This window comes from Hyaena hyaena, unplaced genomic scaffold, assembly GCF_003009895.1.
Source record: "Hyaena hyaena isolate Hyena2069 unplaced genomic scaffold, ASM300989v1 scaffold_193, whole genome shotgun sequence".
Classification (NCBI taxonomy): Eukaryota; Metazoa; Chordata; class Mammalia; order Carnivora; family Hyaenidae; genus Hyaena; species Hyaena hyaena.
Window position 1 is genome coordinate 60,305 of NW_024080823.1, and position 67,880 is coordinate 128,184.

A 67,880-nucleotide genomic window follows, 5' to 3' on the forward strand; every position below is an offset into this window, starting at 1 on the left:
GATTTATATGCTGGTTACAGAAAATGCCACTCATTCACTCACTCGTTCATTCATTCTCTCACTCAACCAATACACATCAAACAGCCGTCCTGTGTCAAGGGCTGGGGAGAAAGAAAAAGGTTAGAGATTCCTGATACCCACCTCCAAGGAACTCGGTCTAGTGATAGTAGAAAGGCAAATAAATTAGAAATCACAGCCTGGCCCAGGGATCATTGTGGAGTACGTAAAGGGTCACTAGGAAGGCATGGCGGGGCCACCAGCTTTGCCTGGGGAGTCCACCGAAAGCTTGATGAAAGTAGCAACACCCTGAGTCTTAAAGAAAGAACAGGGTACCAGAGCACAGTGATGACAGAGGAAGTTTGGAGAAGACCGACAGTGAGGAAGAGAAGTCAGTCATCCTGAAGCACCAGAGTAGGGGGTGTGGAGTGTGTCCAGCTGCAGATGGGACACATAGTGGGGCAGTGAGCCTGACAGAGGGACACCCGCTTTAGAGTCATGAGAAATTCAGTGGGACCTTGGACCCGCTACATCTCATCTCTGAGACCTTTCTTACCTCCAAAATGTGAAGAACTCCTTGCAGAGTTTCTCTAAGGATTAGAAAGAATATGTAAAGGGCTTGCCACACAGAAGACTCTCAATACGTTAATGTTGTTGTCGTCGTTGTTACTGAAAGTAAGTTGGGGTCAGATTACGACACTGTAACCAATGTTTGATCCTGCAGGCAACAGGGGTCATGGAAAGATTTTAAACAGAGAGTTACATAATTATATTTGTGTTTTACAAAGATTTCTGTGGACCAGTGGTACTTGACCCCTAGAACCTCTTGAAACTCTGTCTACGATAGTCTGTGTAAAATTGTATATGTGTGCTTTACTGGAGGAAGGTCCCTCGTCCTCTTTAGAACTCAGTGGGTCTGAGGTACAAAAAAAGGTCAAGAACCACGGCTGAAGGAAGAACGTGGTGAGGTAAGCAGGCAGGGGAGGTGGGAGGAATGAGGAGATGACATATCATGAAAATACTCGACTGGACCCATGGAGAAGACCACATGGTTAAGTTAGGACTGAGGCCTCCTGCCCAGAGCCATGTGCGTGCACCATCTTGGAAGTGGGTCGCCTGGTCCCAGCCAACTTCTTGACTGCATCCTCATAAGAAACCCCAAACCAGAAGCACCCGGTTAAATTGCTCCAGATTCTCGGCCCACAGACACTGTGGGAAATAATAAATTCTCATTGTTTTAAGACAGTACATTTGGGGTAACTTATTACAGACTAATAATTTACTGATCCCTCTCATGCATTCCAACTCCACTTCTGGGCATCACTGCCTTTGGCTCATTTGAGAATCAAATTTCCACGATATTCTCCTTCTTGATAGTCTCTCTTTTTTAAAAAATATAATTTATTGTCAAATTGGCTTACATACAATACCCAGTGCTCATCCCAACAAGTGCCCTCCTCCATGCCCACCACCCGTTTCCCCTTCTACCCCCCGTACCATCCACCCTCAATTTGTTCTCTGTATTTAAGAGTCATCCTTCTTGATATTCTACACATGGACCCAGGCAAACTAACATCAGGGCCCCGCTCTTAGCCACTGCACTATACCACCTCTTGCTACCTCAAACATTTTCACAGTGCTCTACAATTAACAAAACGTGCTTACATACATGATCACACTTCATCCTCACAGGAACTTTGGGGTAGGGGAACTCTTACTTTTGCAGGTTTCCATTGTGTGATTAATAAAATTGAGGCTCAGAGACACTGAAGTGATTTGTCCACAGTCATACAAGCTGTAAGTGGTAGCTGGGGTCCTGACTCAGAATTCCAGACTCGTTCCACATTAGCTCATCAAGGCTCTCATAATAAAGGAGCACAAATAAATGTCAAACGGGTAGACATTTATTCTCTCACGGCTCTGGAGGCAAAATCAAAGTGTCAGACCAATTGGTTCCTTCTGGAGGCTCTGAGGGAGGATCTGTTCCTTGTCCTTGCCCCAGGCTTCTGGTGAGAGTGACAATCTTCTATATTCCTTGGCTTATCACCGCATCACTTCAATCTCTGCCTCCATTCTCATGCAGCCTTCTCTTCACCTGTGTCCCTCTCTTCTTATATAAGGACACCAGCCATATTGGATTAAGAGCCCACTCTACCGGCCTGATCTTAACTTACCTCTTAATTACATGTGCAAAGACTCTAGTTTCAAATAACCTCACGTTCACAGGTGCCAGGGGTTAGGACTTCAACATATCTTCTGGGGAGGTCACAAATTAGTCCACGCCACTTTCTTAAATCACAATCTTGCCTAGTAGACAATCCATCATATGGGCCTAAACCAGAAGCAATCCTTGCTGCCGCAGTCTTGCTTTGCCAGAGCCAAGCATCCTGGAGAGTACATCAAAGAACCCACAAGGGGGCACACTTGACCAAGAAAGTAACAAAAATACCCGTGGTCTTATTAAATTGCTTACAGAATTTTTTCCTTAACTTTCTTTTTTCTAAGTTTATTTATTTATTTTGAGAGTACGTGCGTGAGCAGGGGAAGGGCAGAGAGGTAAGGGAGGGAGAATCCCAAGCAGGGTCTGCCATCAACATGGAGCCCACGGCCGGATCATGACCTGAGCCGAAATCAAGAGTTGGATGCTCAGCCAACTGAGCCACCTAGGCACCCCATCTTAATTTTATTTCTTAGATCAGGATATTCAAATATAACAGCCCAGAGAGATTCAAAGACTTCCTGATTTTCCAACAATGATTTCCAAGTAGCTTCAACACTCATTGTTCCTATTGTATAGCAGGGGACCTGGAGCTGTCCTGTGCTGGTAGACTTGTTAGGAAGAGAGAAGTAGCTCCTCAGTGTCTCTACCATGGGTGGGGGTGGGGGGGCTCTGGGGATTCCAGAAAAGCTCAATTAGAGGAGCCAGAATCTCCTGCTGGATCCAAGATTCAAGTGAAATCACACATGAAAAAATAAATTGAGGAGTATGGTGGCCATCCTTCCGGGCTGGACCAATCCTGTGTCTCTCTGAAGTAATTCTCAACGCAAAGCAAAGCTGTCCAAGAAAAGTCTGCATTAGGCGGCCACTTTCTTGGCTCCATCACCCCACCCCTTCTTCTGTTCAGACACATGGTCCAGCCAGCTTGTTCCCAAACTCTGTTGGATATTCATTCACAAAAAGCCCCTCAAGTTCCAAAACCACCTCTCCTACAAATAAAATTTCCATTCCCTTAAGCTCAGTAGTAAGGAAAGACCTCTCTTTACTCAAACACAATGTGAAACCTTTTAAGCTGAGCAAAAAAAGGAGGCTGGAAGGAAAACCCATAGAAACAGCCTCAGTAAAAAAAAAAAAAAAAAAAAATCCCTGATTCCTGCCCCTAAGTGATTCACCTGTTCCTTGGAACTCTGGCACTTAGCCTTCACACAACCTTAACATGGACTTGTCTGAAATGGTTTAAAGGCTCCATATATTCTCCACAGTCAGCTCTGTTTACAGTGGTGCCATCATTCATTCATTCATTCATTCACTCATTCATTCATTCATACATGCATTCAATTCCACAAATATTTTGAGGCACCTAAAATGTGCCTGGCACTAGGGCAGGTGAGAAAGGGTGTGGGAGGAAAGAGCGAGAACAATGAAAGTCAAGTCTCTGGAGTTTACATTCTAGTGTCAGAGGCAAAGTCCTTGCCCAGTGAATATGGAACTATTGCTAAATATGGAGGCAAGCAGAGGAAAAGAAAGAATGAAAGAAACCAAACAGATTGTGCTCTAAGAAGGAGATCCACCTTCGGTCTCAAAAGACCTAAGGAAAGTCTTTGATTCAAGATCCTCCTTAAGAAACATAAGAGGGACTGCTGGGTGGTTCAGTCAGTAAAGCGTCCAACTCTTGATCTTGGCTCAGGTCATGATCTCATGGTTTGTGAGTTCGAAGCCTGCGTTGTCAGCACAGGCTGACAACTCAGAGCCTGGAGCCTGCTTCAGATTCTGTGTCTCCCTTGCTCTCTGCCCCTCCCCTGCTCACGCTCTGTCTCTCACAAGAATGAATAAACATTTAGAAAAGAAGAAGAAGAAGAAGCACACATCACCCAGCTGATGGATGGAAATGGTATTGACTACTGTTTGGGCTCAGAGAGCAGCTAACACCAAGGAGATTAAGAGGGAGAAGGACATGGGGCGCCTGGGTGGCTTAGTCGGTTAAGCATCCGACTTTCGCTTAGGTTATGATCTCGCGGTTTGTGGGTTCGAGCCCCGCGTCGGGCTCTGTGCTGACTGCCAGCTCAGAGCCTAGAGCCTGTTTCAGTCTGTGACTCCCTCTCTCTCTGACCCTCCCCTGCTCACGCTTGCTCTCTCTCTCTCTCTCTCTCTCCTAGAAATAAATTAAAAAATTAAAAAAAAAAAAGAGGGAGAAGGACAATCTGTCAAGATGTCTGCAGACAAGAAAAAATAAGAATTTTTCTGCAATGGGAAACCCCCACCCAACCTCACAGGGCATATTTTCTCATATGACAGCCAGTAATCCTCTATTAAGGCTTAAATCAGCCCAGAAGGCATTGCAAAGGGACATAAAAGAAGTTTGGGGTGATATAAAGGTTCTATATCATGATTGTGTTGTTGTTTATTACATATCTATGTATTATCTGTCAAAACTTGTGGAATTGTGTACTTGAAATTGTTGAATTTTATGGTATATAAATTAAACCTCAATAAAGCTGATTAAAGTAAAAAAAAATAGCTCATAATATAAAATCCTGGCTAAGTGTATTTGGTGATCAGGAGGAAAATCCAAAAACAAAAATAAAAACCATTCATTTTGCAAACAGTCTTTTTAACAAGAAACCAGACTGAACATAGGCCATTTGATTTAAAATGTTTAGAAAAGTTTAAATATTTAAAAATTTTAGAAAAGAAATAGAAAAATAAAACAAAGATAACTGTATGGTACTTTTATCAGAAGATGAGAAGAAAACACATGTATTCTAGTATCTTCAGTTGGACAGTTAATCTGATCTCTAAAATATGATTAAAAGAAAAGAAGAACCAGAAAATCTTCTTCACTGAATATAGAACAACAATTAAGAGGACTCAGAAAAAAATCCCTGAGTATAAATGTCGTTAAATGTGGAAATAAGCAGAGAAACATTCCCATTAGAACTAAGAAGATTTGGGGCACCTGGGTGGCTCAGTCGGTTGAGCGTCCAACTTGGGCTCAAGTCATGATCTCTCACACTGAGTTTGAGCCCTGCATTGGGCTCTGTGCTGACCGTTCAGAGCCTGGGGCCTGCTTTGACTACTGTGTCTTCTTCTCTTTACTCCTCCCCACTCACACTCTGTCCCTCTCTCTCAGAAATAAATAAACATTAAAATTAAAAAAAAAAAAAACTAAGAAGATTTGCTGGTAACTTTCAAATTAAAAGATGAAGGTGAGGGACTATCATGTCACCAAACTATGAAATGTATCTATAGCTCTAGCCTCTACCCTGCATGCTGCTATGTGGAACATTTGCAGCATATTCTTGTTGGATAAAAGTCTGTTTGCCTTTAGAAACAGGTTCAGAGACTTGAGTTTAGTACTGGAGAATTGGATGTGACCTTCAGGGTTATGTTCTACCATAGAGCTCGCTTGAGCTTATGCTTAATTTATAGAGGTGCTCAGGGAATGTTTTCTCCTGGAAACACTTTCCCACTCCTGTCTCCATTTTTATTTAGCATCGTAGTGCAGTAAAACAAACAAACAAACAAACAAACAAACAAGTACCTGGCCTGGAGCCATCATCAACTGTAAAAGGAGGGTGAGGAAAGCCACCTTGTCAGGAGAGAGTCAGGGAAGTTACAGAAAGCATCCAGAACAGGGCGAGACCCCAAGGGCACTATTTTCCATAGGTTCCCTTGCGTTGACGTTTGATGCCTTGTGAAGTTACACTTGTTTTGGAAGTTTTTATACTGCTTATTTTTCTTTTTTTTTTTTAATGTTTTATTTATTTATTTCTAGGAGAGAGAGAGACAGCATGAACAGGGGAGGGTCAGAGAGAGAGGGAGTCACAGACTCTGAAACAGGCTCCAGGCTCTGAGCTGGCAGTCAGCACAGAGCCCGATGCGGGGCTCGAACCCACGAACCGCGAGATCATGACATCACGACCTGAGGGAAAGTCGGACGCTTAACCGACTAAGCCACCCGGGCGCCCCTATACTGCTTATTTTTCTATTACACGTTATAAATGAAAAGGAGAGGTATCTAGCTTAGTGTGGTTTTAGAGAAAAATCCAAACATCGATACACACTAGCCCTAAGAATGGGCCAAGCTATATAATGCACCTGTACCTTTGTTTCCTCATCTACAAAATAGGACACTATCTCATGAGTCTGTAGTAAGAAGCAGGTTTTACAATACTACATATAAAGCACTTAACACTCTACCTAGTACTTACTAAGTACTCAATAAATTATATTAGCATTAGATGATACTTTTACATGGTTTTATTACAGCCTTTCCACAATTACACGGTGGAATTTAAAAGATCAACTTTTAAACTTCTCATGGGTCAACAAGTTTAAGTTCATTACATTAAATTAAATCCATATTAAATAGAGAGCTGCTGATGATCTCATTCATCCACTCATTCAACAACGGTTTAATTATTGATGGTTTAGTATGCCAAATACAATTTTTAAATTTTTTTTAATATTTATTTTTGTTTAAGGCAGAGAGAATGCAAGCAGGGGAGGGGCAGAGAGAGCGGGAGAATCTCAAGCAGGCTCTGTGCTGTCAGTGCAGAATCCAATGTGGGGCTTGAACTCATGAAACTGTGAGATTGTGACCTGAGCTGAAGTCAAGAGCTGTGTGCTTAACCAGCTGAGACACCCAGGTGCCCTACCAAATACTATTTGAGGCGTGAGGACACACTTGAGAATAAGACAGCCCCTTCTCTTATAGACTATGCCATCTAGAGGTAGAGCAGACAATATACTAATAAATGATATGTGTTAGGTGGTGGTAAATGCTATGAGGAGGCACTCAAAGTAAGGAGTATATGAAATGCTGAGGAGGGAGGCAAGGGAAGAGGAATCACTGTTTTATGTCTGAAAGGTAAGGCCTCACTGATGACGTGCTATCTAAACAGAAAACATAAAGGCCATAAAGGCTCAATCCATGTAGACATCTGGGACAAGAACATTCCACGCAAAGGAAAGAGCACATGCAAAGGCCCTGAGGCCAAAATCTTCTTGGTGAGTTCAAAACACAACAAGAAGGCCTATGTGACCAGGGACAAGAGAATAAGGAGGAGAGTGGAAGGAGAGAAGTCAGAGGGGAGAGAGACCACAGAAGATCTTTCAAGCCAGGGTGAATAGGTGAGATGAAGGGTTTTGAGCAGAGTGGCAGGAGGGAACTTATATTTCACTTCCATCCTTCCCCACCCACCCACCGGCCCCCAACACTAGCTGCTTTAAAGGGGCAGTGTTCTTTTTGTTTGGGTTTTGGTTTACTTACGTTTACTAGGATCACTCTGGCAGCCGTGTGGGGAAGATAGCCGGGAACAAGAACAGAAGGAGGAAGGCCAGATGGGAGCATATTGCAGAGAGAAGTGAGGCAGGCTTAGACCAAAAGGGATCAATACAGGGGTAAAGTGGCTATTTTCTCGATGTCTTGAAGGCAGAAAACTTGCTAATGGACCAAAGGTAGGCATTAGTGACAGCAAGGAGTCAAGGAGGAATTCAAGATTTTGTCCGGTACAAACTGCCACTTACTGAGACAGGAAAGATTGCAGAAGGCACAAGTTTGGTTGAGAAACTTGGATGTTTGCTTTTTATTCTTTTAGTATTAAGAAGCCTAGAGACGCCTGACATATGCATGTCAGTCGGTTGGGCATCCGACTTCGGCTCCGGTCATGATCTCACAGGTTGTGAGTTCAAGCCCCGCATCGGGCTCTGTGCTGACAGCTCAGAGCCTGGAGCCTGCTTCGGATTCTGCCCCTCCCCTACTCATGTTTTGTTTCTCTCTCTCTCTCAAAAATAAACATAAAAAAAAAAAGCCTAATAGACGTTCAGGTGAAGATATCAAATAAACAACTGTATGTAGAAGCCTGGGCAAGAGAGAACTTCAGGAAGCATCAACTTTAGATGGTATTTAAGGCCTTTGCAACTGGATGAGATCCACTAATGAGCAAGTGAATGTGGATAAAGAGATCCACGGTTGGTCACAGGAGGAGGAGGTAGCACTCCCTGAGCTGGGAGACAGTGCTGGGAGGCCATGGAGGCTGAGAGGTAACCAGAGTCCTTGAGGCCTAGTAAGGGAAAGAGGGAGCTGTGCAGAGAGAGAGCACCAGAGATTTGCAAAGGGGTTCCCTTCCACCCTCACCTACTGATCAGTGCTAGCACAAAGGGAAAGTACCCAGGGCCAGGTGGAATCACCTCTGGGGGCACCTGGGTAGCTCAGTTGGTTAAGTGTTTGACTCTTGATTTCAGCTCAGGTCATTATCTCATAGTTTGTCAGGTGGGGCTCTGCGCTGACAGCACAGGGCCTGCTTGAGATTCTCTCTTCCTCTCTCTGCCCCTCCTGCACTTGCTCTCTCTCTCTGTCTCTCTCAAAATAAATAAATATTTTTAAAAAAAGGATCCCTTCTAATTTTTATATCAGTTCCCAGTACACACAGAAAGTCCAGAAGAATTTCTAATCCTTATGTATTATACATACAATTAAACAAAGTAAACTTCTCAAGGTCTGGCATCCAATCGAAAATGACCTGGCATGTAAAGTAGGAAAATACCACCTACAACAATCAATGGAAACTGTGTCAGAAATTCCTCAGATGATGAGTAGAAAATGACATTAAAGGCCTTGTTACAACATATTCTATATGTTCAAGAAGCTAAAGGAGAAAATAAGAATAAGTACTGAACATGATATGCATGTATGCAAGTTGAACTTCTAAAAAATGAAATTGCAGTGTCTGAAAGGGAAAACACACTGGAAGGATTAACAGATTAAATACTGCAAAAAGATTAGTGAATTTAAAGACATGGCAATAGAAATTATCTAAAATGACACAGAGAAAGAAAAAAGATTGGCAAATAATGAACAGAGCAGTTACCTGGGGGACAAAGTCACATGGCCTGATATATGTATGATGGAGTCACCAAAAGAGAAGCAAGGGAGGGGAGAAAATACATTTGCAGAAATAATAGCTGAAAAAACAAACCAAATCTGATAAAAACTATAAATTCACAGACCAAAGAAGTATAATGGAACATGAAGACAAGAACTACGAAAACCACATGAAGGCACGTTGGAGCACATCATAACAGAAATGCATAAACCAGTAATAAAGATAACATCGTTTAAAAAGTCAGAGATTAAAAAAAAAAAACAAACAAACACTGCATACAAAGGAATAGAGAATGGCCATAGACTTCTTATCAGAAACAATATAAGCCAGAAAACATTGGTAGAAGGAAAAAAAACCTGAGAAATCTAAACTTAAGAAAAACATTGCTCAAAATAGAAGTGAAATAAAGACTTTTTTAGATATATGAAAGCAGAAAGAATTCATCCCCAGCAGACCTGCCCTTCAAGATCTGCAAAGGAAATTACTTCCAGCAAAAATGAAATGATACTATGTGGAATTTGAATCTACATAAGGGATGGAAGAGTCTATACATAGTAACTATGTGGGTAAATTGAAATCGTTATTTAAATCAATTTGAAAGAGAATTTTCTGGAAACTGTGCTATATATGTGTATGTGTGTGTAAGATATATATATCATCATATATTACATATATCATATATATATCATCACATATATCACATGCACACATACATTGCATGCATGCACACACAGGAATATTATTCATTCTTGAAAAGGAAGGAAATTCTGACACAGGCTACAACATGGATGAACCCTAAGGACATTATGTTAAATGAAATAAGCCATACAAAGGGACAGATACTGTATGATTCCATTCACATGAGGTACCTAGAGTATCAAAATTAGAGGGACAGAAAATAGGATGGTGGTTGCAAGGGCCGGGAGGAATGGGAATGGGAACTCGGTGTTTAACGGAGGCGGAGTTTCAGTTTTACAAGACGGAAAGAGTTCTGGAGAAGGTTGGTTGCACAAGTCAATGTCCTTAATGCCACTGAACCGCACACACAAAGATGGTTGAGCTGGTAAGTTTCATGTTATGCATATTTTACAATCTTAAAAAGACAGTTGACTGCTTAAAGCAAAAATAACAGCAGCGTATGTGGGGTGTACAACAAATGTAGAAAAGTAGTTAATGGGAAGGATGAAGGTAAAGGATTGTGGGGTTCTTATACTCTGCATAAAATGGCATCACACTTGAAGGTGGACCGTGACAAGTTAAAAACCTATACCATTGGGGCACCTGGGTGGCTTAGTCGGTTAAGCGTCCAACTTTCACTTAGGTCATGATCTCGAGGTTCATGGGTTCAAGCCCCGCATTGGGCTCTGTGCTTACTGCCAGCTCAGAGCCTGGAGCCTATTTCAGAGTCTGTATCTCCCTCTCTCTCTGACCCTCCCCTGCTCACGCTGTCTCTCTCTCTCTCTCTCCTAGAAATAAAATAAAAATATTTAAAAAAAAAAAACCTGTACCATGAACCCTAAAACAACCACTAAAATAACCTTACATGAAGGTATTTCTAATCAGCAACAAAGAAGATAAAACGGAATCATTGAAAGAGTCTCCACTAAAAAGGCTCAAAGTAGTGACATCCCAGTAGCACAAGCATAGGTATACACCTATACCAAAAATTATCATGTGTGTAGTTCAAATATGTGCAGCTGTACCAATTACACATCAACAAAGCTGTTTAAAACCAAAGCCGATGGAGCTGCCTGGACAGGTACAAAGCCCTGTGGTCGTCATCAAATTGTTCCAAATACATCCCCATTATCCTTTCCCTTGGGGACATACAATGCTGCACTCTCCATCCTCTTCGAAATCAGGTGTGGGCACGTCACTTGCCTTGGCCCATAAGATATAAATGGAAATGATTCTAACCCTTCCTGATAGGATCATCATGAGCCGATGCACAATTGGTGCTGGTTCCTTCTGCCTGAGTAATGGGAGCGTGAGCTTACATGAGACTTGGGTCAGCCTGGCTCTATGAGTGCTCACATGGAGCTGAGTCTCTGCCAGCGTGAGTGGGGCAGGTGGTCTGAGAGATGAAATCCATTGTGTTAGTCATAGGCATGTTGGGAGATCTTTGTCATGGCAGCTAATTTAGCCCATCCTGACTAAATACTCCCTAATAACAGGCGTGTCCAAGTATAGATGTGGTCGTTTTGTTTGGCGCCAGAAAGCAAACGGGTCTAGAGGCCTCTGAGGTCTCTTTCAACCTGAAGAGTTATAGGTCACAGGTACCACCAGCCTGTGTGTTTAACTGAGGTCACCTTTTCAAGCCTCTACCTATCTGGGTAGAATTTGGGTTCTTCCCCTTCTTCTTCTTCTCCTTCTCCTTCTCCTTCTTTGAATTTTATTTGAGAGAGCATGCAAGCGGGGGAGGCAGGGGAGAGGGGCAGAGGGAAAGAGAGAATCTTAAGCAGCAGGCTCCACACTCAGCACAGAGGCTGATAAGGTGCTCGATCTCACAACCACCAGAACATAACTTGAGCCAAAATCAAGAGTCAAACGCTTACCTGACTGAGCTACCCAGGTGCCCCTTGGCTCCTTCTTAAAGTAATACCAAGTTATTTCTGAGTCTTCAAGGACTTAGACACAAGTTGGCTCCTGTTCTTTAACTCCAGCTACCAAGGAAAGTCACCCACCACATAGGCTGTAACCAGTGCTCTCTACCAAGTCTAGCTCCACCAAGGATGCCATTTCCTTTCATTCCCAAAGCCATTACTTTCTGGAACATCAAGATGTGCTGGATTCTCATTCTGAAGCCTTTTTAGGGTTCTATTCCATGGGACTGGACCACTATTCTGGATCCAATCCTTGCTTGGGGGTCTAAAAGGCCCTTCAGTCATTGTCCACCTGTGCTCACTGGTCCCTACAGAAACCACTGTCCCTACCCATATGGTCTTCTGCCAGTCCTGGAGAACATGAATCCTTGAGAGGCTGGCAGCCCCCTGAGACTCCTAATTGATCATTACATGTGGAGCATTGCCAGGGAGCAAGAAGGAAAGTAAGGGAGGAGTTGTGAGGAGTAGATTGATTTTGGAAGAAATCCTTCTCCCTTCATTTCCTTTGGGCAAGTCTCCAATGTGCTTAGGCTTTTGGAAACCTACTTTCACTCCATCCCAAGCTTCCCCTGAAAAGAAAGGAGAAAACAACTGGAAAACATGGATTTTGCAGCTAGTTTTCCTTTCACACAATCAACTGCACCTCAAAATCAAAGGTGGTCTCCAAGAGATTTTAGGAGAAATTTGTTTTCTCTCAAAGATCCCAAGTTACCGAGATGCAAAGAATCTTCCACATTGTTTTTCAAAACATTTGGCTCCTTCAAACCTCAGCTCTTGGCATATTTCTTTATCTAGTTGTGCTATTTGGCTTTGTATTTGCAAACCAGAGTTCTTTGGGTAGTTTTTGCAACACAAAGAGTTTTCCCCAAAGATCGAAATCTTCATGGTCCACAGAATAGAAAACTGTTCTCAGCTTTGAAGCAGCAGCTTAATTTTTAAATTTCTACCACTCTGACCAGGTTTCAGAGATCTTGAGGTCCAGTTCTAATCAATAACCCAAGCAATCACTGTAACTCAGTGGTTCCTTTCTTATCCACAAAAGTTTCTGGCAGGAAGAAATCTTAGATTTAAAGAATGGGATCCTTGTCTTTCTGCGGAAATAGTTTCCATCACATTAGCCTGCTATACTCAGGAATGTAAATCAAAACTAACATGCAAAACACCAAATTAAGAAAGCAACAATGCATCTCAGCCACTGAACAAGAAATATATACAAAATAATTCTAGGAAATTATAGTTCTCACAATATTTCAGCACGGGGCTTCTCTGTGATTTAGAAGCAAGGATATTTATTTGCTATTAGGATTGGAGAGAAGAGTAAAATGTAGAGCCAAATGGCCATTGGGGAAGAAAGGAAAGGTCTCAGTCAAAGTCTGGTGCCAATTTATGCAGAGGATGGAGCCAAATGGACTTGAAAAAAATTTATTTACTAGCCTTTTCCCCACAGTCCGAGTTACTTGGGAAGTTAGCCAAGGCATATTTTTAGTATCCTACTATACCTTTTGAATAAGTTTGGGTCTTAGGGGATTATGATGTGGCTTTCGTCAGGCTGAGACGAAGCAAACTCCCAATCAAAAGTCTCTTCCTAATAAATCCTTTTCTCTGCATTTCCAGCAGAAGGGAATTCGGATTTCAGTTTTGCACCTTAAATCAAAACACCCAGCCCACAAATCCTAACCTACGCTGAGGCCCAAGAAATGCCGCCTGCCCATAAACCAGATTCCCCGACCATGGGACGCAGAAGGGCCGATGTCTACAGTCTCCTGGGGACTCTCCAGCACCAGTGCACCATAAGCTTCTGACAGTTTTCTCCAGACACCAGCTTGCCCTGCAGGAGAGGACCTGGCAGGTGTGGGTGAAAGCTGAGGTTCACCGCTAAGCCAGCCTCCTCGCCCACAAGGGCTGGTCTTCTAGCTGCACAGCTGGGGCTACCGCCTCCTGGTTACACATTAACCACGTCCATAATACTTTGAAGAAGTCTCTTCCTGCCGAGAGCTGCTAATAACCACCGTCTTTCCTGAGGACGGCCAATCCGGCAGGGCTGTCTTCCCACTGCAGGCACTTGGCCGCCTCTACCCAAGAGCTAGACCCCACTGTCCCCAACACTCCGTCACCCCACAAGCCTGCGGATCGCAGGCCCAACCCCACCCCTGAAACCCGACCCCGGCCAGCCGCAAACCTCCGTCCGCGCCCTGCCCCACCCAGTCCCGCCTCCCTGGGGCCCCCGCCCTGACCTCCCCGCGCCCGGCTCCCCAGCCCCTGTTTCCGCCTCCCGACTTCCCGCGCCCCCGCCTCCCAGCGCCCGGCGCCCCCCGCCCCTGCCGCGGACTGCGTGCGCACGCGCGACCACGGAGGGGCCGGGCCTCGCGCCCCCTTCCCTCCTCCTCCTCCTCCTCCTCCTCCTCCTCCTCCTCGTCCCCGTCCGGGCCCGGCGGGGGGCGGAGGCCGTGCGCCTGCGCGGAGCCGGCAGTCCGGCGGGGCCGCAGCGGCGGGGTGGCCGGCCGTTAGCGTGGGGACCGCGGGTCCTCCCTCCGCCGCTCCCCTGCGGCTCGCCGTTCCCACCGAGACGCGGAGGACGACCCCGGCCCTCCAGTCCCGCCGGCCCGGCCGGAGCTGCAGCCGGCGATCCGGCGCGAGGCGGTGCCGCTCCCAAGATGTCGCAGACGGCCATGTCCGAAACCTACGGTACGAGGTGGCCGGGGGCGCGCGGGGCCGCGGGGTCGGGGGCGCGGGCCCGGCTGTGCGCAGCCCGTGTACGTGATCTGCTTGATCAAGTTTCCTCCTGCTGTTTCGACGCGCTCACCCCCGTAGCGTTTTCCAATTTGGGTAGCTCCGGGTTGGAAGCCAGTGGAAGACTTTCCTCTGCGATGGTGTCCCCAGCGAGGGACGTGAAGGACTTGGGGCGACGCCGCATTTCGGTGTGCTCCTCGAGTATACAGCATGACCTTTCTTGGTTTGGGATTCCTTTCTTCGCCCTGGGCTCACAGTGAGAAGTAATCGATAGACTCATCCGTGTCCTCCTGCGGAGACCTTGCCTCGTTTATTTCTCTCTTTCTCAGTCTCTCGGGTGTTTAGTCCTTTCTGGGTTGCATTATTGCTATTTATAAATGTGCCTTTTAAAATCATAAACAGTCTGGAAGCAGAGCCCTTATCTGTTTCATCTTTCCTTCCCCTGTAGCACCCACACCTGGATGCTATACGGGAATAATTTTTTTGAGTAATCGAAAGCCTTCCCAATTCATACACTGTGTTTTTTGCTTTGTTTTAGTCCTGCGTGGTAAAAATGAATTAATATCGTACGCGTCTCCTTTGCCTCAGGTTTGAGATGTTTACCAGTCTCTGCTTATTCGGATATGTGCATTCTCAGATTCAGACTTAAGGAGTTTGGGAGACGTTAAAATTCAAAAGCGTGTTCCTGAACTCAGATCACTAGCGGCGGCCTGATGCTCCTTCAGCAGATAACGCGTGCAGTGGCTGGATGTGGACGGCCGGGTGCTAGGAGGCGCTGCAAATACCGCAGGCCACATGACAGGCGTGGTTCTGGTCCCAAGGAGCGTGCAGTCTAGTGGTGGATCCACTGTTAATGCCATCACGACACTACTGAATGAGTAGTTAAAACTCCAGGCAGGAGTTCTGGAGGAATGTGCCCTAGGAAAGTATGTTAGAAAGAACGCTGGCCCAGACTGGGGATCCTAGGAGGTAGTAACTGGTCAGCACGGCAGAAGCGCAGATATCCAGGACTGGAGAGAAATGGAGTTCCAGTAAAGGAAGTCTAAACAGTGGAATAGAGGTGAAGGCGAGGTGGAGTGAGCCTATGGAAGGTTTCTATCTTTCTCCTAAGAGGGGCGAGGTCACAGTGCATTTGCTTCACCTTCAGCCACTCCTGGAACTTGTGATTGCTCTGTTCTTGGTGCCTCTTGGGGCATTACACCTATTCCTAGAAGGCTTAGGAAATCCTCCAGGAACTTGATGGTTTTTTAAGTGTTGCCAGAGCTGCAAATGGTCCCATTCATTCATGTGGTCTGATCCTCCCTATAGAGAACCACAGTCAGAGATTTTGTAAAGAAAATATGCTTCTTGCTTGGCAATTTTTGGTTGTACTTGTACTTGTGCTTTTCTTTTCTTTCTTTCTTTTCTTGTTTTTTTTTTTTTGAGTGCTCCTTACCCCATACTTTTTTTTCTCTGATCTGGATAAGGAGCATTAGGGAGGGGTGGAAAGTCTAAATAAGAAAGTGGGGACTATGAATTAGGAAGAAAGGACTGGAAGAGTTTGGGACATGGAATTTTTTACACTTCATTTGTGTTCTATGAAATAACCTTAATAAAATATCACGTATCTCTACTGCACTTTAGATGCAGTTAATTGAACTGTCGAGCATCACAGATTAACTGATTAAATTATGATCATAAGGCTTTAACCAATAGTATTCTTATGTCATGGTACTATCCAACTATGTTTCTACTTGCAATTTAATCTTTTCCTCTAATAGAGGAAATTAGATGAAACAAATGGAATAGAAAATTAGTTTTAGAAACAGCAAATGTGGCGGTTGAAATGGCCAACCAAAAGTCCTAAGCCGTCACCTTCATTTATCATTGACCATATTTGCACAGCACTGTTCCCCAAGAGTAAAACAATCAGGTTCCACCTTCCAGACATTTGCCTCTTGGATGGCTGGTAAAGAAAGGAATGTTTGCTTAACCTTTAAACTGCTTTGTGTTCTTTGCTTATTTTCTCTTCCAGAAGAGGAGGTTCTGTGTAGCTTGACAGTGAGAGGATGAAAAATAAAAAGCCACTGCTTATAAAGTACTATTAATGAGCTGTATCTACCTGCTTTTTAGCATATTAAAGCAACATTTTGCCTTCCATAGACTGAGTAGTAGTCAACATTTTGCTGCCCTGAAACTAACAACCACATAAATACTGTATATATTACTATAATACAAAATTAAAATCTAAAATAGATAGGTTTCAGTTTGAAACCCTTATCTAAGTATATCTAAACTGAAACAGTATCTCCCCGATATTGTTAGAGCCACAGCATTCTTTTTTTATTTTTTTAATATTTTTTTAAATGTTTTATTTATTTCTAGGAGAGAGAGAGAGACAGCGTGAGCAGGGGAGGGTCAGAGAGAGGGAGTCACAGACTGAAACAGGCTCCAGGCTCTGAGCTGGCAGTCAGCACAGAGCCCGACGCGGGGCTCGAAACCACGAACCGCGAGATCATGACCTAAACGAAAGTCGGACGCTTAACCGACTAAGCCACCCAGGCGCCCCTAGAGCCACAGCATTCTTAAAGCCTTGGCCAGTTAGTATGGCTTAGAACTTCCTAAGGAACTCCAGCCCTCTGAGACTTGGGAGGTGGCACAAATTGGCCAAAGTAATTCCTGATACCAAGACTAGTGAGACAAAATTAACAAGTGGAACAGGTACTACCAAGCACTGATGGTCAGAAAGGGGCTAAAAAGTATAAGTGGTGCAGAAAATGCTACAGGCAAAAAAAGGAAGGACTAAAGTAGTCTAAGACTGAGGAAAAATCTAAGTCTCTACACTTTGGACTTTATGCTTTCTACAGTGAACCCGGCTTATGATACAAGAACACAAAGTGTTCGTCTTGTGCTGATTTTATTATAGTACAGTCTTACTATTTTTTATTTTGTGCTTTATTTTGAAAGCACAGCATTATAGTATTTACCACATCATTTGGAGAATTATCAAGATGTTTTCTTTTAAAAAATATTATCATTATTTGCTGTTGTGGGTTGAATTGTGTCCCCCAGAAGATATGTTCAGGTGCTAACCCCAGGTACCTGTGAATCGTGACTTTGTTTGGAAATAGGTATAATGTAATCACATTAGGATGAAGTCCTGTTGGATTATGGTAGGCCCTAATCCAATGACTGCTGTCCGTATAGGAGGAGAGAGATTGGGCAGAGACACCTGCAGGGAGAATGTTATATGAAGAGCAGGCTGTTATGGCAGTGATGATGATAAGTGGAAGACCACAAAGATGCTCGACACCCACCAGAAGCTAGGAAGGATCCTTCCCTAGAGCCTTCGGTGAGAGCATGGCCCTCCTGACATCTGATTTCAGACTTTATAAGTTTCTCTGATTTCAAGCCATCCATTTTGTGGTATTTTGTCACGGTAGCCCTACAAAACTAATACATAGGCCTTGGTAGTCAGTATACGACTCACGAAGAAATTTGGGCTTGATAGGTGAGGTAGAGAAAGGATATTTGAAGTAAAGGAAATAACGTCTTCAAAGCTATGTGGTACCAGTAAAGTATAAAATAACTTACTGTTAGAGAAATCACCAAAATAACTATTAGCTTAATTTCAGAAAAGACAGAGCATGTAAAAGTCAACAAAGGAAACATATAACATTGGCATAAAGGACGTTTCTCCAAATCGAATATATGTGTTGTTTTTAACGTTCATATTTTCTTTTCCTCACTTACTGAAAACTGCCGAACATTTCAAAAACTAGAGTTTGGAGAACACTACACCACTGGTCCTCAAACTGTTGGGCCTCTGAGTCCCCTGGTATATGAAGATGCAGTTCTGATTGAGTAGATGTGGGTGGATGGCGGTTCCACACCTGATCAGCTCCCAGCCCATGCAGGTGCCATTGGTCTGAGGACCTGATAGAATATCAAGACCCTATTCTGTATAATGGCTCCAATGCCATAGACCCTTGAAAACCTTTTTTTTTTTTTTTTTTTTGGTGGGGGAGCTCAAGGCCACCCTTTTTTATTATTATTTATTAATTAATTAATTTTAAAATTTACATCCAAGTTGGTTAGCATCTAGTGCAACAGTGACTTCAGGAGAAAACATTGTTCTTTAGAAAAGCAAAAGTGTATGATAATTTTTCACAGTCCTTTGAACTATAAAGCATTCCATTCCTTGCCTGTGACTTATCTCACTCCTGAATCTCTTATTTCCAGTCATCTCAGTCCCTCAGGCTTCATATCTTATTTTCAATTTCGTACCTAACTATTCCATTTGGATGGCCTGGGGTATCCTGACACAAGGCGTCCCAAACCCAACTAATGCCCCATTGCTACTCCCCAAGCTTCTATTTGTTTCTTGTACCCATTTGCCTGAGAGAAAGTTAGAACCTATCTTTAATTCTTCATCATCCTGTCTCCTGAGTTCAGTTGGTTTCTGTCTTTTAAACTGACTCCTTAACATAGTTCATGTTACCGTTTAGCCTAGAAGAGGCAAGGGAAGGTTAGGTGGAGGCCAGGTTAGTGGATTATAAGTCAAGAAAATCCATCATCCCAAAGTTCTTCATCACAGGGACTTAAGCAGTTGGGCCAGTTGTTTGCTGCTTGGGGCATAGTGTCCGTGTTAATTGCCCGTAAAGCAGCCTCTGTAGCTCCTTCATGCAGGGAGGTAGACCGACTGCCTGGGCAAGGGTGAGGTGGGTTCCGGTAGGGGTAAGCTAGAGGGGGTCCTGGTAAAATTTATTTGGGGACCCAGACTACTGGTAACTTAGGCCACAGCTTCATGGGAACATCATACTGATTTAAGTTAATGGTGTTTCTAAAGCTTTTTGTGCTCCCTGAAAAATCATTCCATGTAAGCATAAATGTGAACTTCACTTCTAACAGTAATATCTCTTCTGTTAGGGGCCATGTCACCAACATTTTTTGAAAAGTGTCTTGCACTTTTGGGCCCCTTGGCATGGAACTAGCAAATAACAGGATTCTTTTCCAAGGTTCAGTACTATAGTAGTCACTTTTATCATATAGAATCAGGCAAATGTGTTGATGATCTTTGCCCTGAATGTGTCTTTGGAATGAGAAGAAAGCTGATGTTGTTTCTTGAATTTCTTCTCCTAAACCATCCTCTAGAGATTGGTTAGATTGATGTAACAGTTTTGTTTTTTTTTTTTTCCCATTCCTGAAAACTTCATTAGGATACGTGCCAGTGACAATAGTTTGAGAGAAAACCTTCGAATCCTCTGTGTTCTGTAACCCTTGTCTCTGAATATCACTGCTTTCTCTACCAGTCTGATCTTGGTCATGGACTATGTTCTTTATGGTTGAAGAATACTTTTGTGCTTCTCTGCAGCTGTGAATATAATTTAAAAGCTAAAATGACAAGTAAGGTACTGTTGTTTAAAGGGTGAATAAGGTTAGGTAAATGTAAAGAATAGCATACGATAGATAAGCACTATAACACAGAAATCAAATAAACGCTGTATAACTACACATTTTCTTCCATTGTAATTCCCCTCTAAGCTTTCCAATCCGGAGTAAATTAACGTTGAGAGATTTGGCCAGTACAAATAAATCCCTGAATATGAAGGCTGTGATACCTGGAGAAAGAATGCTTTGTACTCTGCCCCAGCCAAATGCATCCCGGCACTACTCAGAATGGCAAACTCATATATGTCAATACTTAGTTATCTTAGTCTTTTGTTTCTTTCTGTTTCTCTTATGTGCTGTGTCTTTGGCATTTAAGTCCTAAAAAAGCAGCTAACAATATTTAGATATGGGGGTAGTGTACACTGTTCACAAAGTGCTAATAAATTATGAACGAGTGGATGTATATGAGAGGGAGGTTTGTAATTTTTCAAATATGAAATTTTAATCATGCAGAAAAGAATTGGAACTTAACAACAAAGCATCTCTCTCTTGTTACAATTTAAAATGTTATTATATGGAGTGAGCTTCCTTAGTTATAATACTGTTTCTCTTGTTCATTTGCTTATGCCTGTTATTACAGGAGTCCTCATAAAATAAATACCATCTTTGCACTGGACTTTGTATATCTATTTTTTAAATTTTTATTTATTTTTGAGAGAGAGAGAGGGAGGAGGAGAAAGAGAGAGGGAGAGCATGCATGTGAGCAGGGGAGGGGCAGAGAGAGAGAGGGAGACACAGAATCCTAATCAGGCTCCAGGCTCTGAGCCATCAACACAGATCCCAATGTGGGGCTCGAACCCATGGACTGCAAGATCATGACCTGAGAGGAAGTTGGAGGCTTATCTGACTGAGCCTCCCAGGTGGCCTGCATATCTTTTTTTTTAAGATTTTATTTTTAAATAAATAAATCTCTACACCCAATGTAGGGCTCGAATCCACAGCCCCAAGATCAAGAGTTGCATGCTCTACTAACTAAGCCAGCCAGGTGCCCCAGGACTTTGCATATCTCTTTTATAATTTGCTCAAATCTCAGTTGTGACAAAGAGAATTTTTCTTTCAATATGAGATCATAAGCTCTTTGAAAGCAGGGGACTGCTGAGATGTTTCTCTGTCCCCGGTACTAAGAATGGTTTCTGGAACCAGCCTTCAGGGACTGCTAAAAGCACCTTTGATTTGATTTCTGTTTGAGAGGTGGCGTTTTTCTTCCAAGTTACAGCATATGAAACAAAAGGCCAGGTTAATAGAAAAACTAACTTTAAGACACAGTTTTCTTTTCTGTATGGTAGAAATCAAGCAGTTTTTACATTGTGTGTGATATAATGCAGCACTAATGAAAACATCTTTCACAGACCACATTTGCTTGAATTAAAGAGGTCACACAAGGCATCCTTTAAGAAATCGATGTCCCTTCTGAGAATTCGGACCTGAAGTGAGTTCCCAGTGCACGGGGTGGAGTTGCGGCGGTGCTTTCACTGCTTTCTGGAGCTACAGGGTCTGACTGCTGCCAGGTGAACATACATAGGGAGAGAAAAGGTTGATCCAGTGAAAGTTGGTCAGCAGTGGAGGCGATCAAGCCTTGAGGGAGGGCTTTGGTGTATCTGTCAAGCACTGCAGGGGGAGACTGGCACCCTGCCCGGTAGCCGGGGGCGGTGGGGGGTGGAGAGGCTCTGGGGGCAGACATCATAACCCTGTGGTGATGGCAGATGTCTCAGATGACCTGAATCTGTGGTTCCCAAGCATTCAGATGCCGGGCATTTGGGTAGTTATCGAGTGAGTAGTGGTTGAGTGAACTCCCCTAGTCCTAAATCCCTGCTTACTTAACAGCCTTTTGATTTTAAATTGATTCTATATGACCAAAAACAAAAGAATGTTTTTTAATTATGCTTAACCAGGGGCACCTGGGTGGCTCAGTCAGTTAAGTGTCCGACTTCGGCTCAGGTCATGATCTCATGGTCTGTGGGCTTGAGCCCCGCGTGGGGCTCTGTGCTGACAGAGCCTGGAGCCTGTCTTCGGATTCTGTGTCTCTCTCTCTGATCCTACCCTGCTCATGCTGTCTCTATCTCTCTGACTCTCAAAAGTAAGTAAAAAACAGTTAAAAAATTTTTTTTAAATAAATAAAATTTTGCTTAACATTTCTGTGTAGTCGATAATAGGGAATTATTTGGTCATTGGATCAGGTGGAATGCTTCCAACTGCGTGTGGCAGAAAACCCAACTCAAAACGCTGTAGTAATATAGAAACTTTTTTTTTCATATAACTGTCATTGAGGAGGGTATTCAGGGCTGGTTGATTGAAAAGCTCAGCTGTGTGGGCAAGGACCTACGTGCTCCCCATTGTCACGCCCCCCACCCCCGCAGAGTCATAAAATGGCTACTCTTTGTAATCTGGGTTGCTTTCTGGCTTTCTTTTTTTAAGTTTATTTGTTTATTTTGAGAGAGGCGGAGAGAATGCAGGCAGGGGAGGGGCAGTGAGAGGGAGAATCTCAAGCAGGCTCTGCACTGTGAGCGCAGAGCCCCACTCTCAGAGTTCAGACTCGCAAAACTGTGATATCATGACTTGAGCTGAAACCAAGAGTCAGACGCTTAACTTACTGAACCACCCTGGTGCCCTTTGGTCACATTCTTGTTACATCCATAGGAAAGAGGAGATCTTCCCTGCATTGATGGAGTAAAAGTCCTTCCTCTCTACCTGGTTGGGCCATGTTGGGTCAAGTGCCTGTCCCTGGACCCATTATGTGGCCAGGGTAATAATACTTTGCACTGATTAGCTTAAAGCTATATATTTTTCTTTAAGAAAATTGTAAGGTTTTTTTGAGAGAGAGGGAGAGAGAGAATCCCATTCAGGCTCTTGAGATGTCAGCACAGAGCCTGATGTGGGGCTCCATCTCACGAACCTGAAGATCATGACCTAAGCCAAAACCAAGAGTCAGACACTTAACCAACTGAACCACCCAGGTGCCCCAAGTCTGTATATTTTTCTAATCCAGTCTCTGGCAGGGAGGAGGGGCTGGGAATGACCGTAATCAGCTTAAAATAACCAATGCCTGTCTCCCGGTTTGGGGGAGTAGCTGCTATGCGACAACTTCTGCTACAACATTGTCTACTACAGCCTCCGAAACATGTAAGCAACAGGTCACTTTCATCGGTTGGTTCCAAGTAATGGTCTTCCAGAAGATGAGGAACTTAAATGTTTCCTCCGCCTCCCCTTCTCCAGTGAGGAAGCAGTCTGAGAAAGCAGCGGATAGTAGAACGTGGGCTTCCTCATTGGCCATATGCACACACATTTGAATCCCTTGTCTTAGGAAAAATGAAATTTCTCTTGTCATTTTGCAAACAGGATATATTTGCACTTGTTCTTAGTTCTTACGGTCTTTGTGAATGTGCTAAAAATATTTGGTGTTTTGAAGACTAACATTCCTCTTCAGAGTCACTTTGATCATGATAATATTTTGGGGGGAAAGGAAATTTGGCTATTTGGTGGCCATTGTGGTTTTTCCACTTCTCATATATTAGCACCTTAAGTAATTTTGTCATAAATATGTACATAACTTAGGATACTATATCTTTATAAGAATGAAGTCCAGGGGCACCTGGGTAGTTCAGTCGGTTGAGCCTCTGACTTTGGCTCAGGTCACGATCTCACAGTTCATGAGTTCAAGTCCTGTGTCAGGCTCTGGGCTGGAGCTGCTCTGAGCCTGGAGCCTGCTTCGTATTCTGTGTCTCCCTCTCTCTCTGCCCCCCAACTCACTTGCAACTCTGTCTCTCTCAAAAGGAAATAAATATTTTAAAAACTGGAGTCCATAATTTTGGTTTATCTTTTTTTCAATTTCATGGAGACCTCCATAAGCCTAGACATTGACTAGTAAAACTTTAATGGTAAAAAATGATATTAAAGTGTCTTTTGTTACTATGTAAACAAGTTTCTTTAAATGTTTACAAGTATAAGAGCATTGGGAATTTGAAGTGTATTCTCTGTATTTCCTCTGGTATGTATTATAGAATAATTATATATAATTATATAATAGTAATTTTCCCTATTACATTTTCACAAGAACAGTGTTATTTTTAGCTATTGCATGACCAAAGAAGTTTTTAGGTCAGTATCTTTGAATATGTACTCATTGAAGATTCTTCTGGTATAAACTACTGATGTTTCCATGGTTGTACAGGAAATTTTTCCTTATTGAAAAACAGTTGGTGTGCCAAGGCTGAATTACAACTCTTACCTCTGGATAAAGATGAAGTTAGGGCACATGGTTGGCTCAGCAATAGCAGATGCAACTCCTGATCTCGAGGTTGTGAGTTCAGGCCTCACGTTGGGTGTAGACATTGCTTAAAAACAAAAAACGAAGAAGTTAGAATAATCGCCACAGGGTGCTTTGTGTCCAGTGTCTCTGATCTTCACACTAGGGCTCACTTATGGGTGAGGAAACAGAGAGGTTCAGAGCTCTGCCTAAGTCCCAGAGCTGGGAGTTGCAGAGCCAGAATTTGGACTCAAATTTGCCTTGTGTCACATTCTCAAGGGTAGTTAGATTTTTACCTTGTATATTTCTTGTACAGAAATCCCCTCTATAAAATCTCTGCTCAGTGATGACCCAGATTAAACATTCCCACTGGATGTCATTGCTCCCATGCATGTCCTAGACAAACATTGGATATTTAAAATGAACTTTGCACTCAGGGTAAAACAGGGGGGTGGGGGTAGCAGAGACCAAAGCTTATACCTTCTAAACAAATGCAGAAGGTCTTTAACATTCACAAGGGATGCTTCCACAGATCTTTGTAAATTTGCAGGTATTGTTATGGTATTCAACATTTCTCCAAAGTCACAATTCAGGAAGATAATGTTTTGTGTGTTATCCTCAAATAAAAAATGAACTGTTCAACTTCTCTCTTTTAATTGCACTAGTTGGAGTGTTCTCTGAAATACTTGACAAACCACTTGCCCTTACTTCTTAACATAATTTTATCCTCTCGTGTATCAAAATCAAATGGAACATTCTAGTCATTAAAGTATCCAAAACTGGGCGTCTGGGTGGCTCCATTGGTTGAGCATCCAACTCTTGATTTCGACTCAGCTCATGATCCCAGGGTCATGGGATTGAGCCCCTTGTCGGGCTCCATGCTGAGCATGGAGCCTACTTAAGATTCTCTCTCCCTCTCTCTCTCTCTCTCTCTCTCTCAAATAAATAAAATGGAAAAAAAAAAAATGCTGGAAGTATCCAAAACCTGTTGCCTGCTTAAAGATCATTGTTTTCATTAGGTCTCTTTGTTTCTGTGTCCTGCACTGGCCACTGATACTTATTTCCTTTTCTGGATGGTTTTCCACTTTAGGAGGATGCTTTCTTTCTTTATGTTATTCTATCATGTAGAAAGCAACTAGGAACTTAACAGTTTCAGTGCTGGTGGCTGACCGGGCTCATTCACCTGCTAACTACCTTGCATCCACACACCAGGCCCACCATGGGTTTGATCCAAATTCTTCAGCAAAATCACAAAGCCTATCCACAGACCTCGAGCTGTCATCGAAGTCTGTGCTGCAAATGTTAAATCCACAGACATCACGATTCCTCTCCGCTGGCATTTATCTCAGGCCCAGGTGGACCAGCAGAGTACCAGAGTTAGGCTCCGCCTTCTTTCCCACCTCCCTTTCCTTATTTTACCTGCCCTTCACGGGTCACATGTTCTTCCACTGGCCAAACTGGCCCTCTCTGGGCTGGCTTAGGCCAACCCTTCACTAAGCTTTTGCAGCTTGATTCCTGCCTGACCAGCATTCCAGAACGTTTTTTCCTTGAAGTGGGTGCCATCTTATGCTCTCTGCTCTACTAGCTCCTGCCCATTGCTGTTATGTGATGACCTTGGAGTTATCGCTTATTCTACAAGGTCACCTGGTGTAGGGTCTCACGCCCCACCCCCGCTCCTCACCGCTCCTGGGTGATTGCAGCATCCATGCAGAGGGGCAGTCCGCAGTTACTGTCCATTTCCTAACTTCATCTCTAGGCCGCTGCTCTTCTTCCCCCTGCTCGAGGTCCTCACTCCCCTGGCAGCTCGTTGCACACGGCCACACATCCTCCAGCCTGGAGCTCGACCCTCCCGGGCACCCTCTCCCCTTCTGTCCCGTGATGAGCTGCTCCCTCTCCACCTGTGACACCGTCGCCTTTCCTTCCACCTCTTCCTTCTTCGTCCTTCATGCTTTGCAGATCCCGCGCCCTGGCTTCCCAGCCTGCGTGGCCCACCACTGTGCAGGGAAGCTCTCTTTAGATTAAGATCCCCGCCGATTTACGGTCTGCTCCGAAGGGGCCCTCAGTAGTACTTAGTGATCCCCTCTCCTCCTTGCTATCTTGCCCCCTCTCCCCACCTTCACTAATCTTTTCAAACCCGCCTGGTAGACGACAGGGAAGAAGAACATGCCCAGGAAACCACCTCCCCTCTCCTTCCTCACCCTATGAAGTGACTGACCTCCCCGCTCACCCTTGACCCTTCTCTTCTAGTCTTGGAAGAAGGGAGACCTGTCTTCCTGTGTGAGACCAAGCCCCCCGCCTTCCGCACTGGACTCACCCCTCGAGTCTACAGACTCACGCCACCAGTCACCCTTTCTCCTGGAAACTTCCACGTTGTTTGCCCTACACTCCACCATCCCCCTGGACAGGCTGCCTCTTCTGCCCAAGCTCCTGGGAGGGCGTCCGTACTTCTTATACACAGCCTCCTGCCTCTGAATCTTCAGTGACTGCTTTTGTCCCATCCCAAGTGAGGTTGAATTCACTTGGGGTGCGGGGGCTGGACCCTCTGCAGCCTTTTCCGACCGGAGCACCTCTTCCGCACATCTCCACCGGGTCAGCGCACCAGTATTGTAGGTTTCACCTCTCTGCATTTGCACTCACTATTTTGCCACAAAATGGATTCCTCTTCCAAAGCTTCAGTATCTGTTATCACAGTTGTTGGTGTCGCACGCCAGCTGGTTCCCTCAGCCAGAAACCAAGGAATCCTCTCAGATGGCCCCGCTGCCCCAGCACGCCATGTTTTTCCTGCCAGGAAGTGAAACGTGGAACGAATCCTGTGGTCAGGACCACTTGCCCTTGCCTCCTTCCTGACCTTTGGAAAATCCTAAAAGCCAAACTATTGCTCATGGGAGAAACTAGGAAGGCAAAGGCCATCTTGTCTCCTCATTATGACTTAATTTTCTGGAAGATCCAAGGTCATCATTGGCAATCGATTGCTGAACAAGCGTGCTGTGCTGCTACAGTCACTTCCTGGCTCGTTTCCTGGTCCGTGGTTGCCTTTGCTTGAGCACTGGATTGTCGTGGTGCCTGTACCTCACAGTCCTACTTAGTGTATGTGTTCTAACCTGCTCTGGGCTGAGAAGTTAGAGGTTCATTGAAATGAATGTAAAGACGAGTCAGCGAGTCCCAAATGAATGAGCTTTCTCCCATAGAGCTAATCCTTTGGCTCCCCGTGAGCTGTTTCACTTGGCATGGACGCTGTTTGTTCCTGAGCTGTACTCTGTCTGTGTTCCTCAATCGCTGACTTTTAAATAGAAACTGACTTCTATTTATTTGATATCTTTCCCATTATCGTATTTCAATTTCTTGTGAAAAATCAGAAGTCCATTAGTAGCTATATTCATTTTAGATTTTCTATTTGGGGATATGGTCTTTCCCCCACCTCTAGGCTTAATTCATGCCGGGGGAAACCTCATCAGGTGAATGTAATTATCATAGATTCGATGCAGGAAACTCTGTGATTTTGAGCCCCTAAACTAGCAACCATTTTAATAAAACCACAACAGATCTGATTGAAGTAGACCTAATTATTTAATAAGTTCACTTTAGGTTATCTTGTACAACCCACCTGGGCATTTTTTCTTTCTTAATTACTCTGTAATATGGTTAGTTAACTGCTCCTAATTAAACCATTTTGTAGCTGCTAAGCACATTCACTTAACACATAAAGCATATGTGTACTTTATATTTGATGTATATGTCCTTCAATTTCAAAGAAAAGAGAAAAAGAAAGTAAAACCCTACAATTATAAAAACAAAATAAATCAGTAAAAGCAAATGCAAATTCTACCCTCCCCATGGAGATGGGGGCATGAGGCCATCAAACCTCAAATACCCCGTCTCTGAAGAGAGAATATCAGGCTGTGCTTCTGACCCCTGGGTTGAACATGAGTGCACGGGGCTCCCATCTCCTGGCGCTCAGTTACAAGGAGGTGTGTGACATCCAGATCCCCTTATAAACAGGAGGGGCATTAACTGAAACTCCTCACAGAGTTGGATTCTTCTCACCTACAAAGAATAACTCATTAGCCATTGTGGTGCTTGGTTTTATCTGTTAGCCAAACACCTATCAGAAAATAACATACTGGACAGCTTGGCTCCGTAGCTGCCTTCCTTCCTTCTGGGTACCGTTTCCTTCTTGAAACACATCCCTTGGTAATTCTTCCTGTTTAGGACTGTGCCTAGTAAATTTCTGGAGTCCTTATTTGATACTATTACCTATTCTTTTTGTTTTAATTTTTAATTTTTATTTATTTTGAGAGAGAGAGCACACATGCAAACACAGGGGAGGGGCAGAGAGAGAGGGAGAGAGAGAATCCCAAGCAGGCTCCGTGCAGTCAGCACCAAGCCCGACATGGGACTCAATCTCCCCTAACTCCCCAAGATCAAGACCCAAGCCGAAATCAAGAGTGAGATGCTTAACCAGCTGAGCCACCCAGGCATCCCTATTCTTGTATTTTTTATAATAATGACTCCAGAAAGCTTTTTATCCTGAAATAATTATAGATTCACATACAGTTTTAAGAAAAATTACAGAGATCTCATGTCCCCTTTATGTGGTTTCCCCAATGGTGACATCTTGAAAAACTCCCTCCTCAGACACCACAACCAGGATATTGATGTTGCCACAGCTGCAGATACAAAAACATTCCTATCACCACAAAGATCTCTCCTAGTGCCCTTTCCTTCCCGCCCCCACACCCTCCAGAAGCCCTGGCAACGACTGATCTTTATTTCTATAATCTTGTCACTTCAACGATGCTGTGGAGATTGAATCATGTATGGCATAATCTTTTGGGATTGCCTTTTTCACTCAGTGTATTTCTCTGGACATTCCTCCAGGGTACCCCATATGCCAACACTTCGTTCCTTTTTACTGCTCAGTAGGATTATTTGGCACAAATGGACTACAGTTGGTTCACCTGTTAAGGAGCATCTGAGTTGTTTCCAGCTTGGGGCTGTTACAAATAAAGCTACTTATACACATTCATGTACAGGGTTTTGTGTGAACATAAATCTTAATTTTTCTGGGATAATTGCTGAGTGATACGGTAGTTGCCCGCGTATTTTTTTTAAAAAACTGCTGTCTTCTAGGGTGTCTGGGTGGCTCAATCGGTTAAGCATCCGACTTCGGTTCAGGTCATGATCTCATAGTTCATGAGTTCGATTCCCACATCAGGCTCTGTGCTGACAGCTCAGAGCCTGGAGCCTGCTTCGGATTCTGTGTCTCCCTCTCTCTCTGTGCCTCCCCTGCTCGTGCTCTGTCTCTCTCTGTCTCAAAATAATAAACATTAAAGAAAAACCTGCTGTTTTCCAAAGTAACTGTACCATTTTATATTTCCACCAGCAGTGTGTGAGTGATCTGGTTTCTGAGCATTCTTGCCAGCATTGGGTGCTGTCACTGATTTTTATTAGCCATTCTGGTAGGTGTATAGTGATACCTCATTATGGCTTTAATTTGCATTTTCCTGATTATTGGTTAATGATGGTAGACATATTTTCACAGGCTAATTTGCCATTTCTCTATCTTTTCAGTGAAATATCTCTTCATATTATATGCGTTTTCTAATTAGATTGTTTGAGTTTTTACTGTGGAGTTTTGAGAGTTTTCTTTTTTAAATGCATACAACCTCGATGCTAGTCCTTTGTCGGATATATGTTTAGCCACCTTTTCTTCCATTCTGTAGCTTATATTCTCATTCTCCCAACAGAATCTTCTACAAAGCAAAAGTTTTCAATCTTGATGAAGTCCATTTTATCAATTTTTCCTTCTGGCTTTTTTTTTTAAGTCAAATCTAAAAACTCTGCTTTTCCATAGATCATGAAGATTTTTCTCCTAATTTTTCCTAAAAGTTTTATAGTATGATGTTTTCCCTTTAAGTCTGTGATCTGTTTTGAGTTAATTTTGCATAAGTCATGAGACTAAAGTGAAGTATCATTTTCCCCCCTTAGAGATGTCCAGTAGCCTCAGCACTATGTGTTGAAAAGGCTAACTTTCTGGCATTGAATTACTTTTGCTGTTTTAACATCAGTTGGATGAGTTAGTGTACATCTATTTCTAGGTTCTTGATTCTGTTCCATTGATCCGTGTGTCTCATGTCAATACCACACAGTCGTGATTACTGTAGCCACATAATAAGTTTTCAAATCAGGTACAGTGATTCCTTCCACTTCATTCTTCTTTTTCAAAGCTGTTTTATCTATTCTAATTCCTTTGTCTTTCCATGTAAATTCTAGAATAAGCTTGCCTATATGTACCAAAAAGTCTTGCTAGATTTCTAGTAGAAACTTTGTTAAACATATGTATCAATTTATGGAGAATCTACATCTTTACTATGCTCAGTCTTCTAATCCATGAACACAGTATATCTCTCCCTTTATTTAGATTTATTTTTGTTTTTGTTTTCCCCATCGTCATTGTATACTTGTTAGTATAAAAGTCCTTTACATGTTTCCTTATATTGAGACCTGAGTATATTTTTGAGTGATTGTGAGTGGCATTATATTTTTAATTTTGATGCCCACGTGTTTGTTGTTAGTATTAGAAATACAGTTGATTTTTACATTCTGTAATTTTCACCTTGATGAATTCACTTATTGATTGTAGGAGGTTTTTTTGTTTGTTTGAGATTCCTTGGATTTTCTATGTATGCCATCATACCATTCATTTGTCAGTAGGAATATTTTATTTCTTTTCATCTGTGTGCCTTCATTTCCCTGTCATGTCTTACTGCCCTGGCTGGGACTTCCTGTATGATACTGAATAACAGTTGTGAGAACAGACATCTTTACTGCGTTCCTTGTCTTAGGGGGGAAGTAATCTTTCATCTTTCATTATTGAGTATAAAAAAAAATGCTCTTTATCAACTTTAGAAAGTTCCAGTTTTATTTTTTTGAGGGTTTTATCACAAGGAAATGTTGAGTCTTGTGAAATGCTTTTTCTGCAGAAATTGATGCCATCAACTGACTTTTCTTTTTAGCCTAAATAGAGTAGTGACATTGATTTTCAAATATTGAACCGTACTTTTATCCCTGAAATAAAGCCTGCTTGGTTATAGTATATAATTTTATTTAAATTTATAAATATAAACATAACTGAATTCATCTTCCTAGTATTTTATTAAGGATTCATGAGAGATATTGTTTTGTAATATGTTTTGCTTTAATACTGTCTTCTTCTGGTTTTGGTGTCACTGTAATACATGTAAATAAAATTTTTAAATATTTTTATAATATGTAATATGCAATTATACATTTAATAATACATACTTAATGTATGTTTAAGTTTATTATGTGTAGGTATATAAAACTTAACATATTTAGTGGTAAATATAACATAAAAATATTTAAATAAAAATGTATAACAAATCAGGTAATAATAAATACCAGCTTCCTAAAATGACTTGGGAAGGGTTCCCTCTTCTATTTTCTCAAAGAGGTTATATAGAATTGTGTTCTTTTGTAAATATTGGGTAGAATTCTCTGGTGACACCGTCCCAGCCTGAATATTTCTTTTTTGTGAGTTTGAAAATTACGAATTCAATTTCTTTAATCGCTAAAGGGCTTTTCAAATTGTCTATTTTATGTTGGGTGAGTTGTGGTACTTTGTGTTTTCAAAGAATTGGTCCATCTCATCTCAGCTGTTGAATTAATGTGTATAGAGTTGTTCATGTTATTCCTTTGTTATCTTTTTGATGCCTGCAGGGTCTCTCCTGCTTAGCCCTGCATCACCCCTGAAATTGACTATTTGTGTCGCCTTTTTGTCTTTGTCACTGCTTTGTTATACAAGTGGATAAAGATGGCCCTGTATATTGGCCTCTCTGTTTTCTTTTTCATGGCAAGCTGGGACATCAGTTCAAAGTCTAAATTTGAGTCTAAACTCAAATTCTTACACACTCAGTTGCTTAAAACACAGCCCAAATAAGCATATTTTTAGCCACTTAGAGACTTCCTGCTTTGCATACCCTGTGAAATTACAAGCACCATCTGCTAATCTTTGATAAATAAACTCAAGGGCTATAATGGATCTCGAGCTGCTAGCTGCCCCACCAGACTGCTGGGGACATCATCTAGACACATAAATCCCCTCTCCAAATCCCTTCTCCCCCAGAAGTCTCCTTGCCCTATTCCCCTTCTGGATGCCTTGTCTGGAAGTTCTGCTGTGAGGGATGTGCCCTCTCATGCAGCCTGTCCAAGTGTGCCCAAATTAAGTTTATTGTGCCATCTCACAGTCTTCTCTTTTTCCTTGGCCAGACCCTAATTCCTTGAACTTCATACAGTTTTGCTAGAAGCTTACCGATTTTATTGATCTTTTCAAGCAGCCAGCTTTTGTTCATGGATTTTTCTCTTTTCTTCTATTTTCAGTTTCTTTGATTTCTGCTCTTTTTTTCCTTTCTTCTGCTTGCTTGTATTTTGCTCTTCTTTTTCTAGGGTCTTGAGTTAGGAACGTAGATAATTGCTTGAGACTTTCTGTTTTCCTAATGCATGCATTTAGTGCTCTAAGTTCACCTCTCGCGGTATTGGCTTTAGTTGTATCCTACAAAGTTTGATAGGTTGTGTTTTTTCTTCCATTCAGCCCAATATACTTTTTTGATTTTCCATGAGACTGCTTTAAATCATAGATTATTTAGAAGGGGATTACTTAGGAGCACCCAGGTAGCTCAGTGGGTTGAGTGTCCAACTCTTGATTTTGGCCCAGGTCATGATCCCAGAGTTGTGGGGATTGAGCTCCACGTCAAGCTCTGTGCTCAGCATGGAGCCTGCTTAAGATTCTCTCTCTGTCTTGCTCTCTCTCTCTTTCTCTCTCTACCCTCTTCCCCACTTGAATTCTCTCTTTCTCTCAAATAAAAATAAATAAATGTTAAAAAGTTTTTTGAAGAGCAGTGGATTATTTAGAAGTATCCAAGTATTTGGAAATACTCCTCCTGTTGTTGATTTCTAGTTTGATTACATTGTGGTTGGAGAACACATTCTGTATGATTTCGGTTCGTTTAAATGTGTTGAGGTTTGTTTTACGGCCCAGGGTCTAGTCTGACTTGATGGGTCCTTGGAAGGACCGTGGGTGCTCCTCTTGGGCAACGTATTCTATAAATGTCAGCTGGGTCTGCTTGGTTTCCTGTGTTTTCATTCTTCTGTTTGCTTGCTGACTTTCTGTCTTCTTGTTCTCTCGGTTGTGAAAAACTTTCAGTGGTGTTGAAGTCTCCAGCCATAATTGTGGGCGTCTCTGTTTTTCATTTTAGTTCTCTCAGTTTTTGCTTGATAAGTTTTTTAGCTCTATTATAGACACATTTAGGATTCCTATGTCTTTTTTTTTTTTTTGAGATGTAAATGACATAGCACTGTATTAGTTGAAGGTGTGGATTCCTATGTCTTCCTGGTCAGTTTATTCTTTTATTGGTATTAGGCAGTTTTCTTTGCTATGAAGTCTGTTTTATTGGATAATAATATTGGTTCCCTTGGATTAATGTTTGCCTGACACAGCTTTTTCTATCCTTTCACCGTCTGCCTGCTTGGGTCATTATAATCGAAGTGAGTTTCTCATAGACAGCCTATAGTTGTAGCATACTTTAAGTCTAATCTGCCAATTTTTGTCTCTTAACCGGTGCATTTATACATTAGCCATTTATTGTAATTATTGGTATATTAGGACTTGTTTTTGCCATTTTTTATTCTGTTCTGTTTTTCATTTCTTTTTCCAGAGTTCCTGTGGTTTATGTGAACATTTTTAAGAATTCTCTTTTAGGGGCGCCTGAGTGGCTTAGTCGGTTGAGCGTCCGACTTTCGCTTAGGTCATGATCTTGCGGTTCGTGGGTTCAAGCCCCGCGTCGGGCTCTGTGCTGACTGCCAGCTCGGAGCCTGGAGCCTGTTTCAGAGTCTGTGCCTCCCTCTCTCTCTGACCCTGCCCTGCTCACGCTGTCTCTCTCTATCTCTCTCCTAGAAATAAATAAAACATTAAAAAAATTAAAAAAAAAGACTTCTCTTTTATTTATGTATGCTATTTTTGAATATATCTCTTTGTATAGCTTTTTTAAAAAAGCTTTTTTAATGTTTTATTTATTTCTGAGAGAGAGAGAGAGAAAGACACAGCATGAGCAGCGGAGGGTCAGAGAGAGAGGGAGATACAGAATCTGAAGCAGGCTCTAGGCTCTGAGCTTGTATAGCTTTTTTAGCGGTTGCTCAGAGTCTCACAGTCTACTGGTGTCATCATTGTATATGCATTTGAGGGAAATGTAAAAACCTTACCTTCTTTGACACCCCTTTACTGTAACTCACCCTTAATACAATTGTCTTAAATGTTTCCCATACTCATATTTAGAATCACATTGGACAGTGTTGATCATTTTTGCTTAAACAGCCAGACATAATTTAGAAAACTCAACAGGACAAGAAGAAAAAGCCTATTGTAATTATCCGTGGTTTTGTTTGCCATGGTCTTCCTTCCTTCCTGATATTCCAAGGTTCCTTTTGTCACTTTCTGTTTGGAGAACTTCTTTTAACCGTGCTATAAGGATAAATCTGTTGCTGACAAATTCAGTAGTGTTCTTACCCCTCCCCCCAAGAATGTCTCCATTCCCCCTCATTCCAGAGGTCACTTTCACCATATATAAGACTCTGGGTGGAGGGTTCCTTTCTTTCAGCCTTTGAAAAATATTGTGCCACTTCCTTCTGGCCTCTGAGATTTTTGATGAAAAATCTGCTGTCACTTGGATGACATTTTTCTCTGTTAAGTAAGCTGTGATTTTCTCTGGCCTGTCGTTTTCTCCGGCTGCTTTCAAGATTTTTTTTCTTTGTCTTTAGCTTTCAGAAGTTTCGTTATGATGTACCTTGGCATGGATGTATTTGGATTCATCTTCTCTGTGACTCACATGGCTTTTCAATTCTGGATTTATGTCTCTTGCCAGATTTAGAAAATTTTCAACCATTATTTCTTTGAGTATTTCTGCAACCTTGTTCTCTTTTCCCTCTCCTTTTCTGACTCCAGTGACGCAAATATTAGAGCTTTTTTTTTATAGTCTCAAAGGTCTATGAGGCTCTACTTATTTATATACTTTTAGTCTGTTTTCTCTTTGTTGTTCAGAATTGGATATTTTCTATCATTTTGTCATCCAGTTCACTGATTGTTTCCCTGCTCCTTTCCATCTGGCTTTTGAGCCCATTTGCTGAACTATATATTTCAGTTACCGTATTTTTCAATTCTAAAATTTCTGTTTCTTTCTTCTGTATATGTTTTATTTCTTTGAGAAGACTTTCTCTTTGCTGAAGATTTCTGTTTTTCATTTGTTTAAAGAGCAGTTCATGTGTAAAAGTCCTGTGGCCAGAGAGACTTGACTTTTGTTGGTGCTTTTTAAACGCTGCACCCTTTGCCATTTCCAGATTGCCGCTTATTCAGCTGCAGGTCTGGGATATGTGAGGGGAAAGGAAAGCCCAGAGAACTCACTCAGGCCCCAAGGTCACTGGCCAATCTGCCTGCTTCTCTATACTTTTCAAATTCTTCTTATGTTTCTTTCATATATAATATCTAGGGTTTTAAGTTATACTGAGCAGGAGGAAGAGAGAAAAGTCTGTTCCATATTCTTGGAAGCAAAAGTCTACCTTGGCATTGAGTATAATATTGTGTACATTGAATTCCACATTAGACAGTTTTTGTTTTTGTATTCCTTCCTTCAGCACTGTAGATACTATCTCATTGCCTTCTGATCTTTGGGGTAAGGAACTTAGTTTCTTTATAGGGAGTTTTTCCATTCTTTCTGTTTGCCTTTATAATCTTTGTCTATACTTTCACTATGGTGATGATATGTTTAAGTGTGAATTTAGTCTCACTGACAGTCCCATATCTTGACCCTACTACTTTTTTCTTTTTCTTCTCTTTTCCGAGCATCTAGAATTTTTGTCTTTCCTGAAAGCTCAGCTGTGCTTTTTTTGGAATGTGATATATTTTGTCTGGCGTTTCTAGATGGTTGACACAAAAGGATTTTCAGACAAAAGGGTTTTTAAAAATTTTTTTAATGTTTATTTTTGAGAGAGAGACAGAGGACAAGCCGGGGAGGAGGAGACAGAGAGGGAGACACAGAGTCTGAACAGGCTGTGGGCTTGTCAGCACAGAGCCCCACATGGGGCTTGAACTCATGAACTGTGAGATCATGACCTGAGCTGAAGTCAGATGCTCAACCCACTGAGCCACCCAGGCACTCCCAGACAAAAGGGTTTTCTACCAAAGTATGAATACTTAACCTGTTTGTGCTACAAGACACAGAGTATAAAGAGTTTGTTGGAGGAACTTTCACATACAGGAGTTACATATCTTCTGTCCGGCAAGGCACAATTTAGTAGGTATGTTACCCTTTTGCCTGTGGTACAATCCAGGTAGCAGTTACCATAGTAAAGTACATTCAGCAAAACTTCCAAAGCAGAAGAAAACAGTGGAACAAGAATCAAGCCAAAGTCTATGTTTAGATATATGAGTTTTTGTTCCAGGATCACGTAGATTTATCATCCTCATTTTTCTGTGTACATATAAAATGTAAAGAAACATTTCAGTTTGTGTATACAATTCTTTTCTTTTTCAGTACTTACTGTTGCCTGCATCTTGGCAGCATCTTTATTTGGCTCTCATCTTTTTCTGTTTATTTATTTTTATTTATTTTTTTAATGCTTTATTTCTGAGAGAGAGACAGACAGACAGCGTGAGCAGAGGAGGGTAAGAGAGAGAGGGAGACACAGAATCTGAAACAGGCTCCAGGCTCTGAGCTGTCAGCACAGAGCCCGACGCGAGGCTTGAACCCACGAACCACGAGATCATGACCTGAGCTGGTCAGACGCTTAACCGATTGAGCCACCTAGGCGCCCTGCCTTTTTCTGTTTATAACTTATATGGTTGACTCTTGAACAGCACAGGGGCTAAGGGTGCCAAGCCTCTGGACAGTTGAAAACCTGCATATAAATTTGACTGCCCCAAAACTTAACTACTAATATCCTACTATTGACTAGAGTCTCACTAATAACATAAACAATCAATTAACATATATTTTCTATATTGTTATATATCATGTTCTTTTTTGATATATATATATTTTTTGAGACAGAGAGAGACAGAGCATGAGTGGGGGAGGGGCAGAGAGAGGGAGAGACACAGAATCCGAAACAGGCTCCAAGCTCTGAGCTGTCAGCACAAAGCCCAGTGCAGGGCTTGAACTCACGAACTGTGAGATCCTGACCTGAGCCGAAGTTGGATGCTCAACCAACTGAGTCACCCAGGTGCCCCTATATCATGTTCTTATAATAAGGCAAACTTGAGAAAAGAAAATGGTACTAAGAACATTACAAGGAAGAGAAAATACATTTACAGTACTATACTGTTAAAAAACCCACATGTAAGTGGATGCACTTACTTGTTCAAAGGTCAGCTATACAGTGATTGGGCTTTGTAACTTAAATAGAAGAAGACACTGAACAAGATTAAAAAATTCCAGTATTTTCATTTTAACCTGACAATCTTAACCATCTTCCCTTCGACTTCTTAGGTTATAGAAGCCGTTTGATGAAAATGATTAGATTTGGCATGTTTATTCTGTGTGTGTGTTGGGGGGGGGTAAAATTACATAAGATTTGCCATTTCCCCCATTTTTAAATCTGCAGCTCATTTCCATTAAGTACATTCACATTGGTGTACAGCCATTATTCTCTCTCTAGAACTTTTCCATCTTTCCAAGCTGATACTTGTATCCGTTAAACAATACCTCCTCATTTCCCCTCTTCCCCCAGCCACTGGCAGCCACAGTTCTACATTCTGTCTCTGAATCTGACTACTCTAGGTACATTATATAAGTGGAATCATATAGCATTTTACTGTTGTGACTGGATTGTTTCCCTTAGCATAATGTCTTAGAGGTCCATCCATGTTGTGACATGTGTCAGAATTTTCTCATTTTCAAAGCTGAGTAATATTCCACTGTGTGTATATACAATATTTCGTTTATCCATTTATTTGTAAATGGATACTTGGGTTGCCTCTTTTTGGCTACTGTGACTAATACTACTGTGAACATGAATGTGCATGCTTTTAAAACACTCAATGAGAAGCATAAAACTTGTTATTTTTAAGCACTGACAATTCTGATAGTACTATCCACTCAGCTCATTGCCTGTAACCTTGTGGAAATCATGAAAGGTTGAATCCGCTTCATCTGTGAGTGATGACGAATATAGTTCTTAAGAAAAAAGGCTAGGCTAAGTATCCACAAAGAAATAGGCTATTTGAGCTTACTTGGGGAGAGAAGGAGCCAGGGCTAGGAGTGCTTGATTGGGGTTTGGAAAAGATGTATGGAGGTAACGCTTTCAGAGGTGCAAACCAGGCAACTAGCAGTTTAGACTCACCAGGGCCACACAGTGAGTCCAGCGGCATGGGAGTTAGCAGTTGGGGGGGGTTCTGATCAAACTGTGATGGGGAGGGGTGGCAGGGGTCTCTGCAGCACCTGGGCTCCGCATAAGTCAAGTTCTTTGCTAACAGAAAAAGCAAAATGGATTATTAAGGCAGCGTGGGGCTCCTGATGCCACATCATTGCTGATTAAATAACCAATTGCGCTGGAGAGTCTTCATTTCCATTTTATGGAAAATAATATCCCAAATTAAATATATTACTCCGTGTAAAGAAGAAATGAAGAATTCTTTCTACACTGAATGAGACAAATTTCCCACTTGGAATGCTGACTCAAACTTGGCTCAAGCTGTCCTTCCCACAAGTCACAGATAAGGGACTAGAAGCAAGACCACAAAAATCCGCAAGAGCTGGGAGGGTAAGCTTACCTATTTTTAAAAGGCAGGGAGTGAACTTCTCAAAGCCTAGAAGTTTCCCAGGGTATGTCTTTTGTACAGAATACACTTGAAATTTCTAGGCTGTCTTTGCTTGTCACTGCTTACGCGTATTTCTTTGAATAGTGACTAGCAAAGGGACAGATTTTATTCATTACAAGAATAGTCTTCAGACTTCCAACATGAAAGGAAATTGTCCTGGGAGCACAGTTTGGAAAACCACTGAAATAGCACGTAAGCCAAATATCAAAGAGGTGAAAAGGTGAGTTGATGTGTTTGTCATTGTTTTCTCAGAGTAGTTATCTCTTTTTTTCTGTTAACAAGTAAGATCTTACTAGCTTTATTTTTATCACAGTCTAAGAATAAATTTATAGCATGTTTTAAAAGTTATTTTTCAATATCTCTTTTTTTTTTCCAGATTTTTTGTTTAAGTTCTTGGTTATTGGAAATGCGGGAACTGGCAAGTCTTGCTTGCTTCATCAGTTTATAGAAAAAAAATGTAAGTGACATCAAATGGTCAGTGTCTCCTGCATGTCTTCTTCTGAGAGTGCTCTCTTGCTCAGATTTGTTTATAGTAAAACTTGTAAGTATTGTTCTGGGGATAACTTATAGTTTACAAATATGTAAACATAACATTAAAAGTTTATGTTAAATTTTTAGCAATGTGATTATGTTTTTATTAAGTTATTTCAGGTTTATGGTGGCTCATTGTACAGTATATTATCATACTCTACATTTTTCCAGATACTAAAATACATTCCAGATACTGAAACACAATATGATGAGGTGGAAGGCAAAGGAGGAATTTCATTTCCTGACAGGGAGTCAGGCGCCCAAGAAGCCGTACTAGTGCCTTGTAGATAAACCAATCATGTGGGGTCCTCAGTGGCCTTATACTGTAGTGAAGGCAGTTCGGTTCATCAGTTCGGTTTCACAGGTAGAGGAGCGGGTTTAGAGAAGTGGGTGTGTGCTCTTGGGATGATCATCCCACCTTCTTGGGATGGTGGTTGATTAGATTCAAGCCCAGGCCTTTTGACCCCAGACCCATCTTTTTGCCATTGACTTGGCGCTCTTGTGGTACAGGAGGTTGAATTTTTTATTCCAAGGTATTGTAAAAGACTTGTAAGATTGAAAGACCCTTAAAATAAACAGTGCTTTTATAGTAATGGAAAGAATGGTGGAGGTTGATCTATTTCATGGCAGTCGTGTATAGGCACGGAAATAGAATTGATTTCACTTACTGAAGTGCATCTTAAGTGTGTACGTGTAAGTAGGGGTGGGTAACATGGGCGAAGAGATGGCAGAGGGTGTCTAGGCAATGAGCTTTGAGGGATAAAACTGTAGAAGTGTATTCTGCTACTTCCATGTTCCTTATCCAAGAACTTGTTGGAACCTCTGTCCAGTGACAGGGACCCGGCATGGGCTAGTCACAGAGGCAGTCCTTACTGAATGTAACAAATATTCCCTCCCTGGAGGGTCCAGGTCTCCTCACAAGTCACCAAGACTACATTGTAGCATCTTGGAAAAGAAGCCCCCCGCCCCCAGAGGACATTGGGCCCGGTACCTGCCTGCTTATTACTCTGTGTCCTCTCTGTGTCTCGCTCTCCCTTGATAGTCCTCCCCTAACTCCTCACCAAGGGCACCGGTACATGTGTTGTGTTAGTCTGCAAGGCCTACAGCATGATGGGAAAGCTTCCACTTTATTCCTCTTATGGCCTTGTTGCAATCAGGGTGCCCTCCGACTTTAGCCATCGCCCTGTGAGGCTTTTACTCCAAGGTTTCTTGGTAGCTTGAATTCTAGAATGTCCACACTAGTTCCATGCCGTCTGAGACAGGCTTGTGTGGTCAGTATGAACCTGTTCTGTGCACACACACACACCTGCCCCAGAAAGCACTCAGCACCCCATTATGTGGCATCCCTGAGTTCTGTCCTGCAGTTATAAAGTAGAAGCCAATCATGGGCTGTGGAGCCATACTCAGTATTAGCTCGGTCCCTCATCACCACAAGAGTGTTCTTTCACAGACCACTTCCTCCGGGTGACCTTAGCTAGCTGCTGATTTTGCCCCCACTCCTGGCACAGCCAGTATTGACTTCTCCAGCAAATTCACTCCAGGTTATTGCCACATGATACTAAAATCCACAGTCATATGCATAGAGGCTTTGGGTTTGGGGTCTGTTTGGGTTTACTTATTTATTTTTTTATCTTTTCCTCTTTTCCTCTTCATCTTTGGTGTCCATCAAGTTTCTTTTGAGGGCTCCAGTGCTTTTCCTTCCCTTTGATTTCTTTGGAATATTGATCCATTCAAATAGTGGGAATTCTCACCTCTTCATTACTGACTGAGTTGCAGGTCTGTCACTGGACTGGAAGCCCTTTGGGGGCCTCCTGGGTACTTTATGCAGTGATGGTTTGTGAGTACCCTGCCAGTGGATGGGTAGATGTGGTTCTCATGTGGTGTGGCCACTTCCAAGCCTAGGCTTTAAAATGTATGGTTTGGGAGCGCCTGAGTGGCTCAGTCGGTTAAGCATCCGGCTTTGGCTCAGGTCACAATCTCACGGTAGGTGGATTTGAGCCCCTCATCAGGCTCTGTGCTGACAGCCAGCTCAGAGCCTGGAGCCTGTTTCAGATTCTGTATCTCCCTCTCTCTCTGACCCTCCCCTGCTCACACACTCTCTCTCTCTCTCTCTCAGAAATAAATAAAACATTAAAAACATAAAATAAAATGTATGGTTTGTTTTAGAGGTCTTGCAAAAGAGCCTTATCGTCTCCTTCAGAATAGGAAGTGTGTGTGTATTCTGTTTAAAACAGTGAGTGCTTCATATCAACTGACTATTGGAAAAATGAAAGGCTACAGTAAATTACATTTCCATTGACTTTAACCCTTGATTTTACTTGTTTAAACCTGTAAGCTTGTTTCCTTAATGTTCTAAAATTAAATATCTTGTTCTCTTTCTTTTTCAGTCAAAGATGACTCAAATCATACAATAGGAGTGGAGTTTGGCTCAAAGATAATAAATGTTGGTGGTAAATATGTAAAGTTACAGATATGGGACACAGCAGGCCAAGAACGATTCAGGTAGCTTTCTCTCTAACTTAATAAAAATATTTAAAAATTGGATTTGAAATAATCAATTATAGTCTTAATATATGTACTCGTCTTCTCCCCTGTACGGATTTCAGAAACTTTACCTCTGGAAGCTTTTAGAGAAGTTTCTTGTCTTAAAGGACTGTTTTCTGATTTACTAACACATTAGAATCTCTTTTGAGTGAACATACCCTAATGTAGAGGCCAGGTTATTCTTTGAGACTAGTGAGTAGGATGTAGACTTTTAGATTAAAATTAAGGCAAAGTAATGACACAATTTCTTCTCTAGATCTTTCCACTTTTAAAGGAGAATTTTAGAAGAGGTTTTTAAAACCTCTTTTGGAGTTTTCTTTTGTTTTATATTAACTGGGGCATGTTCTGATGGCTGAGATACGTTCCACCAAATATTCTCTCCTGCACATTTTTATTACACTGTAGTCATACCTGACATTTGGAATGATGACCCCAGATCACTGCTTATGAGGTTCATGTTGAATATTCTGTAACTACTACAGCTAGAAAGTGGATTGATATTTTAGTTGTGTTTTTTGAACAGATACACAGTCAGAATAGATACTCACGGTTTTAAAATTGTTAAGTAAAACTCATTGTAAACATTTCATTTCATTAAAGTCAGGAGTATATTATATTTTAAATGTTCAATAACTGCTTCAAAAATATCGAAACCATATTTAATCATGATCTTTCTTCTGAAACCACTGATTAAACATGCAGACTTATGTTTTCTCACCCCCAGACGCTCACCGAATGACTATAAAATAATGGAAATGGCATTAACTCACGAATACGCAGAAAGGGAGGGTGCATAATTATGATTAATTGATTTCAAAACAGTGTTAAAGACAGGAGGTAGATGGTGACTGACTGAAAGCTACATCTGAGTGTCCATAATGGGGGAGGCCAGGGAGCTGGGGGCCATGTCTTCCTGCTGAGTCCCAGGAAAGGTCAGGATTTGGAAGCATTGGGTTCTACAGGACAGAGGTTAAAGTGTTTATATATGTGTGTGCACATACACACTATGAGAAGTTCAGTCTCTGAGTTAAAACAGGGTCTGGATGCAAAGTCATAAGGTGCAGCAGAGAACAGGGAGGAGGGAAGGACCGAAAAGAAGGAAATTCCTGAAAGTCTGCGACCACTAGCCCTCATCTCCCACCTCTTCCCTGGCCGTTGGCCGCCAAGTGCGTATTCAGGAGAAACAGTTTTTCTCTGCAGAAAATCCAAAGGAAAGGCCTAAATATATTAACATTTTGGCCTCCCCAATGAAATAGCCCAATCTCTGTGATTTTCTACTGAAGAAATGAGATTCCAGATGTCTTGGGCCCATCTTACACCAAGTACAAATGAACGGAGGAAAATCCCAACTGGTGTGTATCATGTGAAATTTCAGAGGACAAGGAGGAAGTGAAGGTACAAAAAGATCCCAAGAAGAAAAAACAGGACTAGAAATGGAAATTACATTTCACATTCAACAGCAGCATGCAGAAGCCAGAAGATATTGAAGCCTTGCCTTCCTAACTCAGCATGAAAACTTCCTTTCCAACCTCCAATTCTGGACTTAGCCAAACTATTAATCAAGTGTAAGAATAAAGTCAGAAGACCTTCAGATGTTCGAATAGGGGAAACAAAGGTTATCTTTCACATATTCTTACTTAGAAACTTCAGGAGGATATGCTTCATCAATAACAAAGAAGTAAAACCTGAAAGAGATGCAGTCCGTGCACCCAGCTCGGGAGAAGAACAAGGAGGCGCCACAGGGAGAGGCAGGCGAGAGTGCTTCCCAGGAGGAAGAAGAGACAAAGGGAAGGGGCTGGGAGGGTATGAGTGACTTAGAGTCTTATCCAAGCAGGAAAACAGTAAGCCCTGAAATTCATAAGTCACATAGTTTCAAAAGCATTTTATAGGAATATGAAAGCAAATGCCAGAAAACGGAAACTAAGATCCATGAAAGTAGGGATGTTTGTGCATTTCTTTGTTGCTCCACCAAAGCCCTGGGTAGAATCTAGCACACAGATGTTCAGCATGTATTCTGTTAGTGACCTCATTTAGGAAAAAAGTCAAATCCGAAGGAAAGTACTCGCCTTGGGAGTGGGGCCCCCAGGAAGAGTGAGGCAGGAGACAGTGGAGTTTGATGTTGAGACTGTTAGCAGTATTTCCTTTTCAAATTGTGTACCTGTATTACTCTGGTTTCAGTTACTTTTGAGAAACATTAACTACCTCAAAAAAATATGCTTAAATGCTTAAATTTGTATACTTGAATAATTTGTTAGACACCATATGTCAAAATACAGCATTTTAAAATGAATGACTCAGCAGATATAATTTAGTTTACCTTGAGGAAAACTCTTAACATACCTCTTTCTCTAGAAACTAGATGTCTGCTAGTTTCTAGAAACTAAAATAGAAAAGAGTTGCCTCAATATATGAGGAAAAGAGGCCTCTCTCCGGTCCAAGAGGCAACCCCAGGAAGAACTCACAATCCGGCCCTTCTCAACTGCACCTGTCTACCAGTTCTTCAAGCATGTGCCCTTCTGCAGAGCACGGTCTAAAGGTAGAAAGCTAAAAAATACATTTAAAAATAGCTGCCCTTTTCAGAGTATCAAAGTAATCTTGAGTCATTTTGTTTGTTTTTGATAAGTTCCCTAGTTTTCTTTTTGCCTTAAAGATAGGCACTGTTCTGTGATGTCTGTTTTCTGGGGGGACACATCCCCCAGGTTCAATAATTTGTTAGACCAACCTCACAGCTGGAGGTTTGGAAAAACCTCCCAACTGGTGTCAGAAAACAGACATCACAGAACAGTGCCTATCTTTAAGGCAAAAAGAAAACTGGGGAACTTATCAAAAACAAACAAAATGACTCAAGATTCTTTTGATACTCAGACTTACAGAAGTCTGAGCTGAAGGCTACCCTTGCGTCAGGGCGTGGACAGGAGAGAGAACCCGAGACTGAGCCCCAGCTCTGAGGAACCACGGCACAAGCGGCGCAGGCTCAGGAGAGCGGAGGAGGAGAAATGGCCAGTGAGGGAGGAGAGGGGGTGGCTGCAGAAGTGGAGCAACGGGGGTTGGTTTGGGGAGGGGCAAGGCAAGGTGGAGGGATGGAGACCGAGAAACGCTGCTGGACTCAGAGACGGAAGAGCAGGGACGGACATCAGAGCAGTGGTGAAGAGAAGGAAACAGCTGGCGGAAACCATGCTTTGGAGGAATTTGGATGCAAAGAAGAGCAAATGGTGGGGTGGTAGCTGAGATGATTGTGCCGCTTCTCCTGTTCAAGATGGGAGGTGTCAGGCACGTTGTGTGTTGGTGATGGCGGGGAACATCTAACGGGGGGGAGACTGATACTACTGGGAGGAAAGCATATTACTGAGAGAAAACAATCGTCAGGACTGGGAGAAAGGATAAGCTGTCAGAGGCCCTCGTAGGTAAAGCCGCGCTTCCTTGGAGGGGAAAAGAAGTTGAGGGTGGGGGCCGTGGGAGCAGTGGGTTCCTGGTGGGGAGATGGGCAGATTCCCACCCGAGGACTTGCCTTTTCCCGGGGAAAGAGGGGGCAGCTATGCAGGGCCTTGGGGAAGCCTGGAGCCCCCCAAAAGAAGCAGGATAGGAGTGCTGAGTGCCCGCCTAGGGGTGCTGATGGCCCCCTGACACTTTGCCCCTCCTTGTAAGGCCAGAGGTCATCTTAGGTTCTGGGGAGAGCTTCCTCCACCTGCTAGAAAATGTCGTAGTTGCCTCAGCCTAGCGTCCCCCACCTCCCAGTGTCTCTGTGACACGGTTTCAGACAGACGGGCCCCTCGTGCGCACGTGCAGGCGTCTGCGTTGTCTCGGCTTTGAGCAACACACCCCCTGTGTGGTGACAGTGCGGGGGGAAAGGATCTTGGTTGGCCGGAAGTAAGAGCCGTGTAACTCTTCCAGGTCTGTGACGAGAAGTTACTACAGAGGTGCCGCGGGAGCACTCCTCGTCTATGACATCACCAGGTAACGTGAACCCCCACTCCCCACCCCCACCCCTGGTGGAAGAGGCAGCTCGGCGCTCTGCTCCCCGGAGGCCGGCCTTGCTAAGGCGTACCTGCCGCTGTGTGTGCTTCGTGCCTGGGAATCTGGAATCCCCCCAACCCTTTCATCCGGGTTCTTAGAGGGGTCTGAGCCAGCCGCCGCCACCCCTCTGCCACGGAAGGAGATGCATCAGTGAGGTTTCAGATAAAGCATCCCCAACATTTCATTATGTTTCTTAGCCTGGTGCTTTGACACGTGCCTCAAGGTTCCCAAAGTGAAAGTTTATGCGTGGTAAATTATTAGAAGTCATCAGTGTCAGCGGCAGTTGGGGGCCCAGGCTCTGGGCTCTGATCCCCCAGGTTCACATGCAGCTCTGGGCTGCTGGCTGCATGGTCCTTGGGAAAGGTGCCATAGCACCTGGACTTCGGTTTCCTGGTCCGTTACAGGGAGTACTGATAATTGCATAAGATTTGTGAGGTATGCAGCTGGTTGAATTGGTTAATGTAAAGCTCTTGGCACCTCATAAGAATCTGAGTGCACTGTCCTGTGTGTAGCAATCGCCCACATATCACAAATTAAATTAGAAATTTATTTCCTTGGTCTCACTTTCCCCATCTGGTCTCACCAGCCAGCCACACATGGCTGGTGGCTGCTGTATTGGACAGTGCGGATTATAGAACATTCTTGTCCTAGTAGAAGTCCCATCAGACAGCACTGATCTCAGCATGTGCCAGCACCACCTTAAAAATGTCATCTGGGGGCGCCTGGGTGGCTTAGTCGGTTAAGCGTCCAACTTTCCGACTTTCGCTTAGGTCATGATCTCGCGGTTAGTGGGTTCGAGCCCCGCGTCGGGCTCTGTGCTGACTGCCAGCTCAGAGCCTGGAGCCTGTTTCAGTCTGTGACTCCCTCTCTCTCTGACCCTCCCTCTCTCTCTGACCCTCCCCTGCTCACGCTGTCTCTCTCTCCTAGAAATAAATAAAACATTTAAATAAAAAAAAAAAAAGTCATCTGTACCCCATCATCTGGCAGCTCTTCCCGGGTAGGAACATGCCCAAAGAGTGTCACCTTGCTGCTGTGACACCCAGTGTGTGTTCAGAAGGAGGCGCACAGTGGTGAGGCGGGCGGCTCCTGGCCCGGCCCTACCACACCAGCTCAGGTAGTGAAAGGCTCAGCTTGCTAACTGCAGGGTCATCAGGCTTAGTGTGCCAGCAGGGCAGACGTGCGCCCGAATGTGTCAGAGCAGAAACGGCAGATGTCAGAGTTGGTCCTGGAGTCAGACTGGCTGCTTGTGTGACTTCGGGCACCTTGGTTAATCTCTCTGGGCCTCAGGTTTCTCTCAGAAAAGGGAGGTAGAGTTTATGTCACAGAGTCTTTATAAAAAAGTGATAAATTCCTACAAAGTACAAGCATGCTGCACAGATCTGCTAAATGCTTCCCCACATTGCACATAACTGAGCTCAGTAAATGTTAGTAAAACAAATAAAGGAATTTCTGTTTCCTTTTGCACTGACAGGGCAAAAACAAACAGCAAAATATCTGACCCACTGACACTCCCTGTGTCCATTTTTTCTGGAAAAACAAAACAAGCAAACAAACCCTGTGGTATGGTGTGTAACTGAGCACTCAAGTTTCCTGAGTAACCTTAAAGGTTGTTGACATTACCCTGACATGTTTAAAAGCAGTGTTGAGTAGTGTGAATGACTGGAAAGAGTTGCTAGTTTTGTAAAATACATGTATTATTTTCACAATCTTATATTACGCAGCCGAGAAACCTACAATGCGCTTACTAATTGGTTAACAGATGCCAGAATGCTAGCGAGTCAGAACATTGTGATCATCCTCTGTGGGAACAAGAAGGACCTGGATGCAGATCGTGAAGTTACTTTCTTGGAAGCCTCCAGATTTGCTCAAGAAAATGGCAAGTGACCTTTTACTTAATATTCCTGCTCTTCAAACGGGCAGATTTGGGGATAATAACATTGCTTTGAATTTACAACATCTACTGGGATTTTAGAATTCAGCGGTACTTAAGAAATGTGAGATTTCCTGTTGTTTTCAGTAAATTTTGACTTACTTAACCTATTTTCGCTGTATTGCATTCTGCCTGCCAGGGTTATGATGATGATAAAAGCAGATCTACTAATAATGACCTTTCAGTCCAAGGTCTTTGAACAGCCCAGGCTTTGGTCTAAAGTGAAGTTTATAATAATAATTTTTAAAGGCCCTAATCAGATGATGTTCTGTCCTTTTTTTTCTCTAATGTAATTTGGAGCTAAGTTGGTGAAATGTTAGATCTAAACAGAAGAGGAAGCAGTGGAAGAGATATTAGGTTTATTGGCTTTATTTTACTTACATTAAATTTAAGTCACTTGGTTATAGATGCTTTTGAAACCTCTCTGAATTTCCATATAGAACACCAGAGAATGGCACATAAAAGTAATGGTTGTTTATAGATAATAGAATGATCAGAATTTAGACATTTTAAATAATTTTAGAACCAGGCAGGAACTAGAATATCCTAGTGTTGATTTTCACTTGGAGCCTAGGACTACCAGATTGCACTCTTACAGATTGACTGGTTTGGTGCTAAGAAAATAAGCATGTGAGAAAAACCTAAGCCATCATGAGTTTGTAAAGAAACCATTTAGAAATACAGAAGCAAGGAGAGCCGGCCTTTCCACTGGGTTAGTAAGCGCCCTGGTGGATAAGAAGAGTATTAACTGATAGAAAACCTCTTCTCCATCAGAATGACAAGCTGCAATGTAGTCCCCTTCAAAATGAAAAACTTTTCGGTTGTATCCATGGTGATGTGAAGAATATTTGGAGGATATCCATCTCGTGTTGACAGCTGGGCTACTTCGGGCAGCCTGCTGCCTACCAGACACTGGAGCTCAGGCAGCCTGTCCAGTAGACTTAAGTGCTGGCACAAGGTATCTCTTGCTTTGCAGAAAAGCTCAGAAGTCTTCTCACATTTCAAAAACTATATTTACATTTATTGGTTTTCTTTGCAGAAACATGTGGTGTGTAAGTAATAAATTCCATTTTGCCCACCGTTCGAAGAGAATACCGAACAGGCTGTCAGTAATTGAATTGTGATCATCTTCTAAACATAGCTTCGTATTTTGTTTGATGTCACTTTTAGAGCTGATGTTTTTGGAAACAAGCGCCCTAACGGGGGAGAATGTGGAAGAGGCCTTTGTACAATGTGCAAGAAAAATACTTAACAAAATTGAATCAGGTAAAAGGTTTTCCATTGATAAAATTTCTTCAGCATATTTTACTCTCGAGCCCAATAGTATCACCTTTTAATTTTCCAGGAGTGATTTAGTCAAAGAGTATTCTCTCTACCCCTGCCAACCTCAGATTGCCACTTATGGTTTTGAAGGTCTTGTCCACGTGGCAGAGGTGAAAACCCACCCTTTGTTCATAGTGGCTCCCAGGCCCCACTGGTGAGCGAGGGTGGGCAGTCAGGCCTTCAGTGGGTGTTTGCTTTCAGATCCGCGGCCTTTTTGGGATCCATCGCTTAAGAGAGAAAGATTGGATCTGTGTTCGCTCTCTGTCTCAGCTTGCTGGCCCTGCTGGGCCACGGTCGCGTGTCATACTGGGGGACCACCTACGTGAGGTTAAGGAAGTTATGAGTACATGCATGACATTGGTACTCGCAGCTTGTACATCGTGGATGACTTATTTCTGACACTAACTGAGCGTCCTCAGTACTAACCTGTCTCGTTATTGTTGTATTTGTTGCTTCAGTAAAAATGAATTTAAAAATTTAAAAGTACCTGAGTGGCTCTGCCGGTAAGTGTCTGACTTTGGCTCAAATCATGGTCTCAGAGTTCGTGAATTTGAGCCCTGCATTGGGCTCTCTGCTCTCAGTGCAGAGCCTGCTTCAGATCCTCCCCCTCTCCTCCCGTACTTGCACACACACACTCGCTTTCTCTCTTCCTCAAAAATAAATATTTTTTAAAAAAACATAAAAAATAAAGTAAAATAGCCCTAATTTAGGCAGCTGACAAAATACTATGTAGTTGTCATTATTAAAGTTGAATTTAATTATTACAAAAAATTATATGTAGACATTCACTTTTTAATTGATTCACTCAAATATCTGAATGTCAGTTTTTTGTCAGGTGCTGGGATACAAAAATGAATTAATCACAACGCTTGCCCTCAAGAAACTGTCTTTCATGAGACACATCAAAAGATAATTACAATACAGTGTGGTGGATACAATAATTGAGAGGCACGTAGAATCCTGGGGTCGCACAGAGAAGGGGAACCTGCCCAGCCAGGTCGTGGAGGTGGTGTCAGGAAGGTTCTAAGAGGAGGTGATAACTGAGCTCAGTCTTTGAAAATGTAAGAATGAGCCAGCCTAGGGAGTGGAGAGGAGGGTAGTCCAGCAGAGGGCACAGCCTGAGCTGAGACTGGCAGAAAATGACCACAAAGTTGAAATCACTAGAACAGAGAGACTGTGGTTGGGGGTGGTAGGGAGAAGGTTGGACAGAGGCACCAGCCAAGCTAGTGATTCTCATCAAGGATCTGGAACTTTATCTTGTGGGTTACTGAGTCTCAACTCTGGCTGTACACTAGAGTCACCTGGGATGCACAAAAATTCAGATCCCAGGCCCCACCTCTTGAGATGCTGATTAATTGGGCTGAAGCACGGTCCAGGCATCAGCATTTTTTTTTTTTTTACAAATAGTTTATTGTCAGGTTGGTTTCCATATAACACCCAGTGCTCATCCCCACAAGTGCCCTCCTCCATGCCCATCTCCCCCTTCTCCCTCCACACCCATCAGTCCTCAGTTTGTTCTCAGCGTTCAAGAGTCTCTCATGGTTTGCCTCCCTCCCTCTCCCCCACTATTTTCCCCCTTCTTCTCCCCCATGGTCGTCTGTTAAGTTCCTCCTAGACATGCAAACATATGGTATCTGTCCTTCTCTGCCTGACTTAATTTCGTTCAGCATAACACCCTCCAGGTCCGTCCATGTTGCTACACATGGCCAGATTTCATTCTTTCTCATTGCCATGTAGTATTCCATCGTATAGATTAAACCACATCTTTTTGATCCTTTCGTCCTTTGATGGACACTTAGGCTCTTTCCATGTTTTTGCTATTGTTGAGAGTGCTGCTATGAACAGTGGGGTACATGTGCCCCTATGCATCAGCACTCCTGTATCCCTTGGGTCAATTCCTAGCAGTGCTATTGCTGGGTCATAGGGGAGTTCTATTGTTAATTTTTTTGAGGAACCTCCACACTGTTTTCCAGAGGGGCTGCACCAGTTTACATTCCTACCAACGGTGTAGGAGGGGGCCCATTTCTCCACATCCTCGCCAGCATCTAGAGTTCTCTGATTTGCTCATTTTAGCCACTCTGACTGGCGTGAGGTGGTATCTCAGTGTGGTTTTGATTTGTATTTCCCTCAGGCATCAGCATTTCTAAAAGCCCTCATATGTGATTGACTCCAGTGTTCATCCAGGATTGAGAACCGCTGCTATAGAGGATGGGAAGCTATTCAGGGATGGGAAGCAGTGAGTAATAAGGTCAAGTCGGGACCTGAGATAAATCATGTATGTAGGTGGCCATGTTGAGGACAGAGTGAAAGACCAGAATAGCAATTAAGGCATTTTTGAGTAATCCAAGAAAATAGGGCTGATTAAAGCCTTGAGGAGGATGTGGAAGTAGAGAGAGAGATATAGATGAATCTAAGAGATATTTTGGTAGTAGCATCATATATGATTCCTATGCTAAATAGTAGGGCAAGGTAGGTGATTGTGGTAGGGGATGGGGAGGAGGTGGGGTCAGGAAGACATGAGGAGCTAACAATAACTAGATGTCATACTTGGGTAACTAAGTAAAGAGATGTCATTAAGCCAGAGGATAAGCAGGTTCAAGGGAATGAAGGGGATTCTGTCTCGGATGTGTTCCCTCTGCAGTGCCACGGGCACAACAAGCGTATACAGTTACAAGCTCAGGCGAGAGGTCTGGGCTGTACCCACTTGGGAGTCATCAGTACACAGGAGTAGTCAGAACTATGCAAGGAATGCGATCATCCGAGAGCAGTTGAGAGTGAGAAAAGGAGTTTCAAAAGCAGAACCTTGGGGACCGAGAGAGAAGAGGAAGAACCTACAGAAGAGAAGGAAATGGTCAGAGATGCCTGGAAAGAACCAGGGGAAAGCGGGGATCGTTTCAGCCAAAATGATAAGAGAGTCGAAGACTTGTCCGCTATCGAGTGAGATGGAGAACAGTCTCATAAGCTAAGAACTAAGCTAAAAAAATCCCCACGGGGTGGGTAATAGGAAGTCATTGATCATCTTCATCAAGAACAGCTCCAGTAGAATTATGAAGATAGAAGACAGCAACAGAGGAACAAAGAGGAAGTGAGAAAGAGTGAGGAGGAAGGTACTGGTGTGGTTGAGTACAAAGGGTTAAAGAGGTTTCAGTGATGGAAGACATTTTAGCTTTTGTGAGTGCTAAGAGGGAAAATGAGGTAGAAGATAAAGGAGAGGAGGTAGGGAGAAGATACGACAGAGAAGGTAAGATGCTGGATGAGGTGGAGGGAGAGAAGGTCAAGGGCCCCGATACAAGAGAAAGACACTTCATCCTTCTGGATTTTCTTGATCCGAAAACAGAATTTTTTTTTCTTTACTAAATTTGGCACAAAAACTGTTACTTTTAAAGATCTATAATATACGTTGTTATTAAAATTGGCTTGGTGTTGAATATTATTAAGCTCAGCCTGAGGTTTTATTTAATTATCTTGCTGCCTTAATATTGCGTCCATGAATATAGTATATATGAATTGACCCATTTAAAACTTTCAAGTTATATTTCTTCTGAGATCATCAAAATCATAATTATGTCTAGGTGAAAGACTATAAAGATATTAGCTAAAATTTTTCAGCAGTACTTTTTAAACTTTACAAATACATAGTACATTCATATGGTTAAAAAACCCATTATTTCCTCCCCCCTTTTTTTTTTTTACACAAAAGTTAGAATCTTTTGAGGTGCCTGGGTGGCTCAGTCGGTTAAGCGTCCGACTTCGGCTGAGGTCATGATCTCATGGTTCTTGGGTTCGAGCCCCGCGTCAGGCTCTATGCTGACAGCTAGCTCAGAACCTGGAGCCACTGCAGTAAATAACATTTTATATTCCCATGTCGCACGTGTGGAGTGTGTGTATAGGATAAGATTCCAGGAGTGGAATTGCCAGGTCAAGGAACATAAGTGTTTGGATATTGGGTCGAAGCTGTCACATTCTTGCTGGCCTGGTTGCAGCACTTTAAAGTCCCACTAAAATGAATGGAAGTGCTTATCGCATTAAAGCCATGCCCACAGGGTATATGGTCATGCTTGTGTTCTTACCAGTCCGGTAAGTAGAAAATGGTCTCTTTGTAGTTTAATTTGCAGTTAATTTATCTTTGTGTACCTAATACATTCACATAATTCCAAATTCAAAAAAATATGAAAAGGACACAGTGAAAACCTCCCTCCAGAGCCCTCTCGTGTCCCTTAGCCATCCAAAACTCCTTCTTAAGGTCAGCCGTTATTATCACTTCTTTATGTATCTTTCTGAAGATACTTCTATGCATGCCACTGCAAGAAAACGTGTATGTTTTTATTCAAAACACTGGTTTTTTTTTTTAATGTTTATTTATTTATTTTGAGAGAGTGAGTGGAGGAGGGACAGAGAGAGAGAGAGAGAGAGAGAAAGAATATCCCAAGCAGGCTCCACACTGTCAGCGCAGAGCCCGATGCAGGGCTCAGACTCATAAACTGTGAGATCATGACCTGAGCCAAAATCAAGAGTCAGATGTTTAACTGACTGCGCCACCCAGGTGCTCCTCAAAACGTTGTTTATACACAGTGCTTTGCACTTTGGCTTTTTTCACTTGATGTATCTTGGGGATCACAGAAGCATAAAAACTTTCTTCAAGAAGACTTGCTTGGTCCTTAGGTGAGCTGGACCCAGAAAGAATGGGCTCTGGTATTCAGTATGGAGACGCTGCCTTGAGACAGCTGCGGTCACCACGTCGCGCACAGGCCCCAAGCGCTCAGGAATGTGGTTGTTAGAAGCAGCACAGGAGTGTACAGGTAGGTGCTCACATCACAGCGTTTTTGCTGGCATGACCTTGTACTCTGTTCATTACTTGTTCTGTACACGCTTAGCTGTAAAGGTTGCTGTTGTTTTTTGTGCCACATTGAAAGGGAGAGGTGACTGTATGATTAAAGTTAGGTATTTTCAACAACAGTGCTGAAACTTTCTTCTCAAACTCACATGGAATGTTCATCAAGATAGACCACATCTGAGCTATAAAACACACCTTAACAAATTTAAAAGAATAGAAATCATACAGTGTCTTCTCTTAGACCACAGTGGAATTGAACTAGAAATCAGTAACAGAAAGATGACTGGAAAATCCAGAATATGTGGAGGTTAAACAGTACACTTTTAAATAACTCATGGGTCAAAGAAGAAATCTCAAGAGGAACTTAAAAACATTTTGAATTAAATGAAAATCAAAACACTATTTCTTAAAATGTGAGATGTAGTGTAAGCAGTGTTAGAGGGAAATTTATAGCATTAAATGCATACTTAGAAAAGAAGAAAGATCTAAAATCAGTCATCTAAGTCCCCACCATCAGAAACTAGAAAAAGAGGAACAAATTAAATTCAAAGTAGGCAGAAGAAATAAGAACTAGAGCAGAAATCAATGAAATTAAAACCAAGAAATCAATAGAGAAAAATCAACAAAATCAAAGCTGATTTATTGAAAAAAGATCAATAAAATCAATAACCCTGTAACCAGGCTAATTAAGAAAAAGGAGAGACTTAAATTACTAATATCAGAAATGAAAGAGGACATCATTGCAGATCCTATGAACATTAAAAGGATGATAAAAGAACACTATGCCCACAGATTTGATGATGTAGATGAAACAGACCAATTTCTTGAAAGACCTATTTGCCAAAATTCAAGAAAAAATAGATAATTTGAATAAGTCTACATCTATTAAAGAAATTGAACCAATAATTAATAATCTTCAAAAACAGAAAGCAACATGCCCAGATGGGTTCACTGGTGAGTTCTACCATTTAAGGAAAAAATTACACCATTTCTTTACAATCTCTTTCACAGGACAGAAGCAAATGGAATACTTCCTACTTCGTTTTATAAGACCAGCATTACCCTAATTCCAAAACCAGACAAAGACATTACAAGAAAACTACAGACCAGTGTCTCTCATGAATATAGATGCAAAAACCCTCAGTAAAATTTTAGTAAATCAAATCCAACACTGTACAAAAAGAATTCTATGCCCCTTGCGAATGGGATTTATTCCGGGTATGCAAGTCTGGTTTGACATTCCAAAATCAGTTAATGTAATCCATCACATCAGTGAGCTAAAGAAGAAAAATCACAGGACCACATCAAGGGAAAAATCATTTGACAAAATCCAACACCCATTCATGATGAAAATTTTCAGTAAACTAGTACTAGAGGGGAATTTCCTCAACTTGGTGAAGAATATCTATAGAAAACTACTGCCAACATCATTAAACTTGAAGCTTTACAATTCATACAAGAAACAAGGCAAGGATGTCTCCTCTCCCCACTCCTCTTCAGCTTCATACTGGAAGTTCTAGCTAATGCAATAAGACCAAAAAAGGAAATAAAAAGTACACAGATAGGGAAGGAAGAACTCAATGTCTTTGTTCACAGATAACATGGTTCTCTTGTGGAACATCCAAACGAATCCACAAACTCCTACATAAGCAGTCGTATGGCAAGGTTATATAGCAGGATACAAGGTTAATATACAAAACTCAAATCACTTTTCTATATACCAGCAATGATCAAGTGCAGTTTGAAATGAAAAACACAATACTGTGTATATTAGCATTCAAAAATAAAAAACCACTTAGGTCTAATTCTAACAAAATATATATAAGATCTCTATTAGGAAAAACCAAAGTGATTCTAAAGTTGACACAGAGTGACAGAAGACCTAACGTAAGCAGCACAGTATTGAAAGAGAAGAACAAAGTTGGACAACCATGGGTCCAGGACTTCAAGACACTATACGGCTGTGGTAGTCCAAACATTTTAGTATTGATGAAAGAATGAACAAATAGATCCTTGGAACAGAACAGAGAGCTCAGAAATAACACCCACCTAAATACAGTCAACTGATCTTTGATGAAGGAGCAAAGATCGTCCTTGCAACAGACGGTGCTGGAACTACTGGCCACATTCCCCCCCCCCCCCAAAAGACTCTAGACACATACACACATACCTTGCACCCTCTTTCACAAAAATTAAGTCAGAATGGATCACAAGCCCAAATGTAAAACAGAAAACTATAAAACTCCTACAGGATAACAGGAAAAAACCTAGATGACCTTCAATATAATGATGACTTTTTAGATACAGCATTAAAGGCACGATCCATGAAAGAACTCATTTACAAGCCAGATTCAATTATAAAACTTGTGCTCTAGGAAATATACCAAGAGAGTGAGAAGATAAGCCACAGACTAGGAAAAAATATTTCTAAAAGACATCTAGGTGGGGCGCCTGGGGTGGCTTAGTCGGTTAAGCGTCCGACTTTAGCTTAGGTCATGATCTCACGGTTCGTGGGTTCGAGCCCCGCGTCGGGCTCTGTGCTGACTGCCAGCCCAGAGCCTGGAGCCTGTTTCAGAGTCTGTGTCTCCCTCTCTCTCTGACCCTCCCCTGCTCACGCTGTCTCTCTCTCTCTCCTAGAAATAAATAAAAACGTTTAAAAAAAAAATTAAAAAAAAAAAAGACATCTAGGGGTGCCTGGATGGCTCAGTCGGTTAAACGTCCGGCTTCAGCTCAGGTCATGATCTCACGGTTCGTGAGTTCGAGCCCCACGTCGGGCTCTGTGCTGACAGTCAGCTGAGAGCCTGGACCCTGTTTCAGTTTCCGTGTCTCCCACTCTTTCTGACCCTCCCCTGCTCACGCTGTCTCTCTCTCTCTCTCAGAAATAAATAAACATTAAAAATTTTTTAAAAAGACATCTAGTGAAGGACTTATCCAAACAATACAAAGAACCCTTAAAACCTAACAGTAAGAAAACAACCCAATTTAAAAATGGGCCAAAGACCTTAACAGACACCTCACCGAAGAAGACGGCAGGAAGTATATGAAAAGATACTGCACATCATATGTCATCAGGGAAATGCAAATTAAAACAACGATGAGATACCACTATGACATACTTATTAGAATGGCCAAATAAAAGACACTGGCAACACCCAATGCTAGCAAGGATGTGGAACAGCAAGAACTGTCATTCACTGCAGCCGGGAGTGTGAAGTGGTCCAGCCACTTCAGAACACAGAGTGGCAGCTTCTTACAAGACTGAACCTACCCCTACAATATGATCCGGCAGTCTCACTGCTTGGTATTTACCCAGAGGAGTTGAAAACACAGAAATCTGCACATGAATGTTTTTAGCAGCTTTATTCGTAATCACCAAAACTTGGAAACAACTAAGATGTCCTTCAGCAAATGGATAACTAAACTATGGTACATCCGGGCAATAGACTGTTGTTCAGCACATAAAAAAAAGAGCTATCATGCCATGAAAAGGCTACATACTGTCTGATTCCAACAATATGACATTCTGGAAAAGGCAAAACTATGGAGATAATTAAAAGATCGGGTTGGGGATGGGAGGGATGAATAGGCAGAGCATAGAGGATATTTGGGACAGTGAAAATACATGATACTGTTATGATGGATACATGTCATTATATATTTGTCCAAACCCATACAACATACAGCATCAAGAGTGAACTGTAGTGTAAATGATGGACTCAGTAATGATGATGTGTCAAGTGTAGATTTATCTGTTGTAACAAATGTTCCACTCTGGTCAGGGATGCTGATCATAAGGGAGGCTCTGCATGGATGTGGGGCAGCAATATTTGGGAAATTGGGACATCTATGAACTTTTCCCTCACTTTTGTTGTGAACCTCAAACTGCTCACAAAAAGTAAAATCTTAATAAGGAAAAAGTCCTAAAACAACCACTAAAATAACATGACAAAGAGTTTTGGCTAATAAGCCAACCCAGGAATGAGAAGGAAATAAACATATAATTAATCTAAATAATCAAAAGGAAGGCAGAAAGAGGAAAGGGGGAGCAAAGACCAGGTCACACAAATAGAAAACAAATATGAAATGGTTGATTAAACTCTACAAATTAAAAGATGTTCTGCTTAAAAGAACGTAAGCTTTATAGAAAATCCTTAGGCTCTTAGAAAGGAAGGGTAGTCGTTGATGGGAATAATTGAGATAGAGATTCTTCTGGCTTTCTATCAATACGGAGGCTTTTTTGGGTTAATTGAGGCCTAACGGATGTGTCTGTTGCTAAAATAGAAGGCATATTTATAAAATTTGCAAGTAGAGATCTTACCTTTTTAAGGCTTCCCTTTTCCCATTTACCCCAGTGAACTTTTTATGCACCTGCAACATCATCTAACAGGTGTACATTACGTTTAAGTGAAGTTGGAAGATATATTCACCAAGTCCCTATGGGACTTTAAGCTGTATCTGTCTGTACATTTATAGTTATGCATATTTCTAAATTGTTCTTAATATTTTTTAGGTGTTCAGGTGTTATTTGGGACACAGTTGTCGGAGCTTGAAGAAGAAGTTTTTTACCACCATCTTTTTCTACTTTATACAGAAGTAGATATTTCTGCAAAGAAAAATAATTTCAGGTGATATGCAAGCTAGTAGATGTGGCACAGCAAATCCTATAATAAATCTCAGTAAACAGACAGTACCATTAGAGGTATACATGTATGTAAAAATTTTCTGTTCCGTATTTTCCCTTTCATCTTTGGTTTAAATCCTCACTGTGTGCGTGTATAAAGAGTCTTCTTGCTCAATACGTCTCCCCGGCATGGTATCTGATGTAGGATGTAATAGAATGTTGCTCTCGGTGCAGTCTAAAATTTTATTTTTCTTAATCATATGAACTAAAACCTGTTGATGGCGAGTATACTTTGATCATCATGTCAGCTACGTTGCACAGTTAGTTGTATTAATGACCTGATATTCAGCGACTCTGGCATTGATGGCCAGTGCGATGCTTATTTAATTCCGTTTGCCACGGTCCACAAAGTGTTTACGTAACCCACACTTGAACTACTAGACCAGTAGTTACTCAGACACGGAAATCAAATGGAAAATGGAGTTGTTCCATGAACTTGACCCTTTCCAGCACTCTGTTGATTTCAAAGCACCTTCATCCAGATCGATTCAGGAAGTGTAGCCAGAGTACCTGCTGTGTTTTAGGCACTGTGATCAGCACTAAGGATTCTGTTACCTTTACCCAAACTTACTAGGAAATTGATTCTGCTTTCAGCTGTTGGTAAACGCAGTGGACGGTGTAACTGGGGCTGCTCACCTGTTCCCTGTTCGCTGCTCTATCTGGTCTCCCTGCTGGAAGACACTGTTCGCTAACTGTGCTTTTCCTAGGATTCAGTGTATGACGTCACTGCCTCTTTTTTAAGTCTTTTGTTGTTTTGTGTTCATTTTAAGGAAACCCACTAAATCAAGTTGATATTAAAGGAATACCACTCATCAAGAAATTTCTGTATAGCTTTTGCTGAATACTTAAATGCCTTACTACAGTTATCAAGTTGACATGTTTTTAATTCACATAAGGTAGACTGAAGGATAATATATATTGTATTACAAAGACTTGTTCTGATGTTTTAAAATGTCAATGCAAAAAAAACATATAATAGAACTTTTCGTTAAAGTTGAAATACTGTATTATTTAAGGCTAAAGGGGTAAAAAACATTCTTCACCTTATATATATGTTCTTTCACTGTGACCTTTAGCTGCAGCCTGATGGGTGGATTTCACTGCCTTTCAGTTAGAAGCTGCCTACTGCTTTTGTTGTTTTATTTAATCAACAGAGCACAGTGGTACTAGAAACTCTGGAAAGTGACTTGGGTAAAAAATATCAGTATGTATCTGTCTTAGGTATTTTAATTTTGCTTTTTTTTAAATGCCTAGAATATTTTATTTCAAAAAGTCATAATATGAAGCAAATTCTCAGACTGAACTACTCCTTGGACCTCACTGGAAGAATGTTCGATTCAGCATCTCATTTATGATAGTTTTGCAAGCTGCTCATTTCTGAACAGCTCTTTGCATGGGATAGGAGCATGTCTGTTCTACCACATCGGTTTATTCAAACGCAAGAATTTTTAAAATAAGATGTTAACTTGGTTTATAAATGAGCCTATTAATTAAACCCCAGGTACTGCATATAATTCCACGTCCTTTGACCAATAAAAGTTGCTGGAGAACCAAACCATGGTGGTTCTTAATAAAGGCCTTTCAGGAAAAATGAAGAAGGGAGCTAATTTAGTACTGGTCAGCGGAGTGTTTTCCAACACCCTTAACCAATTCTCTGATTCTCCAGAGATACTGGGGGTAGGGGTGGGGGGGTGGCCTACAAATCAGTCCCAATATTGTATACCTGGAGATAGCATCAGATCCCACAGGTTACGAGCTTAGTCTGCCCCACCCCCCAACACACACACACACACACACACACACACACACTTCAGATGTCAGTCGCAAGTCCTGCCTATTACCTGTGCTTCTGACCAAACAGCTAGAAATCTTAGGTTCCCAAGGACCCCTTGCTTGGGTTTGATGACTTTTCTGGAATGGCACACAAGAAATAAGAGAGAAACCACTTACTTGCTAGGATACTGATTTGTTGCAAAGGATACAGAAGGGTACAGATGAACAGCCAGGTGAAAAGAAACATAGAACAGGTCCAGAAAGGTCCCGAGCTCATGAGCTCCTGTCCCCCTGGTGTCTGGGGTGCACCATCCTAGCACAAGGATGTGTTCTTGTTCACCAACCTGGAAGCTCATCGCATCTCCTTAAGAGTTCAGTCTCCAGACTTTACCCCGCCCTTCCTGAGTTGAGATGGTGGGGCTGAAAGTTCCAGCCCCTCTAATCGTTTGGTCTTTTTGGTGACCAGTCTCATCCTGAAGCTCATGGGACCCCACCCTAAGTCACCTCATTAGCATAAACTCCAAAAGTGACACTTTATGACTAACAGCAGGCACCCCTGGAATATCATGGGAAATTCCAAGGGTTTTAGGAGCTCTGTCCTGGGAATCAAGGACAAAAACCAAATACATGTTGTTATATCATAGTCTGGTAAATGTTATGTATACAGTTTCCACAACTTATCTACGTTTTCAGTATGCTCTCAGTTCACATTTCTAGAGAAGTATTTTTTCAGTCTTCCTAGAAAAATATTCTAAACTCCATTTAGACATAAAATTGTTTATTTTATAAGCCCAGCATTTAGTGAACATGAGAGCAGCCTAGTGTGGGAATCTGTAATGGTTTTATTAAAAACTTTTTGTGGCTTATGTAAGAGTCTTTGAAGCCTTGAGGAACGGTGATTCCTAGCAGATCAATAATATTACTCAGAGTGAGGAATCTGATGTCAAAATTAGAAACTTAAATGATGAGTAGTTCATACTGCAACCCAGGAGGTGGTTTTTCACTTTCTGTCAAATTTATCCCTCCCTCCCTTCCTTCCTTCCTTCTTTTTCTTTTTCTTTTTCTTCTCTTTTGGAGGGAAGGATTAGAAGGACTTTACAACACCTGTGAATTTTTTAATACTTTTTTTTTCTGTGCCACTTGTAAAGTGAATCTCTTTAAAGACTAATCATTCTGCCTGTCCACGTACAGTCAGAATTTTTCCCAGCTAGCTGGTGCTTGGTTAATTCCCAGTTGTATGAAATTCTTCAGGGAGTTGTTTTTAGACTTTTAGAGAGATTTAGCCGAGAACACTCAACAGATTCAGGAAGACCCGTGGCTGAGGAAGTGATGGCCATCACCCTCTCAGGTTAGAAAATACTACTTCTTGTTAGAAAATAACAGTGTGATCAGGGGATCTGTGCGTGTCTTTGTTTTATCGACCTTTGCCCCATATTACAATGCTGTAGCATTTGGAAACATCCAAGGCATCTGTCATTTTACCCAAAAAGTAGTTCAGTGTACCTCTCTGAAAAGAATTTGTTTGTGATTTTATATAATACCACAGCATTGGGAACTTCTTGAAAGATATCGATAAAACCAAGAGTAGTTACGCTGTTTCTTATCTTGCACTTATATAAAGTTTTCTGCCACGTATTGAAAAGGCAGAACGTGCATCTTTCATACGGTGTTATCAGAGCACGTGGCTGATTGTACCGGAAGTGCTGTCCCTCAGCAGAAAGAGCAGGGTAGCTGGCCTGCTCCCCGTGGCCAGCTTAGCGTCCAAGTGCATGGTTGGTGACCTTGCCGTGTGGGTTGTTCAGTATTTTCAGTATCACCTCTGCCAGTGCAGTAACATGAGAAATTTAAATGATTTAAATCATCTTAATGTGTTCATATCCCAATATAAAGAATGTATTTAACTTTGACTTACGCTAACCAAGTAGGAGGTGAGTCGAGCCACATCATAGACTTGCAGTAATGTCAGTTTCTTTGTGTTAGAGGACATTGTCCTTGAACTTCTGTGTGGATAAGCCTCTGCTCTGACAACTCGTTTCTGGAACTTCTGGGTGATGTGTAAGTTTCATTTTAAAGAAAACAAGTGTTAAGTAAACAAAAACTAGCATCAAGTAAACGAATTTGCTAAATTTCTGCATATTTTGCAGCCCCAAATATGGAAACAATTGTGTTCACTAAGTATTTAAGTACCAGCTAACGACATATGAAAGTAAAATGCTGATTTCTTTATGTTGGGTGGAGGGCCCTCAAATCATTGTACGTTGAATTTTTTTTGTAAGTAATTCCTCCCACATTCTTCTCTTTTCCACAAAGAGTGGAATAGTCACTGTTAATAGTTTCCATGGCCATAAATGTACATCACATACCCCATAGTACATACTATGCCCATTTCCTGGGGAGAATGGTGCTTTTATATGATACTCGTGTTTTTCTGAATGCCCCCTGCTTTCTCACTGCCTCTGTGCCTTTGCGTGGGCCATTTCCCTCCCCTGTAACGCAGCCCACTGGCTCTCCCAAGTCAGGCTGTGGCCCTGTGGCCCTGTGGTGGGCAGTGTAGACCTTCTCCGCTGGGAGCTTTCTCTTAAGCCCCTCCCGCCCTTAGACACCTGCAAACACCTGCTAAACATTTCTCTGTCCTAACCTTTCTTTTGATATTGATTACATTTATCTATAAGTGATCCTGATTTGTCTTTTCTCCTGGGCTAAGACCTCCCTGGGACAGAGCTGCCTTCTCTGTGCCCAGTGCCTGGCACATAGGAGTGATTGTGGAAAGGCCACATGACGAGTCAGGTCCATCCCCAAGGCTTTCTAAAGTACTTGGATGTCCAGTCTATCCACTGCAAGGTCCCTTTTTTCAGACCTCCCAAAAGGTGGTCATATGATCCTGCTTGAATTCCTTTCTGTCTGGGAGGGAGTTTCATAACTCCTAGAGCACCTTTCCAGATGGCATCACCAAGATGGTGAAGTAGAAGTCCCCAGCCTCTGTCCCCCAACAGGGATCAACTTAGACACCATTAGACAGCTGTCCACAGAATCCGTTCCAAGCGAGCTCAGGAGTCCACTGAAGAACTTCACAATGGGACAACCTGTGGATGACCACAAAGAAAAGGGAAGGAAGAACAGCTTCATTTTGCCTCTGTTACCTCATCCTCCAAGCCAGCACTGCTCAGCACCGAGATGACTCCCCAGCCTTTTTGAGCACCACACAAAGGATTGGCTTTGGTTTCCCCCCAACCCAGACACTGGCAACACTGAGAGCTACAGGCTTGGTTAACAATGAGGAAGGGGGGCAAGGACTCTAGTAGCAGCAGGTGTGCAAGAGTAACCATGGGGGCCAGTGACCTGCTCTGCAGAGGACCCCAGCGGCTTTCGCACCCCTGCATGGACCCCCTACAAATTTCGTCCATTTTTGCCCCAGGGACAGATGCCTCTCTGCTCCCTTCCGGTGCCCCCACCAGAGCCCAGGATCTGCCCAGGCCTCTGCAGCTACACGAGTATAAGATGTCAGCCTAGATTCCCTCCCCCGACCCCCGCCAGAGCTGACTCCCACTGCCACGCACACCCTTGTGGCTAGCCTCCCCACCCCCCTGCAGCTGTACATCTGCAGACCGCCAGCCTCTCGCTGGCCCATCCCGCAGCCATGGAAGTCTACACCAACAGCCAGTGACTCCCGGTTGCTTGCTTTTGGACCCACAGCTGGCCCCAGCCCCTGCCACTGCACAAGCACCTGCATTTGGCCGCCATAGCCAAGTGTGCGCACACCACAAGCCTGGCCAGCACTGCTGCCTGCCCTAATCCCTAGCTTCTCAGCCTGGAGGCATCACTGAGGATCCCAACAGCCCTCGAAGCCACTACAGAACCCCCACAGTTTTTGCCAACGCCTATACAGTTGATGCTACAGGCCTGAACCATAGCAGTGCAGCCTGAACCAGTGCAGCACCAGACCTCGAGCTGCCCCACACCCTTGTATGTGGTACAACCGGGCCTTGAAGCATGCCCCAGCAGGTCCCACTCACAGGTGAAAGTCTTTCCTTATTGAAGTCAGTCCATAAAGTCTGGAAGAGGTGACCACATCTTCAAATGCCTACAAAAGGTAACGGGTCACACAGAACAGGGGGAACATAACACCACCAAAGGAATACCATAGACTTCTAGTAACTGACCCCAAAGGAATGGAGGTGTATGAATTGCCTGATAAAGAATTCGAAACCGTTGTTCTAAAGATGCTCAAGAGAACACAAAGGGTATCAAAATCAGAAAAATATAAGAACAAAATGAGTTCAACAAAGAGAAAACCTAAAAACCAAAAAAAAAAAATTTGGAGCTGGAGAATTCGATTACTAAACCAAAGAATTCAGTAGAGAGCTTCAATAGCAGACTGGGTTGAACTGAAGAAAGAATCCACGAGCTTGAAGGCAGAGGATGTGAAATTACCCAGTCAGAGGAGCAAAGAAAGAATGAAAAGGGATGAAGAAAGTCTACAGGACTCACAGGACACCATTAAGAAGCAATCTACGCATCACCAGAGTCCCAGACGGAGGGAGGGAGAAGAGGGAGAATGTTTATTTAAAGTAGTGGCTGAGAACTTCCAAGCCTGGGGGGCGGGGGTGGAGATTTGCACCTCCAAGTTTATGAAGCTGATAAGTCACACCAAAAACTTCTTCTCTAAAGGCACATCAAAGTGTCTAAAATCGTATCTCCTAGTGCAGACTGCTCCCTTCCCAAAAGTTGGGTAATGAACATAGTCAGCCAGGTATTTTACATTCTAGGGGTAAGAGCCTTGACTTTAGGGCAGCAGGTTTTGTTGTTTGGACTAGAATTCTCTGTACTCTTGGTTGGCCTCTTGGTACCTTGTGATACAGTCTGTGGGCAAGCAGGTAGCCAAGGTATGCTCACCATCTTCACCGGCCTGCTGCTGCAGTCACTGAGTTTTACGCTTGAGGGCTTTGAGAAGCCATTGAGCATATGATGATCAATAAGCCTCTGCTTTCGGGCCAATGCATGCTCGGCTGTCTAAGTATCGTGTGCTGGATCATCTCTCCATTTTGTTAATCACATACCCTGTCACAAGTCCCTGAGTTGGAGGAGCCAGAGCTATAATCAGATCTCGAAAACTCAGTACCTGCAGCCTTTTCAAAGGAGTAGAGGAATGGTAGCTTTCAGACTTTGTAGTCTGCTTAAATTGTTTCTATAGGTTTTTGCCTGGTTCTAAACACTTTCACCCTGTCTGAGCTAGGAGAACTGTACTTTCACACTTGGAGAAATCCAGTTGCTGAGTGCTCGTTTGGTTGCTCACTGTCTCTCTGATCAAATTACAGCAGTCTCCCCGTTATCCACAGGTGTACATCCATTGTACCACCAGTGGACGCCTGAACCTGCAGCTAGGGCTGAGCCCTATATACTCTGTTTTCTCCTATACGTACATAGCTATGATAAGGTTTAACTTCTAAATTAGGCACAGTAAGAGAATGTCCAAATTGCCAACATTACCATCCTTGTGTTTGTGTCATTATTAAGTAAAATAGTAATTACTTGATCATAAGCACCATGGTAACAACAGCCAGTCTGATAACCAAGTCAGCTAAGTGACTAATGGCTGGTAGCATGTACAGCACAGATATGCTGGAAAAAAGGATGATTCGCCTCTTGGGTAGGACAGAGCAGATGGGCACAAGATTCATCATGCAACTTAATTTAAACCTAATGAATTATTTATATATGAAATTTTACATTTGATGTTTTTGGACCAGAGTGACCACAGGTAACTGAAATCACAGATGGCTGGCAGGACGGGTGGTGGTGGTGACCACCGATTTAAAAAGAGTTTATTGGGGCACCTGGCTGGCTTATGACTCTTGATCTCAGGGTTGTGAGTTCAAGCCCCACATTTGGTGTAGAGAGTACTTAGAAATAAAATTTGTAAAAAAAAAAAAAAAAAAAAAAAAAATTGTAAAATTGGGGCACCTGGGTGGCTCAGTCAGTTAAGTGACCTCAGCTCAGGTCATGATCTCACAGTTTGTGAGTTCGAGCCCCGCTTCAGGCTCTGTGCTGACAGCTCAGAGCCCCAAGCCTGCTTCAGATTCTGTGTGTCCTTTCTCTGCCCCTCCCCCACTCACACTTTGTCTCTCTCTCTCAAAATAAACATTAAAAAATATTTTTTAATTATAAAATAAAAGTTTATTTGTGAAATTAGTAGAAAACTTTTAGTTTAGCAAGCTCATTTTTAATACTGTCAATTAAAATGTCCATAATAATAAAACCTTGAGGGGCACCTGGGTGGCTTAGTCGGTTAAGCGTCCGACTTTTGCTTAGGTCATGATCTCGTGGTTCGTGGGTTCGAGCCCCGCGTTGGGCTCTGTGCTGACTGCCAGCTCAGAGCCTGGAGCCTGTTTCAATCTGTGACTCCCTCTCTCGCTGACCCTCCCCTGCTCACACTGTCTCTCTCTCTCTCTCCTAGAAATAAATAAAAAACATTAAAAAAAATTAAAAAAAATAAAACTTCTTCCTAATGCCTTGTCCATTATTTGTAGTATTTGTTGCTAATGAGATGAAATGAAATTGCTAGGTCAATCTCATAATTGACATTGGTCGAATGTCTCTGAGAACTGTCTGCAACTACTTCAGAAAGTTTCTTGTTGATGTCAATTGAGAAATGGAGGATTTATTATTATTTCTGCTGTAGATTTAATTTTTATTTTTTGGTTACAAAACTGTGAATCTCAAAAGATTATTGTTTTGTATGTGTATGTGTGTATTGGGAGGGGGCTCTTTTTGAAAGGGACTGTAGAAAAGCAGACTTTTTATTTTGTCAAGGTTTTTTTGCAGCTTACAAGTTCTCATTAAAAAAAAGTCCAAATTGGTTGAACTTGAAGTTCCCCTCCTCCTTTCTCCTTCTTCAGAGCCTTTTTCTAAACCTACTTCCCTTAAAATGACTTTTATTGATTTTCACTCAATGAGAGTTATTCTTCAGAATGAGGATGGAGGGGTCAGAGAGAGAAATTTACCCTGTGTTACCTGTGGAATAGGTGTACCTCCGTATCTAGTCTTGTTTTATTTGTTCTGTTTCCTGTATCTAGAAACCTGCACACTAGGGATCATTAGGTCCTCTGTGTCTTTGTCGGAGCTTGAGTACAGTATACTAATAGATCAATTTATGTGTTCATTCATTCAGCAAACATTTATTGAGCAGGCATGTCCTAGACATTGGAGATACTAAGATGAATAAGACGTAGTCACTGCCCTCAATGACCTCCAGATG

At 42.3% G+C, this 67,880-nt stretch overlaps 1 protein-coding gene across 2 annotated transcripts; it reads left to right on the forward strand.

The window, feature by feature from the left end:
* Nucleotides 1-14,060: 14,060 nt before the first annotated feature.
* On the forward strand, nucleotides 14,061-60,407 carry RAB4A (RAB4A, member RAS oncogene family). Of its 2 annotated transcripts, XM_039241260.1 has the most exons (8): nucleotides 14,061-14,390; nucleotides 39,372-39,452; nucleotides 41,914-42,028; nucleotides 45,962-46,024; nucleotides 47,806-47,960; nucleotides 49,185-49,280; nucleotides 54,000-54,136; nucleotides 58,682-60,407. In XM_039241260.1, the coding sequence occupies exons 1-7, from the start codon at nucleotides 14,360-14,362 to the stop codon at nucleotides 54,113-54,115; spliced, it is 657 nt and encodes a 218-aa protein (XP_039097191.1). In that variant the 5' UTR covers nucleotides 14,061-14,359; the 3' UTR covers nucleotides 54,116-54,136; nucleotides 58,682-60,407. The 2 variants fall into 2 exon arrangements, with proteins under 2 accessions (XP_039097191.1, XP_039097192.1); XM_039241261.1 differs by lacking the exons at nucleotides 14,061-14,390; nucleotides 39,372-39,452 and having other exon boundaries at nucleotides 41,942-42,028; nucleotides 47,844-47,960.
* The last annotated feature ends 7,473 nt before the right edge of the window (nucleotides 60,408-67,880 follow it).

Bases quoted from the DNA above. Each gene is read 5' to 3' on its own strand.
- RAB4A (XM_039241260.1), top strand. From the start codon at position 14,360: ATGTCGCAGACGGCCATGTCCGAAACCTACG. The intron at 39,453-41,913 runs GTAAGTGACATC...TTTCTTTTTCAG, and splicing joins TCAGTTTATAGAAAAAAAAT to TCAAAGATGACTCAAATCAT. The intron at 49,281-53,999 runs GTAAAAGGTTTT...CTTGGTCCTTAG, and splicing joins ACTTAACAAAATTGAATCAG to GTGAGCTGGACCCAGAAAGA.